The sequence below is a fragment of the Sarcophilus harrisii genome, chromosome 5 (genome assembly GCF_902635505.1).
Source record: "Sarcophilus harrisii chromosome 5, mSarHar1.11, whole genome shotgun sequence".
Taxonomy (NCBI): Eukaryota; Metazoa; Chordata; class Mammalia; order Dasyuromorphia; family Dasyuridae; genus Sarcophilus; species Sarcophilus harrisii.
This window is the reverse complement of record NC_045430.1, coordinates 273,134,283-273,203,281: the sequence shown is the minus strand read 5'-3', so window position 1 is coordinate 273,203,281 and position 68,999 is coordinate 273,134,283. Positions and strand designations below refer to the sequence as shown.

Sequence of the window (68,999 nt, the reverse complement as noted above, 5' to 3'; positions counted from 1 at the left end):
TATTCCACAACATTCATATACTATAAGTTTAAAGTCTTAAGAGAGTTGTCAAGGGCAGTCAGAATCGCTCAACCTGAGCCAGGTTAAGACAAAATTAGCAAATATTTGACAAAATAAATACAATAAAGCAGAGATGATAGTAAGTTTTCAAAATAAGTCAATATACGACCCGCAGGGATCTTCATGGATTCTGATTTCTATCGAAGTTTAACCCCCCTGGTCTGGAACAAAGAATTTAGACTCACTCAGGCAGGATTGGAGCTGAGAACTTCCTGGCTTCAAGACCAATGTTCTCCCTCCATGCTGCCTCTAAACCACAGGAACCCCCAGAACATCTAGTCTTACAGTGTTCGGGTCTCTGTGGGCTTGTTTGGCAGAGGGGGAGGGGAAGGGAAGTCACCAAGCTCAGGGAAATCTTTCTGGAAGGAAAGTCCCTAAAAAGCATTGAAGTCGATTGGGGGAATGGCTGAATAAGTGACGGTGTATGAAAGTAGGGGAATATTACTGCCCTACAAAAATGAAGAACAAGCTGATTTCAGGAAGGCCTGGGAAGATTTCCAGGAGCTGATGCCGAGCCAAACGAGCAGCACCAGGAATACATTGTATACAGTAACAGCAAGAGTGTGCAATGAAGCACTGCGAAACACTTGGTTCTTCCCATGGCTCAGTGATCCAAGGCAATCCCAATAACCTTTGGATAGAAAACCCCTCTGCACCCAGACAGAGAACTATGGAGAATGAATGTCGTGTTGTCATTTTATATTCACTTTTTTCTTTTTTTCCTCCTGTGGTTTTTCCCTTTTTGTTTTCATTTTTCTCTCCCAACGGGATTCATAAAAAATGTGTATTTTTTAATTCGTGTACATTTATAACCAGAAAAAAAAGAAAACAATAAAAAAAGTTTGTTTGGCTTGTTTGTTTTGGTTTTGTTTGTTTGTTTGTTTAAGAGCCTTGAAGGAAGAGCTTCCAAAAGGCAGAGAGACCAAGGCCCGCAAGGGGAAGACCCCGCGGGCCCGCGGGGAGGCGGAGGTGAGCGCCGCAGAGCTGTCAGGGGACAAGGTAGGGCTGTCTCGCTGCCCCAGCGAGGGCAGGACTCGCACCGGGCTGAAATAAGGCCGCAGCGCTCAGGATCTGCTCAGCTCCGACGGGCCCCATGGGCAAGAAGCCCTCGGGCCAGTCGCAGCCCTTCCTCCGTCCCTTTGCCTTCCTCCTGTCCCGGGAACAGGGAGACCCCCGCAGGAGGCGCACTGCCGCGCCTTCAAACTCCCAAGCATCCTGCAGACGGTCCCCGTGGGCGGCATCGCCTCCGTTTTACGGATGAGGAAACTGAGGCTCGGGGATGTTTGTCCCAGGACCCGCAGGCGGCGGAGCCGGGATTCTGGGGCTCTCCCCCTTCCGGCTCCAAACCCAGCGTTTGCCCGCGCCGGGCGGCCTCCGGAGGGGCATCCGGTGGGAGGGGGAGATAAGGCTTTCCCCACTGGTCTCGCGCTGACCTCTCAGGCCCCCCCCAAGGTCGCCGCCCCCACCCCCGCCCCCGTTCGGACACCCCGGGGCAGCGCAGCCCAGGTTTTCCTAGACCCAAGCCCCAAACCAGCACAAAACCCCCTCCCAGCCCTCCGGGCAGCGCCCCCTTTCCAGGAGCGTCGGGGTCCCGGGCCCGGGGCGCGCTCAGAAGGAGGGAGCGGGTCTGGAGGCGCCAGACTGCCGGCTCCGCCAGTGTCCGCGGGGGCGCGGGGCTCTCCGGCTGTGGTCAGACGGGGCGGGGCCTCCCGGGCCCGGGGGCGGAGAGAAGCCGGACAGGGCGGGGCCTCCCGGGGCCCGGGGCGGAGAGAAGCCGGACGGGGCGGGGCCTCCCGGGGCCCGGGGGTGGGGAGAAGCCGGACAGGGCGGGGCCTCCCGGGGCCCGGGGCGGAGAGAAGCCGGACAGGGCGGGGCCTCCCGGGGCCCGGGGCGGAGAGAAGCCGGACGGGGCGGGGCCTCCCGGGGCCCGGGGGCGGGGAGAAGCCGGACAGGGCGGGGCCTCCCGGGGTCCGGGGCGGAGAGAAGCCGGACGGGGCGGGGCGGGCTGGCGGCTGAGGCCGGAGGCCCCGCCTCCGGCTCCAGCTCCAGCTCGGGCTCCGGCTCCGGCTCCTGCCCCTTCTCCCGCATCCCGTCTCCTCCGTCTCCTCCTGCTCCTCTGGCCCCTCAGCCCCAGGTCCCCGGGGGCCGGCCGCTGGACGCCGCCCGCTCCCCTCCTGCTCCGGCCGTGGGCTTGTTGTTTCTGGGCGCTGCCTGCGCGGGAGGCAGGGAGGCGGCGGCGGGCGCGGCTTGGCCCCGGAGCCGTCGGGGAGCGGCGGCTTGGCCCCGGAGCCGTCGGGGAGCGGCGGCTTGGCCCCGGAGCCGTCGGGGAGCGGAGATGAAGTACCTGAAGCCGTCCTGGGCGCGAGGCTGCGGCGGCCTCCTGCCCCTGGCCGTGCTGCTCAGCCTGGCGGGGCTGCGCGAGGAGCCGGAGCTCTACCTGCCGCCGCCGCCGCCCCGGAACCCCCGGGCCCTGCTGGGGAGCCCCAGCGGCGCCGCCCACGCGCTGCCGCCCTTCCGAGGAGGAGCCGTCGGGGGCTGGGGCCCGCGGCGCCCCAAGTGCCGGGACTCGGACTGGGCCTGGCCGCCCGAGGGGCCGCGGCTGCTGCGGGAGGTGCGCGCGCTGGGGGTCCCCTTCGTCCCGCGCACGCACGCGGATACCTGGCTGGTGCACTGCGTGGCTGCGGCCGCGGGCGCCGACGGGCCCCCGAGACTGCTGGGGAACGCCGCCGCCGCCGAGGCGGGCGGGGACGCGGACCCCGGAGACCCCGGAGACCCCGGCGGCGGCGGCGGGCCGGCCCGAGGGGGAGACACGGACCCGGAGGCGGAGGCGCCCCCGACGGCTGCCCCGGCCTCGGGGGGCGGGGAGAGCGGCCGGCGCGGCGTCCAGGAGGTAAGGACCCCCGAGGCATCCCTGGGGCTTGCGCGGCCCGGGCCCCAGAGGCATCTCTTCTTAAAGGGGCGTGGGGGAGGGGCGTGGGGAGGGGACCCGGGCCGAGGCGAAGGGACAGGCGGCAGAGCCCGGACTCCAGGGCAGAGGCTGCCAACCCTGGGGTCGCTTCCCGCTTCCTCGCCCGCCCTGGCCGCTAGACCGAGACAGTGTAGACGAGACTCCGAAGCTTAGTCTGCCTCTTTCCCAGCTCCGGGAGGGGATGGAAATGGGAAATTAGACTCGGTTTCAGGGGGTTTTCTGCGCTCTGACGGAGAAGGGGTGGGGAGGGCTCGTTCCCTTGGACTCTGGACCCCGGAGGTCCGGGGGTGCTTCTCTGCTCGCGCCCCTTGAGATCCAGGGTCCCCCGAGGTTTGGGGGATAAGCGAAGGACCCTTAAATCCGACGTTCTGAGGAAGGTGGAGCCGGGACTAGCCCCTCCCCCCGCCGCTTCTGCCGTTCTAGAACTTTGGGATACCTTTCTGGCCTCCTTTCCCAGCGCGGGGGGCTGGGAGACAACCCCCCCCCCCCACTAGCTTCCTGATTTGGACTTTCTAAAGCCTTCCAGCGCGTGCTTTGGCCTGCCTGCCGGCTACTCGTGTCACAGACACCTGGGGGGTAGGGGGTTACAGATGGGAAACTGAGGCACGGGAAGGACGTGACTTGTCAGAGGCATGAGCCTCTAGGACTGAAAGCCGGCCTTGGGGATCCCACCGCCTCCTTGCTCTTGGCGGAGACCTGTGGGTTTGAGCCCACCCGGCTCTCATCAACCACCGGCTTTGCATCCTGCCTCTGACAGGTACCCCTGTGGCACCTGCCTTGTCTGGCCTCCTTTCCCAGCGCTGTAAATGAGGGGCTTCCAGTTCCCTCCCCATCCTAGAGCTGCGAGCCTGGGGAAAAGGAAATCGGGGGGTGGGGGTCCGCTTCTCGTTAAGAACCTTCCAGCAGACGCCGGGCCAGTCAGACCGGGCCGGACCAAGCGGTACCGCGACGAGGGCGAGCACCGAGGCCGGGAGCGAGCCTCCGGCTGGGCCGTTTGTGCCGGTGTGCTCCGGGACAGGGGGAACAAGCGTTCCCGAAGAGCCCTGAGACAGCCCCTCCTCAGGGTGGGGGCCCCGACTTGGGCATCTGGCGCCCGCCGGGTTTCCTCCCGCCCTTCGGCGCTCCGAGATTTTCTCTGCAGAAGCGGCCTCGGCCTCGGAAAGCAGGGCCCCAGACGGGCGCAGGGCCCTGCACGGCGGGGCCGCCCAGGCCCCGCTCCCGGCCCGGCCCGGTTCCCGCCGCCTTTCCCGACAGCGGAGGTGGGAGATGGGGACCGGGCGCAGTCTCCTCCCGGGCGCTGCGGTGGCTGCGTTGGGAGCTTATGCAAATGAGAGGCAAAGTTCTGGGCGCCTTGGCTCCGTGGCCCGGACTGGCTTCTCCAGCCTCACCTACACAGAGCTGGCTCCCCGCGGGATGACTCACCCTTATGCTAATCTCGCCCCCTCCCGCTCCGGGGAGTCCAGTCCTCCCGGCCCTCCCCCGCTGCCCACCGTCTCCCCTCTCACCGGGGCTGTTTTCTCCCCATCATCCTCCCCCGCACAGCTGCTGGGCTTAGTCAGGCCTAGGAAGGCGGTCCCTGCCCTGCTCCAAAACTCCCGGGTCAAACTGAGACCCCCGGGACAGTCAGGCCTCGGCCCACTGGCAGCGGGTCCACATTGGGGGGCGCCGGAGCCCCGGGGCCGCTCGAACCCTGCCTCCTGTTGTCAGTGAAAAAGGCGGCCCCGAGGTCCCTCCCAGCTCGGTTCCCCTCTGAGGATTCCCTGGGCTGCGGCCCTACTGTGCTGCCCGGGAAGCTCAGAAACTCCAAGCGGGGAGAAGCCGACAGTGGTAACCAGCCGGCTTCACAGTGTGCCAAGGGATGTGATGTGCTTTAGGCCAATAGATGGCGGGGCTGGAGTCAAAAAGATCCGAGCTCAAATGCAGCCTCACTGCGCGGTGCGGGTCCTGGCATCCGCTCAAATCCCCCCTCAGACACTTCCTGGCGGCGCGACCCTGGGCCAGTCACTTAACCCCAACTGCCTCGCAAAACCGAGCACAAGGCGGCCGGAGAGCCCCAAGCCGGGGGACTCCGGGCAAGTCCCTTCCCCTCGTCTGCCACAGTTTCCTCATCTGCAAAACAAGTCGGAGAAGGAAATGGCAAAGCGCAGGAAGCCTGCCAGAAACCCCAAGGGAGGGCATGGGGAGTTCAGGAACGATTAGGCAACCAGTGTCTTTTGCATATGTGAGCTCACCTGGTTCTCACGGCCACCTCAGGAGGGAGGTGCGGCTATTGCCCCCATTTTACAGATGAAGAAACTGAGGCAAGCAGGATGAAGTGACTTGCCCAGAGTCTCCCAGCTAGGACGTGTCTGCCAAGCTCTCAGACAGATGGAGGACGGAGAGCGAGGAGTGATGGAGACAAGTGAGAGGTCGCTGAGCTGCAGTGGGGTTGGAGGAATCAGGGAGGGCTTCAGGAGGAGGTGGCTCCAGGGCTGAGCTTTGAAGGGAAGAAGCCCATGGGGGCGGTGAGGAAGGCCTACCCACACCCACCCCTGGTGGGGAGAATGAGGATGGGGGCCATTCCCTTCACTGAATGGGCGACCTCTCCCTGAGAACAATAGTCCCAGGCTGGCACCAAATCCCTCTGCCCTCTGGGCCCAGAAAGGGTCAGAGGGGTCGGACCCCAGGCTCTTAGTAGGTATGCACGTTTCTATGCTAGCTCAGCCTCAGAAAATCCAGGCCTCCTCCAGCTGCACTCTCTGTGTGACCTTGGGCAAGGCCAAGGATCTCCCAGTGAGGGAGCCTCATGCAGAACGTGCAGAAAAAGGCCCTGAAGTTCCCTTTTGAAATAAAATAACAGGCCCTAACCCCATCCTCCCTGTCTCCAGTGCCTGGCACATAGTAGGTGCTTCACAGATGCTCAGGCACCATCCCATCTCTCTACCTAACACATAGTAGGTGCTTCACAGGTGCGCAGCCCCCATCCCATCTCTCTGCAGTGCCTGGCACATAATAGGTACTTCATAGATGTTCAGCCCCCATCCTACCTGTCTCCAGTGCCTGGCACATAGTAGGCATGCATGCTTCAGAGATGCCATGATTTGTCCTCATGCTGTTAGTTAAGCTCTAGGGTCCTCCAGCTGTGGGAGAGGGAGCCCAGAAAGCCTTCAGTAGCTCAGGATGCCCTCGGAGAGGCAAAAAGTAATGTTCCCTGACAAAGTCCCATTCACTGGGCCAGGGCCAACCTTCCCCACGGGGTGAGATGGGGTGGGCCGCCTTGGGCAGGGCCTGATACAAGAATAGCCTGGGCTTGAGGTCTGTCCTGAGTTAAATGAGCATTCAGAGTCCCCTTGGGCAGGGAGAAAGTTAGCCTGAGAATCTGGGAGCCTCGGGACCCCTGGGGACCCTTTAAGAGGGAGAGGGACAGGGGAGGGAGGTGCCCGTGTGGGGAGAGGGAGGCCCCGATGGGGGAGAGGGAGGAGTCCCACAAAGGAAAGCCCAGATCCAATAATGTTTATTTTTTCAGTCTTTTGGGTCTGAGGGTTGAAAGGTAAAGTGCCGTCAGCCTCTCTCAGGGAGCAGTTCATGGCCAAGAGCCTCACTAACCACTGACTTCTGGAGCCCCTTGAAGTGTTCAGAGCCAGGGAGCCCAGGTAGTTTACAGCTGGGGAAACTGAGGCCCGGGTGTGCCTACCTCCAGGGCCGCACAGTTTCTGTCAGAGACAGGACCAGAACCAGGGCTCCCGTGGCTAGCAGCAGGGAATTCTGGGGAGGGAGGTCGTGTGCGCCGTGACCAGGGGAGAGAGAGGACCTGGGTGGGAATCCTGCTTTCTGAGCCTGTTCCCTCAGCTCTAGGGGGGGTCCCGTGCACCTATGTCACATGGCAGGAGCCTGAGAGAGTCTCACCCGCCTGTTCCCCCCCCACCCCGACACTGACTCCTCAGAGGGATCCGGAAGTCCCATAAGCTCCGGGGGTCAAGGACCCACTTCTTTCCCATCTCCAGCCTGGCGCATAGTAGGCCCGTTGTGCTCATTGAGCCGCAGCAGGAAGATCCGGGCTCTGTGGGGAATCTCTCCACCTCCCAACTTTTGTTCCCAGGAAATCTTGGTGTGGGGGAGTTTCCAAGTAGCAAAAGTGCAGCTTAAGTTTGTGTTCTGGGAAGAGTCTAACAGCCTCAGGAGCCCCCGACCGGCCCAGCTGCCCCTCAGCCCACACCGCGACCAACCAGCTGTGGCCCCTCAGTGCCAGCAGTTCAGAATCGGCCCCAAGCACCTGCTTGGGCACCTGCTGCCTCCTCGGACTCAGGGACTTGTGGGACCTTTCAGTATGGAAGCCCCCTCCCTCAGACATCATCGTCTCTAGCCTCAGAGCAGGAGTCCCACCTGATTGGCCACCTTCAAATGCTGGTCTGTGGGGACAGACCTCAGGGGCTAAGTTGGTGATTCTCATTGTACGGCTGAAGAAAATGTGGGGGTGAAAGGTCATAGCATCCTAAGCCATAGGCCAGATGCCATCTGGCTCAAGCTACCCATTTTTCAGATGAGGAGAATCGAGGTCTGCAGTAGACAAGAAGCCTGTTCAGTTACCCAGGCAGGGAGGCAGGGCCAGGTTTTTGCCCCCTTGGGCCCCGTGGCTTCCCCTGGCACACAGCCAGCCCCCAGCTATCTCTGGAGGTCTCCCCAGCCGGTCTGAGGCAGAGGGACTCCCAGGGTTGGGTGCACAGCCTCCTTGGGCGCTGGGGCTGGTCTCCATCTCCCCTCCCGGGCCCAGGTACAGGAAGTTTCTCAGGTGGGCCTGTCCCCGGAGTCCCCCACGTGAGCGGCCGCCCCGTAGTCACTCAGCATGTTTGCTCACAGCAGGACAATTTAAAGCTCCGGATGGACCTAGGGCCATGGGTGAGAAAGAAGCTGTGAGTCCCAGGGCTGCCTCTGGGGCAGCAGCAGGCGCCTCGAGGTGATCCCAGGCCGGGGGACATTCCACGTGGGGATTAGTGACCACGGTAACCCTCAGTCTGCCTGCAGAGCCAGGAAACCGAGGAAGGCCGACTGGCCTAGTGAGGGGCCGGGTCTGCATTCCACTCTCCGCCCCCAGCCTGGGCAGCAGAGACACCTTCCTCGGCCACCAGAGCAACCCCCCCCTTCTTACTGAGGAGGAAACCAAGAGCAGTGAAGGGACCTGGCCCTGGGAAGAAAGGCTGTTCCCCTGGGGCTCCGGGAAGGGTCTGGCCTGGGCCCCCGGGGGGGCATGGTGGGCTCGTGCCCTCTCCCAGGGTGGCGGGGCTCTGCCCACGGGCTAGGAGTGGCTTAGGTAAGAGCAGGCTTTAGGGAGGAGCAGGGAGGAGGATGTCTGCCTGAGGTATCCCATGGACTCTTCTGAGGCGAAAGAGGGATCAGACTCCCCTGGCCAGAGCAGGCTCCTCCCCAGAGGGCTCTGCAGGGACTCGTCCGGGTCTGGCTCGGGTCCCACAGCTCAGAGAACCCACAGCTGGACACAGCTGGCAGGGCCCTGGGGCCGTCCCAGAGGGTCTCCCCCCCCCCCCAACAGAAGGTCAGGCGGCCAGGAATCAGCAAGCCAAGATTTAGAGCCGCTGTCCCTTGGGCCAAAGGTCTGCCATTGGCCTGTGGCCGGCGTGGGGACCCCTCGGGATCGCCTCACGCCGTGGCCGGTTTGAGGCCACGCCGGGGACAGCGCCCTCGCCGTTCTCAGGCCGCCTCCTCCCTCCCTCAGCACAAACAGGCCTCTCCCAGAAACGCTGCCCAACTGTGCAGGGGACGCCTCATCTGGAGAGCCAGGGGCCGGCCAGCGGGGCCCCTGAAGTTACCTGCAGGGCTTTTGTCCCCCTCCTCGCCCAGGACAGGAACGCCGAGCTGCTGCTCCCAGAGAGCCCCTGGCCGGCCCCAGGAAGTCAGCCAAGGGAATCCCAGGGGCCCTCATTCCAGGTTTGCCTTCCCTTATCACCTCGGCTTTTTAGATTCAAGGCGCAGTCCGAGTACCACAAGGGCCGGTTCCCAATCCCCCCCTAATTTTATCCCTTCCCCAATGACTCTTGATTTATTTTGCTTGTACTTCCCCCCAGCAGAATGTGAACCTCAGATATCCTTCCATTAGTCAGCCAGCACTTACTTATTAAACACCAATTGTGTACAGACTTGTGCTTTGACGCACACAGAAGTGGGAAGAGAGCAGCAGCCTGCGGTAACCCCATCCTCGCCGGGGGCCCGAGGCTGACTCATGAGCCACAGAAGCAGGGGCTGCTGCCCCCCTGCCTGGTTTGGGGAAAGCTAGACCCCAAACTTTCAGCCCAGACTCAGGCCCCCTCAGCTGCTACATAAAAGGAGCTCGGGGGCTGTGCCGGGCCTGGGAAGGAAGGCAGGTGGGCACAGGACGGCGGCAGAGGTCCCACCACTCCCACCAGGAAAAGCACGATGGCTTCTCAGGCAATGCTTATTCCAGCATCTTAGGGAAGATCCTCACCGGCGACCATTTCTCGGGTGTTTTTGTCTAGATAGATAGGAGGGATCTCCCGGAGAAGAAATCCCTCCATCGCTGCAGTTGGCAGCTGCCCTGGAGTTAGTCAGTCTAGAAGGCTGCCCCAAAGGGCTTCCAGCCTTGTACCCAAGGGCTCAGAGGCCATCTCTCCCCATTGGGCTTCCCTGCTTTGTTCATTCCTGCGATTTTCCCTATGGAAAATCCTGTAAACCCCATATGGCCTTGGATTGTCGATGGTCCTTCGTTCTCAAATAGCACGGTGACATCATGGCGGGGATGCCATGACTAGCAAGTGAATTACAGAGGCAACCAGAGAGCACGAGTTCAAATCCTGATGCGGATGCTCTCCTCCTGTCCATTCACACTGCTTATTCCCTCCCTACTGCTCTGAGGGTCTACATCCCGCCCCCAAGGCTTCCCCATTCAAGTCCCACCTTCAGGCTTCCAGCCAGAGAGGCGCCAGTGGCCGGGCCCTGGCTCCAAACCCCATTTCAGAGCCCCAAGCGTCATGTGGCCCTGCTGGTTGGCAGCTGGTTTTACAACATTTCAGGTCCGGGTTAGTCACCGCTCTGGGGCCCACGATCAGACTGGCTCCTGTAGGACACTGTTTGGGGCCTTGCCCTCCTCCTCCCGGACCAATCTGGAGGGCAGGGATGGGCTTTGTTTTTGTACCCCAGGGCCAGGTGCTTAACAGGGCCCTGAATGGTGTCACTTTTATTAGCTTCAGGTGTGGATCAGTAGGTTTGAACAAGGTTTTAACTCCCGTTCTTGATCTTCAAAGAAGAGGGTTCTGGGAGCCTCCCCTGTAATCCAGGCTCCCCAGGCTCAGCAGCTCCAAATGCCTTGGGCTGAGCCAGTCAGCAGCCTGGCACTTGGGGGGAAGGGGGGGGAAGAAAGGGTGCAGTACCGGCTCACCCAAGACTGGACCCTCAAATAACGTTCCTCCCCCACCCGCGAGAAAAAGAGACCCCATCTTAAAAGGCAAACAAGTTGAGACGAACGTCTTTTTTCTTGTAAAGAGCAGTTTGTTTTTTCCAATTATATGTAAAGAGACTTTGACATTCATTTTTTATTTTTCAAAATACAGGCAAAGATAGACTTCAACATTTTCCCCTCACAAAACCTTGTGTTCCAGATTCTCTCCCTTCCCTCCTCCCCCCCTCCCCTAGACAGCAAATAATCTGATCTAGGTTAAACACGGGCAATTCTTCTAAACATATTTCTATATTTATCATACTGAGCAAGAAAAAAAAAATCAGACCAGAAAAAAAAAAGGGGGGGGGGAAAGAACAAACAAACAACAACAAAAGATGAAAATACAATACTTTGATCCACACTCGGTGCCCCCAGGCCTCTCTCTGGATGCAGATGGCTCTCTCCATCACAAGTCTATTGGAACTGGCCTGAATCACCTCCCAACAAGGCAGAGCTGCCCGGCTCAGCGTGGGCCCATCCGTCCCTGGGCCTCAGCTGGAGGCCTTCTTGGGTTGTGAGGATGTATGTACGGTCCATCAGAGCCCCCTCCATTAGATTAATATCTTTAATGTAGTAGGAGGTCGATTAAGGTAATCCACAGTCAACATGCACTTATTAAGCGCCTACTATATTCTTCATACAAAAAGAGGCAAAAGATAGGCCCGTCCTCTTGGAGCTTATAATATAATGGAAGACAGGAGAGACAATGGACAGTCTAGTATGTACAAAGAAAGCTTAATACAGGATAAATAGAAAATCACTAACAGTGGGAAGGTACTAGAATTGAGAGGGGCTGGGAAAGACTTCCTATAGAAGGTGGGATTTTAGCTGGACTTAGGATTTCAGCAAAGTTTCTTCCAGGCCACCTGATGAAACTATATAAGATAAGAGAAGGCTATTTGTCAACATCATTATGATCATTTATGCAATGTTATTACAGCTATGCAATGATAATTATAATAGAGTAAAATGTGTTCTTAATTAATCTAGTCCCTAATCTCCTAAAAGGAAATTTGTTTAAAAATAGTCAGCAACTTTTGAGAGAACAGTTTAGTCAAGTGACAGCGACTATGATGAACTGTTACTCGAGAGCTGATTAAAGGAGTCTGTTTTTGCTTCTTCCCATAATGCTTTGTGTATTTGCAAGAGAGGGAGGCGCAGGTTCAGGGTGTTTTACAGTTACTGTTCTTATGAGAAGTCTCGGTAAATGCCTTTACTTTGAGCTCATCATGTTGTCTGGCCGACTACTAAGGGAGCCTTTCATAGTGGGGGCCTCCGAGCCATAGTTTTAGGCATGTGGACCCGAAGCAAACCTTGAACCCAGGACACTCAACTTTCATGTTCGAGTCAAAAGGGTGCGAGGGGGATCCAACATGAGAATGTATCTTCTTGTTGTAAAACCTTCATTCCCCAACAGCACACCGTTCACGTTGCTTGTTTTTGTCTGGAAAATGGCCCTTCCCACTATTCTGTGCTGGTTCAATCTTTGGGTGTATACAGAGAATTGTGGGAAGGGTTAGGGGGTGGAATAAGACAAGCCAGAGACATTTTGGTGGTAGATGAAGAGAGGGGAGGTCGTGGAGATCCTGTGTCCGTTCCCTTCACTTCTCCCCCTAAAGACCAAGGACTTTTGCTTATCCTGACTCTGCCCGATTCTAAGGCATCCAGGGGGCTAACTCTGTCTTTACACTCTTCTATATCTCATCATTGCATAGAATGCTGGGAATTATGCAGTTTCCAGAAGGAAATCCAGCCCACTCTCCTCTTACTCAAATTTGGGACCAACCCATCCACAGTCATCATCTGTTCAAGAGACATTTTTCCTCCAATTGGGCTTCCTTGTATAGATGATTCAGAGAGATGGACCTTTTAATCCCCTGAAGCAAACAGGATATTGGAGAACGTCTCGGTGTTCTCCTGCCTGGTCAGCCAGAGTGAGGAGCACCGTTATCTGCACAGAATTCTTTTGGCTGATGTCCCCTTTCCTCACTCAATCTCTGCTTCTGGCACGTAAAAATAGACCTTGCCAAAATGCAGGAAAAGTTGGGGGCCACACCTGCATATTGTGGGAGAAGAGAAATCCATGTTTTAATCCCCAAATTTTAAGTTCTCCTTGGCATGTTGAAATGCTCTATTATATACCAAGTTCAGAATTTTTAAAAAGAAAATTAAAAACCCCCCAGCACATTAACTTTTGAATAATTACCCCTGGAGTGGATGTGTCTTCATCTGGTTCTAAAGAGCTCCCCTGCTCTGACCTCAGAGACACTTCCACCTTGCATTTCTTCAGCTGGAGGTTGTTTTCTTTCCTGTCCCCTTGTTGCTCCCTCTCTTTGCCCCCAACCCCACTTGTGCTCTTCCTATTATTACCTCCCTTTGTTTTTACATGGCTGGCCTGTACCTGCACTTCTGACAGGTGTTGCCTCCAGTGATCAGCCTGGGTCCGTTAGCTGGTCTATTGTCCCACTTCCTGGACACCTCAGCTCTGGTCCTATCCCCCTTCCTTTGAAAGGAACTTTCCTAGTTCTGCGTTCCCAAGGGCCCAGTAGCCAAAAGTCTTTGCACTGATGTTGAGGGAAACCCCAGAATGCACTTGTGAAGCATCCTGAAAGGGATCCCTGATCCATCAGGCAGTCACTTTCTCCAACACCCTACCCGGCCATGCTTTCTCATCCTGGAGATTCTGGTCCACAGAACACCTCCCCATGTACCTTCAGCCTTCCCTAAACACTGTTTTTTCATTTTAATTTTTTTGTTTCATACTTAATAGCTAACATTTACTATGTACCAGACACTGTGCTAAGCAATTGTTATTTTATTCAATAATCACAACTACCGAGAGAGAAAAGATTGCTGTTGTCATTCACTTGTTTCATTCATGTCCAGCTCATCGTGACCCCTTTTGGGGTTGCCTTGGAGGAGGGGTTTGCCATTTCCTTCTCCAGCCCATTTTACAGATGCAGAAACCAAAGAAACCCGAAATTAATTGTCTAGAATCACCAAACTAGTAAATGTCTGAGGCAGGATTTGAACTCTAGGGCCAGCATTCTGAGATTAGAAGCTTGTACATGATACTTCAGCTGGATTCTGTACAGATGTTAGTTTTTTGTTTTTGTTTTTTTAAAAGATTAGCATAAATTCAACCTATTAGTTTTTTGAAAGCCATCCTGCTTATTTCTATCTGCTTCTGAACCTTCTTTTGTTCTATGCATTTAAAAAAAAAAAATGATACAAAGGCCCATTTTTCTTCTCTACTCCCACAACTTAAAAATAAAAAAGCATACCCTTAACCAAGTAAAACAAATCCACCACGTCCAACAGCGCGTCTCTCATCCTGGTCTTTGATCTCTCCATCCCTCTGATGGGTTGATGACTCTAAACCTGGTTCTCTGTAGTGTTGGTTGATCACTATCTTGACAAGAGTTTTTAACTCTTTTTGTTAAAGCTTTTTATTTTCAAAATATATGCATGGGAAAATTTCAACATTAACCCTGCAAAACCTTGTATTCCAGATTTTTCCCTCCTTTCCCCCTACTCTCTCCCCTAGACGGCAAGTAATCCAAATGTTAAACATATGTATAGAAGAAGTGCACATTTCCACAATTATCGTGCTGCACAAGAAAAATCAGATCAAAAAGAAAAAGGGGAGTTCTTAAGCCTTCAAAATAATTTTAAATAGCAACAGGAGCCAGCGTCCATATGTTTTTGTTTGCTATGTTGTAGTTATCATCATGTCCCTCTGCGTTCATCCATACAAATCTTCCCAGGTTTCTCCAAACCCATCCTAGTCATTCCTTAAAACACAATAATATTCCATTACTCTAATAGTCTATAATTTGTTCAAACACCTCTCAGGTGACAAGCACCCCCTTAGTTCCCGGATCTTTGCTACCACTAAACATTTGATCCCTGTAATAGTAGACTTTGTACAAGAGCGTTCAGTTTTGTTACTCTGGGGACAGAGTTCCAGAGTCATTTTCCGGAACGCCAGCTCTGATTCACAGCTTTACCAACAACATCCTTCCTCCATTCCTGCAAGTTTTCATTATCTCAGCTGATCTGTGGGCGGTAGAACCTCAAGAGTTATTTTAATTTGTTGTTCTTTCCATTATTCGTCATTTGAACTAATGTTAAGTTAACATGCAACTGTTAAAAGACTGCCTATTTATATTTTTACCATTTATTGGAGAATGGCTCTGGTTCTTATATATTCCTTATATATTTTAATGTCTTGCTGGAAAAAATATTTCTATTCAACTGTTCCTCTTCTAATTTTAGCTATATTGATTTTGTTAGTGCAAAAGCTCTTTAAATAATTAAAACCGCACCACTGTCTCTGATCTTCCTTGACTTTTTCACCCGTAGTCCTACTTTGCTGCTCTCTGTATTCAGGCCATGTCCATCTGGAGCTTTTTGTAGTAGTTATCCCCTTCACTTAATGGGGGTTGGGAGTGCAGCACTCCCATGACCTGAAAAATCTGAGCAAATTTTTTGACCTTCCCTTTATACCAGAGAAATTTGAGTTTCTTTTCTTTTGTGAGGTGTTAACAGTATTAAAAGCTATGTTGATATTATATAATATTACACATCTATTTTATGCATTTCTGAGGTTCTAAGCTTTTTCTCCTGGCCTTCAGGTACCATCTGTGGCTTCTGCAACAGTCCCCTCAAATTCATTTCAGTTTCTTATGCAATGTATCAAAATGACAATTGGGAAAGTCACAATGGAGAAGGGATAACTGTATATGCTGGGAGATGTTGGTCTAAATCTGGGGTCAAACCCCTGGGAGATCCATAGATAGATTTAGGAAATCAATGAACTTGGGTGGGGAAGAAAATTACATCTTTATCTCAGCATAATCGGCTTCCTTTTTAATCCTCTGTATTTTGTTTTTTGCCTTTAAAAACCGGATTCTGAGAAGGAGCCAATGGGCTTCTTCAGGCCCTGCCAAAGGGATCAATGATACAAAAATAGTAAAGGAACAACCCCCGGCCGTGGCCTCGTTTCGTCCTACAGCGCTTCGATTTTCCCAGCAGTTTTTGTCATGTTATCTCGGTGGCTCTGCTCTTTTAATATTCCATGGAGGTCAGCAGCATCCACAAGCTGCCCCATCTAACCATCTCTTATTCCCGCTTCCCGACCCCACTCCCTTTTCAGTCCCCCTTGGCTTTGACAAAGCATTTCACGATACTTATTGCTTGTGATTCAGTTAAAAAATATCGTCCACCGCTTAACCCATTTGCCTGGCAAAAAAAAAAAAAAAAAAAAAAAAAAACCAAAAAGCAAAAGTAAAATTAATATTGTTTACTTACACCTGGAAAATTCGTAGGGGTCATAGGAGCGCCATCTTGGAATGCTGGCTGTTGGATACAGGAGCCACCTGCCAGCGGCCGCTGGAGGTCTAACTCGGAGCTGTAGAATCCTCTTCCTGGGAGAGGGTGACGGTAACACAAGGAGACCGAGAAGCCGTTGCTGTCCTCTGCCCTCCAACCGAGAGGCCGATGCGTTCTCTGACCTCCCTCCTCTTCCCTCTGCCTCCAATTTATTTTCCCCATCACGAGCAACACCTGTGTCAGTAAAGGCTGCCCCCGCAACTCCCTCAGGAGTCACAATCCACAGCTGTGGAGGCTCTCGGAGAACTGACCTGCCCCTTAACAATTGGCCTTTCAAGGCCAGACCTGACTCTTCCAAAATTTACAAAAAAGGCAGAGTCTGCTGTACGGGATCAGTGAAATAGTGTCTTGTGTAGTTAACTCTCCCTAGTGTGTTTCTCTTTTCTCTCCATCAAACTGTAAGCTCCCCAAGGGCAGGGCTCCTGCCTTCTACTCTGTCTTCACCCCCCATTTCTCCCTCCAGGGCAGGGCTCCTGCCTTCTACTTTGCCTTGATCCCCCATTTCTCCCTCCAGGGCAGGGCTCCTGCCTTTTACTTTGCCTTCATCCGCCACTTCTCCTTCACATTTGAGGGCAGGCTCTGTCTTTTGTATCCCAGGGCCTGTCACAGTGCCGGGCAAGTAGGAGGCTTAATAAATGTTGAATGATGGATGCTCCTCTCCCAGGACTACTTGGCAGAGGTGCTCACTTAGGATATATGGGACAAATGGAAACAGAGCCTTCCTCAGGCCACTCACCGAAGAACAGAACACGTGTAGAACATACCTTCCTGCTGGCCCCACTCTCTACCTCTCTGGGCCAGTTTGGATTCCTTATCCATGCCACCCCCTCAGGCCCAGACTCCCTCCCCCACTCCCTCTACTTCAGCTCCAAGGGCCTTTGTCCATCATTCCTGGCCCACGCTCACAGTCTGGAGCCCGGTAGTGCCCCCGGTGCCAGCCAGGAGAGCCCGGCTGCCCTGCCCTCCTTTCCCCAAGGATCCTCATTCATCAGAGTCTTGGCCTTTGGAGCCAAATAGAGGAAGCCTTGTGCCTCATCAGGTGCTCATTAAATATTGAAAAAGAGCTATCACATCCAAAAAGTTTTGGCTTTTCTGCCTTCATTTTCTCATCATTAGTTATCAAATGATTTTTAGAGATTATTTTAGGTCACTTAACCATCATTATTTAATTATCATAAGGCATTATTTCTACACTTTAATTCTTAATTGTTTAATTATTTTAAAGTTTTTTTTAATAATTTAGTTATTAATTCTTTTTTCCGGTTAACCCTCCTGTCTGCTCATCACCTTTTCAATGTCCTCCCTAAAAAGTGCCTCCAGAATTAAATAGGAGTCAGCAGGAAGGATGCTGGCTTGAAATTCTGGCTTGACCATATTCTTCTTGTATCTTAATATCATTATTATTACCTTGGTGACCTTGGCTCAGTGAATGAACCTCTGTCTGCCTCAGTTTCCTTATCTGTAAAATGGAGATCATAACAACACCTGCTTCCTAGGGTTGTTGTGAGGATCAAATGAGCTGATAATTACAAAGCATTTAGCCCAATAATTGATACCTAAGAAGTACTATATAAATGTTAGCTACCATTATTATTAATGATGTTAAGTATTATAAATTACATTATTATTATATGCAGTTATATATCAATATATAGTTATATAAATATAATAAATATATGGTTTTGTGTAATAATTGTTACATAATAATAATAGCTAGAATTTGTGTCATTAAGATGGCAAAGTACTTTCTATTTGCCTTACAAATGAGGAAACTGAGGCACAAAAAGAGCCAAGTGCCTCATTGACTAACAGGTCTCTGGCGGATTCAGGGGCAGAATCCTTGTGCCGTGGGTGGAGGGTGGGGAAGCTTCTCTAGATTATTTAGAGCAATCCTGTATTTTTACTCTGAGGGCAGAACGTATGCCATCAAGCATGATGAAAGGCACATAGAGTCCAAGTGCCCCAGAAGAACTCACCTTTGGCCACCGGTTTGCCTAAGGGCAGCCTTTGTTCCTTGGAGTTCACCGAGTTCTCGGAACACTTTCAGTGGGCGTTGAGGGGCTTGGAAAAAGGCCCTTAGCAGGAGCATCCTCCAGATGCTGCTCCATTCCTGAGAAAGAGCTGGTCTTGGGTGGTGGAGAGGGAGCCAAATTTGGGTCACACAGGCCCGAACCCAGAGGAACAGAGACGGAAGACCCTGTGCATTATGGGGAGGTCTCTTTAGGGGGAAGAAGGCAGGTAGAGGGGGAAGAAAGATCTGGGGTGACCTTGGCAAAAGTCAATCACTTGGGTTGCCAAGTGCCGGGCTCTGGGCCGAGGACTCGGGGTTCCTGCCTTCAGAGGCTTATATCCTAGTGAGGAGAGAACCATCCCACCAATAGAGATGTAGAAAGTACATCATCTGTCACTTGGAACTCAGTCCCTCAGTAGAACATAAAAGGGTTGAGGGAAGCCTGTGGACTCCTTCTTATCATGAATCAAAAAATTACCCAGTGTGACAAATGGAGATTGCTCTCAAAATGCTCTTGGACGCCCCATCAAGGGCCCTGTCCCGACCTCCAAGGTCAGGGCAAAGTGCCCTGCGGGAGGAACCCGGCCAGTTTCTCCCATGGCCTGAGAGATGAGCCCAGAAGAAGCTTCTTTTCCCCCTGCAGCTTCCTGGAAAAGGGCCCCCAGCCAGAAGGGAAGGTTAGTGGGGCGCAGAGGAGGGCAGCTGCTGGTCCAGGCTCTCCCCAGTCAGGGCGGCTCCTTCAAACCAGCAGCTTTAAGAAACCATCCCTCTTCTTGTGTCTTTTACAGGGTGATGGGGATGACTCGGATGTGGGCTGGTCCCTGGAAGACATCTTCCCCCTGATGACACCCCCGATGGAGAATTCCCCGGAGGTAACCCTGCAGGGCCGGGGATGGGGGGAGCCCCGGGGTCAGCCGTACCCTTCCCCTGGCCAAGCTCCTAGGGACAGTGGGAGGGGCTGCGGGGGAGAAGGCAGGACCTCCGACCCGAGCAGGTCACCCCCTTCTCCTCTGTGAAATGAGAGGGTCAGACACAGAGGCCCCTCCCGGCCCTATCTCTGTGACCCAAGTCCAGACCTGGCCAGCGTGGCTGTGAGTACATCATCAGCCCTGGAAGTTTCCCCATCTGTAATGAGTGGCCCAGCTCCAAGAACTCAGTCCATCCACCCCTGGGAGCTGCCATTGGGGGGTGTAACAGTCATTGAGCGTCCTCACTCGCTCTCGTCCCAGGGTCGTCCCACCTTCCTCACGAGTCACATCCCATCCAAGCCTTGACTCTGCCTTTCAGCAAAAGGGGTCATCAGGTTACCCCCTCTTTCAAGTGAGCAAATTAAGGCCCAGGGAAAGGCAGGAACTGCATGAGGCCCCATGGTCAGTAAATCCCAGCCTGGAGCTCGGCCTCCGGATCAAGGTTCTTAGCCCCTTCTGGCTCCCAGAGCCTCCTGGGGGGATGATGAGACCAAAGGCGCCTCCTCAGAGCAATGATGTAAATGCTGACATAAAATACCCGGAATTATCAGGGAAATTAAAATATAGGATCCAGAAGCAGAACCCAAGAGCTTAAGTGACTTAGCCACAGTCCCACAGCTATCCCTGTCCATAGTTCACCCTTGTGAGCCCAAGCCCACTCACCTATCCGACCTTCAATGCCTTAGATCAGGGGTCCTCAAACTTCGGCCGCAGGCCAGATGCAGCAGCTGAGGACGTTTATCCCCCTCACCCAGGGCTAGGAAGTTTCCTTATTTAAAGGCCCACAAAACAAAGTTTTTGTTTTTACTATAGTCCGGCCCTCCAACAGTCTGAGGGACCGTGAACTGGCCCCCTATTTAAAAAGTTTGAGGACCCCTGCCTTAGATAATGTAACACTGAAAACTCCATCATTGCAACAGTGTCACCTGCGCCTCCTCACTTGTGTATCCTGGGCAGTGACATTCACTCCCAACTCCCAGAATTCAGTTCTTCCTTTCCTACCTTAGTTGCTTTCTTTAAAAAAAAGAATTCTCAATTGTCACTGACAGTATCTGCTGTATCCTTCCCCTCCCTGTGCCCAGGGAGCCGCCCCATAAATATTTTAAAAAGGGGGGAGCCCTGAAAAATCGATCAGTACCTTGGCCAACAGGCCTGACAATATTTGCCATATTCCCTAGTCCGGGACCTTCTCTCTTCCCTCTCAGGAGCTCCTCCCTCCCTTGTCAAAGGACCAAGCAGCTTGCTGGGGCCCAGGAGCCCTCAGTCTTCTTCACGATTCCCTCCCCCTCCGCCCTTCCTTAGTAAAAAGCAGATTCACCCCAAATCACGCAGCTGTCAGTGGGAAAGTGATAGCTCCTTATCCTGGCACCTTCACATTTATGGGGTTTGTAAAATGGGAATCCTCACAGTTCCTACCTCTGAGGATTGTGGTGATGAGCAAATGAAATGATAATCAACCAACCATCAAATAAATTAATATTTGTCAAGCACTTAGTGCCTGGCGCAGAGTGGGCTTCATAAACGTTGTCTCCAGCCAGACTTTTCTGTGAATCAAGGAGTTTGTGCTTAAAAGGGAAATAAAAATTATTCACTGAACAATCGAAAAGTGAGAGGAGGATTTCCTTCCAAGCTTCCCACTTTAGGCCTAGGTACCTTTGTCCCAAAAGAAGGAGGAAGGGGCCCGCTTTGCCGGCCCCTTGTCTCTTCCCTGTATGTGGGGGGTTCCCCTTACTGCACCCCGAGTCACAGCCCCCAGGAAAGCCCAGAGAGAAGAGCTCTGGAGTCCCCTGCAGCCACTTGCCTGCCCTTAACAGGTCGGGAGCCACAGCTGCCCGTTCCCCACCTCGTGTCAGGCGCAGGAAATGGGCAGGATCCCTCGAGTATAGTGGAGAGGAGGCACTTGGGAGAGAACGCACAGTAGGGGGAAACCTTTATCAGGCACCTACTATGTGCAGGCAGAGTACAAAGAGAAGCACAAAGTGTCCCTGCCATGTCTAACACAGAGAGAGAACGTGCAGATATCCTCAGAGACGGAGAAGGGCCAGGAAAGGCTTCCTACAGAAGGGGGAAACGGAAGAAGGGGGAAAGGCCGCCAGGAGTGGGGAGTGAGGAGCCCCAGGAGCTGCAGGGCCGGGGTCACTGCTTATAAGAGGACTGGAAAGAGAAGAGGGATCCGGCCTGAAGTGCTGGGGAGGAAGGGGGGCTCTGGGTAGCGGAATGGCGTGGTGGGGCCTGTGCTGAGGGAACAGGCAGCCCCACACACACACACACCAAGGCTATAGCAGCAGCTGGGGGGATGAGGAAGGTTTGCAGCAGCTGGGGGTGAGCTGTGAGTGGAACGAGAGATGTCCCCGAGGGATGTCCCAAAGGGAGAAGTGGGATGCAAACAGATGCATGGACTAAGGAGGGCCCAAAGATGCCGTCCAAGAGAGATCCCTGAGTGTGGGAGGAAGGGAAGATGGGAGGGTTCTGAGGGAAAGAGCCCACGGCTTCCACCATGGACACAGGGAGTTTGGAATCCCCAGGTTGAGCTATCAAGGGTGAGCGATGATATTGAGACACGAGACAGCGTTTCTGAGAGAGGTCAGGGCTGGACAGTCAGACGTCACCATCAGACCAAATCCTCTGCAAGGAAACCTTGACGGTTCCTCAAGGCTTCAGGCCCACAGCCACGAGTTCTCATAGACTCAGAAACCAGTCTTCGAAATGGGTGGTCCTGTGACCACGGCACCCGCCAAGGCAGGCCTGGGACCCCAAAAAAGGTGACATGGAGAATGGTTTCTATCCCCTTAAAGGAATCAGGTTTTGAGCAAAAACCACTGAAGTGCAAACAGGGAATGGGCTAAGTCCAAGGGTTTCAGATCTGCCTAAAGTGGACTCAGACCACAAGGACAAGAAGTTTTCACTTTATTTTTTAGGACGTAGTGTTTTTCTAACTCAGAATTGTAACCAATTTAGAGATATGGCCAAGTGAGGCAGCGTGTGTATGAGTGTGTATGTGTGAGTGTGTGAGTATGTGTGTGAATGTGTGTGTGAGTGTGTGTGTGTGTGTGAGTGAGAGTGTGAGTGTGTGTGTGAATGTGTGTGAGTGTGTGAGAGTGAGTGAGAGTGTGTGTGAGAGTGTGAGTGTGTGTATGTGTGAGTGAGAATGGTACACTGGAAAGTCTGCTGCTTTAGGACACGGGCCCTTTGGCAAAGCTGATAGAACCTTCCCAGAATCACAAATCTGAAAGCACCAAAACACACAAAGGTCCCAGGTCAAGGAGAAAGCATCGGAAGCAGCCAGAAAGAAATAAGATTCATTCAGCCAGTCAGGAGAATGGAAAATTTAGCAGCTTCTACATTCAAGGGCTGGGGCATTGGGAGTGTCAGATATTCCGAGGCAAACCGAGAACCACCCACCCAGAAAAACCAACCATAATCCTCCAGCTGAAAAAAACGGATATTCAATAAATAGAGGACCTTTAAGCATTCTTGATGTAAAGGAAGAGCTAAAAAGAACATTTGACTTTCAGATACAAGCTCAAGACAAGCATTAAAAGGTAAACAGGAAAGGGAATTGCTTAGAGACTTAAGATTAAACTATTTACATTTCTGCAGGGGAAAATGATCCCTGTAACTCATAGAAACTTTCTTATTATTTGGCAGTTAGGAGTATTTATAGACAAAGTGCAAGGTGGGAATTGAATACAAAGAGACAATAGCTTTTAAAAAATAAAATTAAGGAATGAGAAAGAAGAATGAGTTGAGAGAAAGCGAAAGGGTGAGGTAGAATGGGGTAAATTATCTCACATAAAAAAGGCAAGAAAAAGGTTTTATGGTGGAGAGGAAGAAGGGAGTGAAGGGACCTTATTCTCATCAGAATTGTCTCAAAGAGAATATAACATGTATACTCAATCGCATATAAAAATCCACTTGACCGTACATGAAGGTAGGAGAGGAAGGGGATGAGAAAAAGTGTTGGGGGGATCCTGGGATAGACGAGAGCAAATCGGGGAGGGTTAGTCAGAAGCAAAACACTTTTGAGGAGGGACAGAGTGAAAAAAGAAAGAATAGACTAAATGGATGGGGGTAAGAAATAGGATGGAGAGAAATACATTTAGCAATTGTAACTGAAAAAATGGAAGCACGTTTCTCTCATAAAGACTTCATTTCTCAAATAACTAAGTCAAATTTATAACAATAAGAGCCTTTCCTCAACTGATAGATGCTTAAAGGATAGGAACAGTTTTCAGATGAAGTAATTAAAGCCATCTATAGCCATTTTTTAAAAAAATGCTCAAAATCTATTTGATTATTATCAAATAATTATTTTACAATTATTTATTATTATTATAGAAATACAAATTAAAACAACTCTGAGGTATTATTACCTTATACTTATTCAACTGGCTGATGGGACAAAAAAAAAGAAAATGACCAATGTTGGGAGGGATGTGGAGAAAAAAAGACATTAATACACTGTTGGTGAAGTTGTGAACTGATTCAGCCATGCTGCGGATCAATTTGGAATTATGCGCAAAGGGTTATAAAATCATGTATGCCCTTTGATCTAGCAGTGCAGCTACTAGTTTGGTTTCCCAAAAGAGATTAAAAGAAAAAAGGGACCACTATGTACCAAAATGATTATAGCAACTCTTTCCTGGTGGCAAAGAACTGGAAACTGAGGGGATGCCCATTGTCGGGGAAAGGCTACACAAACTGGATTATGGGATTACGATGGAATACTATTTGTGCTACCAAAAAAATGATGAGCTGGATGCTCTCAGAAAAACCTGAAGGGACTTTCATGAGCCGATGTTAAGTGACATGCTCTGTGTGCAAAGTCACAGCAGTGTTTGTTGCAAGAGGATCAGCTGTGAATGACTTTGCTACCCTCAGCAATGCAGCGATCCAGGACCACTCCGAAGGACGGAGTTTGAAAAATTCTGGCCATCCCCAGAGAAAGAGCTGACAGTGTCTGAAAGCTGATTGAAGCAGACTTTTTTTTTATTTTTTTATTTTCCTTGAAGTTGTTTTTTGTTGTCATTGCGTTTGTTGTTTTGGTTTTTGTTTTAGTCTCTATTTTTCTTTTACAACATGACTATAATGGAAATATATTTCCATCTACAACCTGTATCAAATCGCTTACCTTCTCAGTGAGGTGTGGAAAGGGAAGGAGAGATTTGGAACTCCAATTTAAAAAAAAAAAAAAGATTTTTACATATATTTGGGAGAAAAGACGACGTACATTTTTAAAAGAAAGTCAGTTATCACACGGTTAGTTGTTTTGTTTTTAATTCACAGAACTTGGTTTAAGAAACCCTGATCTGGTAGAGGTGGGTTCAGATTCTAGTTTTGAATGTATGTGAACCTAAGCAAATCATATCTCCCTTCAATGGGCCTCAGTTTCCTTATCTGTAAAATGGGAAGGTTGGCCTAGCTGACCCATAATTCTCTCCCAGCTCTAGAGCTGCGTGTGATCCTATGATGAAATCACCTGCACTCCATGGACCTCAGCATCCCCGGGAAGCTGATGTAAAATGCTTATCCAGTGGCAACGTGATAAAGGAATAGCCCATCCGTGCTGTGTTTCCTAAATAGGTTTCCGTAACACTGGAACTAATTTGTTCAGTTCTTGCTTTGTGCCAGGGCCGAGCTAGGCCGCCAGCCCCTGCCCACAAAGAACTGACGTGCCCCAGGAAGGAAAGGCGGGGAGAGAAGGGGGCAGGGAAGGACAGAGACCCTCTCTTTGACTAAGTAGTCAGCCTTTGGGTGGAACCTCGGTGAGCAAAGGTAGGGGAGGACAGCAGTTCCACAAGGACGGCGTGAGGTGGAACACCTCAGTGCCTGGCGAGCTGTCAGCAGTTAACAAGGCTTGCTGGGGAACTGACTGAGTGTGGGCAATCTGCAGCCCTGGAGGGAGCCCTCAAATCTATTTGGTGAATGCCTGAAAAAAAACATTTAGGAGACTCTAAGAAAGCACTGGGGGTGCAGATGGGTTTTGAATAGATAGTCACTGCCGTGATGGGCTTGCGTTCTCCTGGGGGAGACCACAGATGCCCCTCAGGATGAGATGAGGTTGGGGGGCCGTGCACACAGATTCGTGTCTGCTGGCTAAATGGCTCCAGCCCCCCGTTTCCGATAGAACCTCCCGCTTCCGTATTGTTGCGCCCCAATGTCCAAACCCTCCCTCCAACGACGAAGGGGATGTCGGTCTAACGCTCTGTCCTTCCTTCCAGGGCATCTTGTGTGGGCCCCTGCCGCCCCTCTGTAACAGCAGCGGCGACGGCGTGGACGCTCCCGGCCAGTACGGCAGGGACTTCAGCCAGGCGATTAGCCACAACGTCAGCCTCCACGAGGCCATGTTGTCGGGCCCCGACGGATCCAGGAGAGACCCCCGGGCTGCCCAGCCTCAGGAAGCCTTCTCCCCGCTGAACTCCAGCAGCGCCCTTGCCCTCCCAGGGATGGACTGGGCAGGACTTGTGCCTTCTGCCGAGACCAGGGCCAGGAGCCTGGCAGCCCAAGATCTTCCCCTGGACTTTGACGACAATATCTTTGACGAGATCAATCTCCTGTCGCTCGCTATGGAGGGGGGCTTTGACCCACTGGAAGTTTCCCAGCTTTTTGAAGAGCCCGATTATGATTCTGGCCTTTCCTTAGACTCCAGCCACAGCAGCACTCCTGTGCCCAATCCCGAGCCGGCGGCTTCCCCATGGGATGACGAAGGGGCCGTGGGTTACAGCGGCCATGCTCCGTCTCTCTCCCCCCAGGGGCTGGAGGGAGCCGTGGGCGGTCACTGGCCAGAGAGCAGCGAGCTGGGCCGGCCACCTGCTCAGCAGGGTCCTGAGCCTTCCGGGGCGCCCGTGCTGGAGCGCGTCCTTCACAACCACACTTACTCCCTCGGGCCGGGTCTGCCGGCCCCCGAAGCCCTTTCTCCGTGCCTCCCGAGGTCCCAGGACGGACGAGGCAGCGGCTACCCCCGTGCCCGGGAGGGTGCCCTGAGCCAGGACGAGCGCCACGCCAAGACGCTGCGTCTCCCCTTCTCGGTGGAGGAGATCGTCAGCATGCCCGTGGACTCCTTCAACAGCGTCTTGGCCAAGAGCTTCCTGACGGACACGCAGGTGTCCCTGCTCCGCGACATCCGAAGGAGGGGCAAAAACAAAGTGGCGGCTCAGAACTGCCGCAAGCGCAAGCTGGACGTGATCCTGAGCCTGGAGGAGGAGGTGTGCGGCCTGCAGGCCAGGAGGGAGAGCCTCGCCCGCGAGCGGGCCCAGTGCCGCAGGGCCCTTCACCTCATGAAGCAGAAGCTCCACCACCTCTACCAGGATGTTTTCAGTAGGTTACGAGACGACCAGGGCCGGCCCGTCAACCCCAACCTGTACGCTCTCCACTGCGGCCAGGACGGCAGTGTCCTGATTGTGCCCAAAGAACTGATAACTTCCAGTCTCAAAAGAGACGCTCAGAAGGAAAAGGAGAGAAAATGAGGGGGGTTCTAGGCCGCGGGCTTCTCCGGGGGAAAGGTTACCCTGGGGAAGGACTGGGGAAAGCGGCTTCACGGAGATGGTCAGTCCTGGGGCCCGGCCTGGCCCGTGGCAGCCGGCCGCTGCTGTCCAAATGTACCCCTACTTGAATGAACCGATTCCCTCAAGAGACCGACACACGAGCCCTTCCACTGCAGTGCCCATTGCTAGATGGGGCAGCCGTATTTTGCAGCAGATCCTCTTGTGGTCGGTGCCACGCCACCACCAACCTTCCCTTCCCTCCCAAAGAGGGGGTAGAGCAGAATTTCTGAGTCAGATAGAGGCAGTGAAAGCCACCGAGGCTTCGTGGGTAGAGGCCACATCCTAGAGGAAGGTGGTCACTTTCAAGCAAAAAACAAATCCTTTATGTTGGAAAAAGATTCCCTATTTTCATAGGGAGGAGCCTCTTGAAATTCAAAGTGATCTTTTGTCCTTGTTATTTATTATCCTTTGCGACCCCATTTGGGCAAAGATACTGGAAGGATTTGCCATTTCCTTCTTCAGCCTATTTTGCAGATAAGGAAACTGAGGCAAACATGGTAAAGTAACAGAGTCACAGTTAACGAGTATCTGAGGCCAAATTTCAACTCGGGTCTTCCTGGCTGCCCCAAAGTGACCTTAGTTGTTTTTTCAGATTTTTTTTCTCAGTTAGTCTGTTAGCACTGGAGCCCAACAGTCAGCTTTTCCAAAGCCACTTTGACTTAAAATTTTTGTGAATAACTAATTTATTCTTTCTCTTCTATAAAAATAAATTATGTATTTGTAGAAAACTAGGTTTTCTTTTTGTCCCCTCTGAAGATGTCCTGGTGACTATTCAGACTTTTAATCTATATATTTATACTGAAATCTTGAGCAAACTGGCAATGCTGTTTCTTTTGTTACTTTTATTTCCTGCAACTTCTTTCAGGCCTGCCCTAGGAACAGGCAGAATTTTCACAGCTCTCGGGAAGGTGCTTAATTATAGAGCAATAGCTTTTTTTTTTTCCTAAACACCCGATCTGATTTTTTTGCTACTCTAAGAAAAAGTATTCGGTTGTTACTCGGGCGGCCTTTGGTATGGCGCTTTCTTTGGAAACTCCTTTTTAAAGGCCGGATTTTCCAGTGAAACAGACTTCGAAACCAAAACAATCTGCTTCTGCGATTGAATTTGGGTGACATGGACGGCTCGACACTAGATGTTGTTTTTTAAATGATGGTAGAGACAGTCCTTATTTCCAAAGTTTTGCCATGTGCCTATTTCTTTAAACTACTTTGTTGTGAATTAAGTAATCTCTTCATAAGTATTTTTTGTTTCCAGAAGCTATTGAAAATGTTTTTAAGGGCAGCTGGGGGTGCAGTGGATAGAGCACCAGCCTTGAAGTCAGGAGGACTTGAGTTCAAATCCCACTTAACACTTCCCAGCTGTGAGACCCCGGGCTAGTCACTTAACCTCAATTGCCTCAGCCAAAAAAAAAAAAAAAAAAAAAAATGTTTTTAAGTTGAAATGGGTCTGTTTTAGATACATTGGGGGGGCGGGGGGCACTACAATGACAGAGCTCAAGGCCAGCCTGAAACTGTGCCAAATGAGTGGTTTAAGGACTGCCCCCCCTGTACCCAATGACAGATGAAGTGTACTTTTCTTAACGGAATAAATACGGAGTGATTTGTGTTTTCTGTCCTTCCCATTGGTGTTGACGGAATTGTCAGAGCCTAGACTGCCCAGCCTTGCACTGGGCCTTACAGGCTGCCCCGGCCTCTCCGTGGAAAGCAAGACCACCTTTATACCCGATGCCCCGACTCAGCAGGGGATCCTGTGCAGGGTCATCTCCCTTCCCCCACGACAGTCTGTCTCAGACCCATCTCTCCTTGACCCAGCGATTTTATGCAGAAATGTTTGTGTTAACCGGCCTTTCTTCCTTCAGAGGGGGTCCCCCCCACACACACCTTCATGAAGTCAAGATTTTGGCTGGGTTTTCTTCCCTTGACAGAGTTGAGTGTTTGTCCCAGCAATAACTCCAGGTCCTTGATCACAGGTGTGGACTAGAGATTTAGAATTACCTGACAATAACCGAGGGAAACTAAGCTTCTTGAATGAAGCCTTATAAAGGGCCTTATATAGTCCTTATAAAGGACTTTGTGCTTAATGGGAATTTTTTTTTGCCCCATGCAGTGAACACTAATTAGCGGATGGTGCTCGTGGGTCAGTCACTGCTTGCATCGGAGCCACTAGCCTGGAAGTCAGGAGTCAAGCTCCCTCAGGCTCCTACCCGGCCTGAACAGCCTCCCAGTGTCCTCCATGAAGACCCAGTCTAGTGAGAGGCTGCCCCTTCTGCCCAAGGCTGAGCTCCGATTCCTTTGGGAGTTTTCCCCTCCTCAACCAGCATTCCAATTTACTTTTTTTTTTTTAAATTTAACAGCCTTTTATTTACAGGTTATATGTATGGGTAACTTTACAGCATTAACATCTAATTTACTCTTAAGGAGCCAAGTGGATCTAACCTCCTGCCTTGTGGACTTGCACCCCTCCTCCCCCTAGCAGCCAGGGGAGGAAAAGTTTCATGACTGGAGACGACTCAAAGCCCATCCTCCTGCCTTATTGCTGCATGCAGTCTCACCTGGGTGTTCCTTTTTAAATCCCAAGGGTACCCCTTTCAGGCCCCTTCACCACTACAGAAGGGCATTCAGGAAAATTGTTCCAAATGTGGCTCAGACATTTAACTGGAATGGTAGTTTGGTACGTTCGTTTTCTCTTGCTTGAGTCCCAAGGACAGTAGTTATTCAGTCACACAGGACCCCTGGTTTGTTACAGATCTCACCTAGGGTCAGAGCAAATATCTTTCCAAGGCCTTGCACCCCATCCACCCTGCCATCCATCACTGCAGATGTCAAGGTTTCATTAAAAAGGGCTGTTCTTGGCTATATTTAAGCACCAACTCATCTGTAGAAAAGGTTTGGGGTCATTCAAATGAAGTTTAGGGACATGGTAGTAAAAGCTAACTTGGAAACTTGAAAACAGGGCGTTACTCGGAATTGTTCCTCTTTCCCCAGACTCTAACCAGGTCCAAGTTTCCTAAAAAGCTTTACCTTGAGCCCTTTCAAATATCGTTTCTGATGACCCAAACCCTTTCCATGTTCAATGTTCTTGAGAAATCTTACAATGGCAATACCCATTTTTTGTTTTTCTTTTGAGGGGGGACATAGGTCCCCTCATTTCTCAATTGTCCCTCTTAGGAATGCTTAGAAACCCACCTCTAAAGCATCCCAAATGACCCCATAGGTAACAACAGGCAATTCATCTTCATTGCTCCAATGTTTGCTCAGAACTCCCATTTCAGAGGCATTGAGAGGCCCTAGGAGAGGGTGGCAAACCAAAGGTAACATGACATTGTAGAGGTTACAGAAGCAGGAAGCTGGATTGCAGCGTAAACAGCAACTGCAGCTGGGTGAAGTCTTCAGGAAGCCGCTTCTCCTTCCAGTTACTACTAGGCACTTGAGAGTTGGCCCTCACATTCAATATTAAAACCCTTGTGTCTGCCATGTGAAAAAACCAACTGCTTCTGGAGCCCAATAGCAAGCTGTCACCTTGTCCAATGCCCTGGCCCCATCTCTAAAGCAGCTGCTGACAGTAAATTGTGTAAGTGCAACACAGAATTGCCAAGATTGTCTGGTCATAGTGGAAAGGCTGATGGGACAATAATTACATGTGAATGGTAAAACACTTGGTAACACTTAAGAGAAAACCCCACAATAATCCCTTCTTAATGATGTTACGACTGTTATGATATGGCTCCCTTCCAAGTTCCCAAAACAAAAAGCACACAAACCAAATTAAATTCTGTTTTTGAGCAATCATGAAACAAAACCCAGACCATCCAAGTACATGTTAAGATCCACACTTGAAGTTTCTCCTCCAGATTAACAATTTCCCTTTGAGGTTAAACACCCAATCCCCCAGACACTCATTGACTCAGAAGTCCTCTTGTGTAGCCATTTCCCTTTCTTCTTAACACCTTTTAAATGCATCCATTTTATTAAAGCCCATTAGAGTAACATCAAGCACCCAATCCGGCATGTGCAGTCCCTCCCAACCATTCTTTGAAGGCTACACTGCTTTCTGTTAACTCTTTGGAGAACCCTATCACCAATCTCAATTTCCATGATGTGTTTTGAACCCAAGACTATCCCCACTGTACTTGTGCATGGACCCTGTATTTAGCCTTTCCAAATGTCATTTTTAGCCAAGATTCAACCCAGCCAAGCAGTCATCTGTGAACACCTCATCTGTACACCACACCTTATTTCCACTCAAAACAATCCACATTTTGGACTCATTTATAATTGACTTAAAAAAAAAAAAAAACCCCACTGGTGAGGGAGGGGAAGAGTTTAAGAGCATTTTTTTCCAAGCAAATGTAACATTTGGCAATGCAATATCCAGGTATTTTAATTTGAAGTGATTTACAATGTTGTGTTTGAATGTTTTAAAGGAGAAATTTTTCTGTTAAATTCAGAGAACTTGCTGAGAACCAAGTAAACAGGAAAACTCTTGATTTTATAAAAATAGAGTAAAAAAAATACAAGGGCAGTTATTCAGGCAAATAAGAATCCACATTCTTGTTAAATGTGCAATTTTTAAAGGAGTAGCAATGTTATTTTTAGACAGCTACAAGCCTATGAAATAAAAAAATGCACACATTGTGTGTGTAAGCATCACACAAAATAGAAGTACTTCGATACAAAAATGTTTATTTTAAAAACGTTTAAAAAAGTTTTGTCTGTTCCACAAAACCTGTTTTTAAAAACACCATACAATTTTAATGCTGGCTAGGAAGGCTGAATTTTTGATCTTTACAGACAATTCTCATCACGGTAATTTGAACTGATCGTTTTGTATTATCATCCAAATACATTTCCCTTTCAACTAAAAGTGCTTTTAAAAATGAAGGCACCAACAAGAAATATATTCAGATGGTACAGAATTTCTTATTTCTTGAAGACATTCTGTGGTTGACCACTTCTTCATTAGTTACCTGCAGCAAGACACATTCCTGCCAAAGAAAAAAGAAGTATCTGAAGAGGTTTATCAATGTGTGCTCCAAAGTAGCTACCAATCATTTCAGTGGTGGTCTTAAGATTTCAGATTGACTGGTAAGAAACTAGCGACAATCTCTTGATGGTCATATCCCATCCCAGGCAATAAAGCCTAGTGTTGAATCTCACAGACCAAACTTAGTTTTCACAAGTAATCACCTTAGAAGTCCTGTAGGCTTACAAATGCCCTCCATTGTCTTATGTTGAACAGTGCTACTGGAGAAGAGTGAAATGTCTGCCATGGATTAATAATGCAACTGAATTTTGCTGCCTGGGATATAGAGGGGAGAAGACATATGGTTTATGTATGATACATACACATGTACTAAGACATTATATGTAACTGGAAAATTTTATGCGTTTTTGATTATTGGGGGAAAAGAAAAAAAACTGCTCTAATATGTCCTCAAAATGTTTTCTCCATTGTGACTTGAGAATCAGTGTCAAGATGGGATATCATTCATTTGGTTTATTGAATTTTTTGAAGTCAACACCACTGAAGGAACCCCAAGAAAAGCTTTATTTAATGATCACCTGCTTGCCTCAGTTGTTGAGAGGTAGCACTTTACAGTCCCTGTGGCAGCAGATTATGCTTGTCCTTGGTTCATATCAATGCTAAATTCCAGCAGGGAAAAAAATGATATGTTAAAGTACCAGAGTCTTCATCACGAAGAGAAAAAATAAAAAAAATGAAAACAAATTCCCTCCCCAAAAAAGCCAGAAAGCCCCCAAATGTCAATTTAAATTTTGGAAAACAGGATTCACAAAATTATTTTGAGTCGATATGGTTAACTCAAATTTATTGCTATGTTAAACTACATATGAATAATCACTATACTGACATAGACTTGTCATATAGTATATTAGTTTATATCTTTTGGGGGGGGGGAACAATTAAGAAAGGAAAAGTAAATAAGATCTTACCTAAAGCAGTTTAACTGAAGCTTAGAACTATTTTTCTCTACACACACCCTCAGCTTTCGATGGCATCCTTCTAAAAACTATGGCAGTTTAAAGTTTTGCAGAAACACAGCCCAGTTTTAAGACCGGCTGATTTTAGTAGCCGTCAAGAGTTCTCTTGTACTAGACCTGTGTCCCTGGAAGAGTACCTCGCTGGGGATATCTCCTTGCATTGAAGAAGCAGCATCTAAAAGATCTAAAAAGGTGTTTCTCTTTGCAGAGATATCCCTTCAGTTAACTAGATACTTTTATCCTGATGAATTGCAGACAACACACTTTTTTCTGATCAGCATTTAAATTTACATATGTAACAATAACTTAGCAATGGACTTAATTATATACTACCCCCTCCTTAACTTTAAAATAAAAAGTCTATAATTACACAATTTCCTTTAGAATTATTTTATTAAATCATAAATGTACAACAGCTTCTTAACTCTACACACGCACTTAAATTTTTTAAAGGAAAACGTTATGTCTTATTACACCATGATCCTGGCTAATAGCTTTTCAAAACTTTGAGAAAAATCTTAAAAAAGAAGGTTTCACATGTCACCTGAAACTTACAAATTTAACATTATCAAAGAAGGAATGCTTCTACACTCTTACAAAGACCACTAGAAAGAAACAACAATTAAAAAGCTAAGAAACTGTCTCAAAGGCATTTTTTTGTGTTTTTTGTGTTTTTTACAATCCTTCCTCCACAGTAAGGTAATGTTATTAAATAATCCAATCCATTCACAAAATGGCTCTCTGCATCTGCTCTGGTGTCTTCTGCCATATCACTGCATATTTATGCATGACTGAGATAAGAGTTTCCTTAACATTGTTATTTCGATAACCTGAAGCTGTTCTGTTACCTCTGGGCTCTCATCCTCTCCTATTTATACAGTGAAGCCTGTTTCAACAGAAGTAAAGAGTAAAAAAAAAATAGGTTATGAAATTATCCATCTAACCAGTTTTTAAAGGAAAGATAATATGAGCCTAAAAAGCTTTTACTCCTGCAGCTAGGTCTCCCAAGAGAAATAGCAATTGTAAAACTCTCAAAAATCCACTTACCCATGGCAAACAGGCAGAAGAGCTCAATAGCGGCTCCTCCCTCCATAACCCCCACTTCCTCCACTGCCTCCTGGACCATAGTTTCCTAAAATTTTAAAATAGAAAAATCTGTTTTATTATTCTTCAAACACATTTACCAAGATGTGTAGGACAATTAACATTGTAATAATGCTTGAGAGAAAAACCTCAAAAAGCCATTTTCCAACAAATCATTACATTTAGGCATGAAATTTCCCAGAGAAACCTTTCCACATATGTATCAATCCATAAAACAGCCATGGTCTATCCATAATCAGGGTTTTCAGTTTTTTTTATTTGATGGTCATTTGAGTGCTGTTTAGATTATTGCAACCCTTTTAAAAAACTATAATTGGGAAAAAAAATCCCTAAGGAAATTACTTGGGCTAGAGCTATCGAGCAGGATTAATCTAACTAAACACACAGGATTCTATCTGCTATGACCTGCTACCCTAACATTGGGCTGATTTTCATGTTAAATCTCTGGTATTTGTGTAATTCCTTGTCAGTGAATTACACAAAGTTATTTTTTATCTAATTAGACACTCACAAGACAGTGCCTTTTATGTTTTTAATACAATGGTAGGGAGAAAAAACATTGTGTAGCTGAATTAATTAGCCTCCAAACTAATTCATCTTAAAAGATGTCCACAATTCATATCATGCCACACATGCCTGGTTCCTAATAAGAGAGATTAAGGTTATATTCAGTACCTCCACCATATGGTCCCCCCATGTTCCTGCTACCACCAAAGTTTCCACTCTTCATTGGACCATAGTTTGAAGGTTGTTGATTATAGTTTCCAAAATCATTGTAGTTCCCACTTCCATAATTGCCTGTTAAATATCAGAGACAATTAAAAGTATAGCAACCGTGTACAATGAATGAATTTTAACATTAAAATATACTACACAACTTTAATATTTACAAGACAAACCTCAAATAACTATAACAATAGTAATAACCTCTCTACACTTTTAAAATGACAATGTTAAACTCAAGTGTTAAAGTCATTTTAAATTCAAAATTCATACTTTCCCCACATAAAGTTTTCACATGAATTTATTACCTCCTCCATAGTTGTCATAACCACCTCCGTAGCCCCCACCCTGGTTGCCATAGCCAGGTCCTCCACCACCATATCCTCCTCTTCCTCCTCCATAACCAGGACTACCTCCAAAATTGCCACCTATTATAAAATAAGCCTTTCAGTAATTGCTTAATATCTTCAAAAGTCAGAACTGTTCAATCTGAGGAAGCATACCAATCTACAACAAGTGCTATTTGAGAGTGTTCTAGTTAACTTTTGCAAATCAGAAAATGTTACTATATAATTCTGTTATCTATGCTCTTGTGCATAATAGGCACCTAAGAAAAATTTCTCTTGCCCTCCAAATAAAGTATCTCCCCCGTTTTGGACAGCAACTGCAGCTACCAGTAAATTTCCTAAAGGGTTTAAAAAAAAAAAAAAAGGGGGGGGGGATGCAAACAGGTTCCTGGTTCCAAAAATTCTCAGCTCTGTACTTCTGCCTGAATTTTCTTGCTAGATATTGTCCATGTAAGTAATATTTAAAATTTCCAGATTCCAACTAAATCATTTAACTCTTTCAAATCTTTGTCCTCATATGGACCCTGTGCTTACAATATTAAGGACAAAAGAATATTCTAAAACATGGTGATACTCAAGTTCCCTAAAAAAAATTTGTAAATTAAGCTCAAAATCTGATTTTCAAAGATATATTGTGTAAAGTCAAGATTTTAGATTAAATATTCTCATCAGGACCATTCATTTACCTTGAAAGACCCTAGTTTTTTTTTTTTTAAAAGCCTAAAATGCTAAAGAGGTAAGACTATCAGAAATCTAGCAAATGTAAATTGGGCAGAAACTATCTTTGCCCCTCCCCACCCAAATCACCTTGATTACTTTGTGGGACACCAATTCCATGACATCACAGAACATGTCAAGGTAAGGAACTGCTCTAAAGTTCTCAAAAGCCATTTTTATTCCTCTTTAAAATGTTAAATATTAACATGCAAATTCTTCTTCTAAGAACTTGAGTTCTACCAAAGCTATGCACTGCTTTGCTTAAGATTTCCTATTCTATTTACACTTAATAAAACTACCAGTAGAGCAAATACTGAGTATAGGAATACAAAATGTCCAACCTCCCTCAATCATGAAGTTTTTTGTTTTAAGGCACATAACTAAAATGATTAATCTCAATTCTATCTCAATTTCTGTTGATGGGTTTTTTTTTTTAAACAATACATTTATAACTCCTTACAACAGAATACTTACTTAGAAAAAAGGAGAAGGGAAAACCTGGTCAGATCATAGTCTACTTATAACCAATGTCACTTAAAAACCATACTAAACAAGCCAAGCCCCGATTATCCCCAACCCACCCCCAAACCACCATCTTAGAACTAACCTCCTGGTCCTCCTCCATATCCATTGTAACCATCTCCGAAACCACGACCACTTCCGTATCCATCTGTGGAAAAGACGACAGATTTAAGTACTTTTGCCGCTACCAAATATATGGGCTGATCTCATCTGCTCAACTTCTCTGCCTTTTTAAGTCCTATTTTCACACCCATTTCAGTTTTTCTAACTATGGAACCTACTGGTTAAGAACATGAATATTTTTTGCAATTTTACTATGAATTTGGAAAGTTCTTAATACTTAAATAGTAGAGCTTTCTCAACGATTTAAATTCTTAAATTTAAATTTTAATTTTAAATTTAAATTTTTTTTTAGCAATTTGCTTTAGATATCAATGTATCCAATTCATTCCAATAGCTACTGGACTGAAGGGCCTTTGCAGGTGGAGATAAAAGACCAGGTAACAGGCCATTCCTTGACCCCAATGGAGTTAACCAGTTGAAGCAATTTATTTCAAAAACTTAGTATACATGGTTACAGCACACCATTTAAAACTGGATTTTTCTTTTCAACCAAAGTACTAAAAATGAGGGGAAATTCCTATTAGACTGGCAAAGAGTTAAGTCAAAGAAAATAATTGTTTATTCAATAGTTTACTTGTACCTCAAGTATTACATTTGAACTTACCAGATCCCCCTCTAAAATTGCTTCCTGGGCCTGGTCCAAAATTTCCACCACCACCACGGGAATCCCCAAAACCAAAGTTTCCTGCAAAAAATTGCTCACATTAGAGCCAGTTTAACATATCCAGTATGGTAGTTAATCTGATGAAATGCAAAAGAGCCACACTACCTCCTCTTCCGCTCCTAGAACTCTGAACTTCCTGCATCTCTTGTCTAGATAAAGCTTTTCTTACTTCTGCGTTATGGCCATTGATGGTGTGGTATTTTTGCACTGCAACACAAATTTCAAAATTTGAGAATAGACCAGCATTCCAGCATTCTTTAAATCTTTTGTTTTTTTTTAATTTGGAGAAAAGTTCAATGCTTTAAAAGGCAATGGGCAACAAAGCAAACTTTCCAAAGACACTACATAGAAAACAAAAGATGTAATTTACTTACATACAATTTTATCCACAGGATCATGGTCATCAAATGTAACAAAACCAAAGCCCCTTTTTTTACCAGACTGTCTATCTGTAATTATTTCAATAGTATCAATTTTCCCATATTCCTCAAAGTAATCTCTAAGGTGATGTTCCTCAGTGTCTTCTTTAATTCCACCAACAAACAGTTTCTTCACAGTAACGTGAGCACCAGGTTTTCCAGATTCCTAAAAGACAAGATTTATGGAAGGGATTAATTGTAAAAGAAGCCAGCCATTGCATCTAAGGAAGTCTTTTGTGTTTCTTGCTATACAAAGCAAGGAGCATGTCTTTTGTGCCTATACCCTGTAACCCCAGACTATTTGGAAGGAAGTATCTAAGTTATGTGTGCACATCTACTTATACTTGTATATACACATGCCTACCAGAAGGGGAGTTGAAAACAATCTTCTAAAATCTTTCAAAATCCAAGAGTCAAAACCACACAAGTCAAAACTACACCAAAAAAACATGGCTGGGAAACAAAACTGATGAAATCATAACATAGCTGAAAACAATTAGATTTTCAGTCAAGTCAGATTCTGCTCACCTCTCTGGCTACCGCTCTTTTGGGCTCAACCACTCTTCCATCAATTGAATGAGGTCTTGCAGACATGGCTGCATCCACTTCAGCCATAGATGAAAATGTTACAAAACCAAATCCCCTTGATCTTTTGCTTGCAGGATCCCTCATGACCTATTAAAGAGAAATCTAAATTAACCAATGTTACCCAATAACACAAATATGCGAGTATAATAGACAATATAAATAGACAAAGTTTTTATAAATTTGTTTGCAAGAAGGAATTCAAAGACAATTTACCACGCAGTCTGTGAGTTTCCCCCATTGTTCATAGTAGTTTCTCAAACTTTCTTCTGTTGTTTCAAAGCTTAGGCCTCCAATAAACAGTTTACGGAACTGTTCCTTTTCTCTCTGAACAAAAACAAGAGATATTCATATTCAGGTTCACATGCACTTTATACATGACCTCTAAATGCTTACTTTCTATTTAAATCATTTGAATTTTATATGAAAGATATTAAAAGTTACAGGTACTAGGTAAGGCTTTCCTCTTTCGGGAGTGTTCAATCTAACAGTAAGGTAACTTAAGAGCTTAGTATTACCATCTGTCTGCCCCCTAGTGCTTTTTCCAAAAATCCAAGATGGGACAAATAGGTGCCATAAATGAACTTTCAGGCCACTTTCCATTACTCAAAAGTGGTAAACCAGTTTATAGCAAGGAAAAGTAACTTTTTCCTTGCTATAAAAAATTTTCCACATTTCTTTAACAGCATGTAACAAGCCCAGTTGCTCAAGTGTCTTAACTAGATTATCCACTTAATCTGTATAATTAAAAAGCTTACTGGCTGAAGTTTCAGCAAACCACTGGTGGCTAGCACCTTCAAACTTCATAGTATATCATTCCTGAAAAATTAAATTATCAGAACCCTAAAGCACATGTTTACCACCTTAAATGTAGATGTAAAATCTTCCCAAAACCTAGCATCCTCTCACTTGACCCTAATTACTACAAACGAAAATGCATATTAACACTATTACAGATTTAGAAATTGAGGCAGAAATAGCTGCAGTACATAAGATGGGATTGAAAACAAACAATTTTAGTTAGCTACTCAAAGTTAAAAAGACTTAAATGGCTCACACTGTGTGCACCCAAAATAGGTAAAAACATTAAAATGTAAATTTTTTTTTAAATTAAGTAGGCATTGTTTACAGACATGCCTTTTATAACAAGTTCCAATTACAATCTCAAAGACAAAAAGATCATAGGGAATTAGTGCTTCCAAAGTCTCAAGAGGTTCAAGTCCAGGGCTTTAAGTTTGCTTTGTTGCCCATTGCCTTTTAAAGCATTGAACTTTTCTCCAATTAAAAAAAAAATTGCTTTAAAAATGGAATGCCAATTATTTGTGCAAAAACTAATTTCTGGCAGAAAACTTAATATAAAATAGATGTTTTCCTCAAGTCTTCTAATAATCCAAGCAGTATATTAAGTTCAAAGTGAAGTACAATTTTAAATAAGCTGTCGAGATCTTATTGTTCACATAAATGGGAAGTCATTTAAAAAAACTTATTTAGGCTTATTTTGAAAAATGCACAAATATCAGTATCTAGCTTTTAAACTTCCTTTCTAACTTCTTAAGAGATTCCAAGCACGTTAGCTTCCATTTTGTTCTCATTTATTCAAAATTTCTACTTTTCAATGTAGATTTTCAATGTAATTTCTAACCCTAAATTATATTTTAATGTCCACAAGACATTATGTCCTTTCGGACGCTTAAATTCATTCTTAATGGCTAAATCGAAGGGAAAAACTAAACCCGCCATGATTAGAGTATGGCCACGTGGTATATAATAAAGAACAGGAAGATGGAGAGGCCAGTTTCAACCCCCTTTTCTGGCGTGACCTTGGCCAAGAAGTGCTCTGGGTTGTACAAGTAAAGCTTTACAGGATTACACTGTGTGATCCCAGATTGAAGAATGACTAAACGCCACAGACTTGCAGGTTCTTGCGGCAAAAAACCACCCAAACTAATTTATTAATCGCGGGCTGTTGCGTGGCACACGGCGGCTCAAAAGCCCGCCTCGTTTTGTACGAGAAGCATAAAAGGGGCTTGACCCTGGTGGCGCAGAACTATAAATAAGCGGCCCCCACCGCCCAGCCAGCTCAGCGTTCTTTTAAAGGCTGCTGGGGGTTACCCTTTGCCCGTCGAGATAAAGATTAAAGGGATTTGTGCTACCGTTGCCCAGTTTTGCAGAAAAATCTAATTCCTCAAGCATCCCGTCGAGAATTTGGGAGACGAGGATGCGACCCACTAAGATTCAGCACCGCGGGGCAGAGGCTCGGGCTTCGCCGTGGAAGCGTTCGAGGGGCCGCCTCCGGGCTGGGCCGGCCGGGACTTCGTTTAGTTACCCCCCCAAGGCCGCTGGTCCGGCTCCGCAGGCCCTCCCCCCCTCTCCCTGGGCTCCCGGCCCTTCCCAAGGGGCCCACGGGCCAACAGCTCGGTCCCACTGGGGCTGGATGCGGGTCCCCGGGGCCCGGCTCCTGCGTGTGCAGCAAGAAACTGCGAAGCGGCTCAGCCGGAGCCGCCCCACCCCCCGCTTTGTACATTACCGACCACGTGGTCCCGCGCGGGAGGGAGCAGGAGAGCGGGGGATGGGCCCGGATGGCGCAGCAGCTTTTCCAGGCACCCCCCCACCCTCCCCCCTCCCCCCAAGCCCTGCCCGCACCCCCCCACTCACGCCAGGGTCCCTGGCGGCCGCCCTCCCCCCGCGCTCCGAGGGCAACGGCGCCATTTCGCGGGAAGGTCGCGGCAGCCGCAGAGCCGGACAAGAAGACGGGAGGGGGGGGAGCGGGCCCGGGCCGGGGACGGCGGGGAGCGCGCGCAGAAAGCCGGGCCCAAGCCCCACGGCCGAACTGAGCCCAAGGCAACAACTGCGGCCGGAGCAGCGACGGCAGCGCGGGCGACAGAGCTCGGGAAAATGGCGGCGTTGGCGCTGGGCGCGGCGTCGGGAGCGCGCCGCGGGGCCGCGCCTTTCCCCCCCACCCCCCGCTCCCGGCCGCCGCCGCCCAAACGGCCAGGCCTAGCGCGGGAAGCCGGCGGGTCGAGCCCGACCAAGGGCCCACGGCGGCCGCGGGGGGGGGAAGGGCCTTCGGAAAGGCCGGGGTCCGCAGGACCCACTCGCTCACCGAGCCCAGCCGCCCCTCCCCCACTCTCGCCGCGCGGAGACAAATGGCGCCTGCGGCTGGATGGGGGGGGGGGGGAAGCGGGGGCCGCCCTGTCTTCAGGCCGGGCCCTCAAAAAGCCCCCGTTTCAGCAACCCACCCCCGTCCCCTCCCGGGCTCACCTCCATGGCGGAGTCGGTCGCCTCAGGCCGGGGCCCCGCAGCCGAGCGAGATGAGAGGGATCTCCGCGGACGGGCGCGAACCGGACTCGTCCTGGCGCCGGTGAGGGGCTGCCGTGCCGCGGCCCGGGAAACCACACCGCCGCCGGCCGCTGGGCGCTGGGTCTGAAGCGCGGAGCGAGGGCGAAGAGGGAGAGGTGCAGGCGGAGACGGCGACTCCGGCGGCGGCGACTGCTGCGACTGCTGCTGTCGCTCGCGCGGCTGCCGCTTTTCTAGAACCTTCCCTCCGACCAACGCGTCTTCCCCCTCCGCCTACGTCAGTGCGGCTGCGCAGACGCACTAACGGCCGCCAACGGCGCGGAGGGGCTACGCTCGTCTTACGCCAACGGCGTACCCCGCCCCCGCAGGGCGGTGCCAGGCGCCATTGGCGTCCACGCGGCCTGGGGCCGGGCGCAGAGCGCGAGGCGGCGTAAAGGGCGTCTCAGAATTGCGCACGGCCCCCGCCTCGGCGCAGGGCGGGGGAGAAACGGTCGCGCAGTTTGAAATTAACACAGCCCCCGCCCCCGCCCCGGGGCCCCGACGGGCTCTCTCCGCGCCGCCAGAGTCCGGGAGCCTCCCGCCCCCCCCCGGCTCCGCCCCCCCACGCCCCCACCCTTGTTCCGGGGACACGACTCGGCTCCGGCCCGCCTAAAGGGCCCCGACTCGGCCGCCCCATTCTTCCCGGGGCCCCCTCCCCCACCCGCGGCCAACCCCGCCCCCACTCCCGCCCCCCACCCGTGGGGAGGAAGTCCTTCGGGCCCGCGTTTTGGCGCCAGCGCTGACGCCGGCGCGGCGGAGTCCTAGCCTAGTCCAGTACAGCCCGAGCCTACGCGGCCCCGGGCTTTCGGCAGCTGCATCCGCGGCCGCCCTCCGCCCCCCCTCGCCCCAGTCCCGTCTTCCTCTCCGGGGACCGCACCGCGGCCCGCGACGGTAAGTGGAGCCGCCGCCCCCCACGCCCTCGGCGCGGCGCGGCCCGGAGGCGGGGGCCGGACGGCCCTGCCGCCCCTCCCCCGCCCGTTCCCGCCGCCCGGAGCCCCGCCCCTGACGTCATCGCCCCGCCCCGGCCTGCTTCGGCTCCGCCCCGGCGCTCCCCCCTCCCTGCTCGGCAGCGGCGGTCCCGGCAGCAGCAGCAGCGGCGGTGGCGGAGGCGGTGGCAGCGGCAGCGGCAGCAGCGGCAGTAGCAGCAGAGGCAGCGGCGGCCCCGCGCAGCCCAGCCCGGCTCGGCCCAGCCCCGCGCAGCCGCCGCGCCCGCCCGGTCCCTCGCCCCCGCTCGGAGGCAGCAGCAGCAGCAGCGGCGGAGGCGGCGGCGGCGGCCCGAGCAGGGCCCGCACGCACGCAGCAGGCAGGCAGGCAGGCGGGCAGCGGCAGTAGCAGCGGCCCGGACCCAGAGCGGCGGTGAAGTCGGTGCCTTTCTTGCTCTCCCTTTCCCTTTCCCCGGGGCCGGGCGGGGGGCGCCCACGGCGATACGGGCTCCGACCAAGCTAGACAGAGCGCCTGGCGGGGACTCCCTCCCCCCACGGCCCGTCCCGTTAGCCGGGGGGCCGAGCCCGGTCCCCCGCGCGGCCGCGGGCCTTTGTTCCCGCCCCCGCTGGGGTCCTCAGGGCGGGAGCGGGGGGAGCCCGCCGGGGGTGGGAGGTGGAGGGCGAGAGGCGGGCCGGGAAGGGGCTGGGGGCGGCCCACGGTGCGCCCAGCGGCGCGGCCTGGCCTTGGACGGCGGCCTCCCTGTGGCCTTGGCCTCGGGAGCGTGGGCTGGGGGCGGCCGGGCGGCCACGTGAAGCCTGGAAGCCGCGGGGGGCGACTCTTTCCCCGCCCGATGTCCAGTTCGGGGCCCCGGAGGCTTAATTGGCAGCGCTCCTGCCCACCCTCCTCGCCCCCGGGTCGGAGCAGCGGCAGGCTTTGTGTCTGACCCCTCCCCACGAAGGTTGGCGAAGGCTAGGGCTTAGGTGAGCATGCTGACGGAGACCTAGCCGTGCGCCACTAGTCACCTGCGCAGGAGCGCGAGGGGCTGCTCCCCTGCATTTTGTCCAAACTCTAGCTGTGTCTGGATAGACCTGTGTGCTGCCTCCGTGGGGGTTGGAATCAGGACCGAACTTGTATTCAACTAGCTTTTTTTTCTCTCGTGTAAACTTCCTTTTAACTGTCATGCATTTTTCTAGTAAAAGCTCTTCCAGTCTGCAATAAAAAATGGCCTCCAATAAAACTACATTGGTAAGTTAATAAGCACCTAAAATACGTAAGGCTTAATCCAAGTCTTCCCCCACCCACCCCCCCAAAATTATAACTTTGCATCTCTGTGGTTCATAAATTTCACATCCAGCTTGACCCGAGTCTAACAATTTAAGCCATATCCAAAGACCTTGAAGACATTCAAATGACTTTGTAACAAGTCAAATAAATCTAGTGAGAAATTAATCTTGACCACATAGGGGTTTTTGTAGGATAGGAAAGGGAGCTTCACTAGAGCTATATTGAGCACAGTTACATAGTATCTTCGGAGAAGATAACAGGGTGTCTGGGTGTCTTTAGCATCCTTTCTTGCTGTATCCATCACATAGGATGCAGCCAGTATGAGAGGGCCTGTGGAATTCCTTGGAGCCTTCTGATTGGCTTCTCTAGAGTAGCCACAGTTGAAGTTAGGGCGAATTGAGTTTGGGGTTTTTGTTTGTGTCTTCAGTTAATCTGGAGTAAAACTTATTCTTGGAATCACTTTTTCTTTTTAAGGTTTTGAGAGCTAGGGAGATTTCTAAACTGCTCTATTCCTCCCTGGATTGTAACTTCTGTAAGAAAGTTTGGGGGACACAGGGAAGGATGGAGCTCCATTCCTAGTGCATATTTCAGAACAGCCTTTTCTGCTGACTGCAATTGCAACTGGCTATTTCATGATGCCTCATGTTGGTTTCTATGGCTCCCCACCCCACCGTGCATAAAGATGTATCTGCTTAGACCCATCAAATTTATTGTTTGCCAAAAACAAATTTCCATTAAGAACATTCTTTGAAAATCACACAAAAATCACGAAATTCAAAGTTATGGTTCCCAAGTGTATCAAATTCTGTATTGTATTAGCTATTATGTTAGGCCTGAAAGGTGAGTGTTGACATAGCTGAAATCATGTGTCTGTTTTTGCTTTGTGTACAATCTTTGGCCCTCACACTAAAGAAAGAAAATTGGTAATGAGTTGATTGATCTGCTAGATTGTGCACTTGAGCCAAATGCATTGATAGCTGGACTACTGAGGCTGTCTGAGATTCCCAAGCCCTTAAAAGGCCCTGGAAAGAGGCCTTTAGGATAACCCTCGAGTCTTTCCTTTGGGTTTTTCCCCTAAAGTTTCCTCAGCAAAACTTCCATTATTTTATTACTATTAATTGACTGCGTCCTAAGGTCAAATCATCACAAATGAGGGGAAGAGTTAACTGTCTACAATGATGGGTGAAGGTTCTGATGCCAAATAGAGGGGCAGAAAGAACTTGTGGAGCAATTGACTTGCTGCCATCTCTTAAGTTAGCTCTTCAGCCAGCAGCAAAGTCTCATGCACACGCTGCTTTCTAGAGCTTTGGACCACCTCACCTTGCTAGCTTTGGATATAAGTAAGCATAGATCTTCTCTAGAGGATCATAAAATGGCAGCTTCTGATCCTAAGAAACCCCCAAACCCTAGAGGGGGTTCCTCTCTTTGTGAGGACCCAGTTTTTCTATACCTGTGTTAGGAAAGGGGGTTGGCTCTGCTTTCCCCCAGGGTAAAAGAGGGAGATGCCTTAGGCTTTCCCAGAAGAGAACATTGTGAGCAGGAAAAGGGCTCTCCCAGGCAGCCTCTTCCCCCCAGGCCTCCGGCCTGGCCTATCTCTGGCTTTGCTTTTTCCCTATCTCCTTCCTCTTGGTTTCTGCATCTGTTGTGATCATCCCCTTGAACTCCACTCTCTTTGCTCTTTATCTTCATGGACAGCAACTATTTTGTGTTTTGCACAGTCGGGTCATGCTTCGTTCTGAGCTGCTTTTTGTCTTTTCCCAATTTCTCGATTTGACGCTCCCCTTCCCCCTTTCCACCATCTACTGTTCAAAAGCAGAAAGGTCTTGGACCGGGTTCGGTATTGCCAAAAGATTTATATCCTCCTGGTACTGTTGAGTTTACATCCTGGGCATCTTGGAAGTTCTAATAAAACAGAATCATAAGTTTGGTGAATTTATAATGGAGCCAAGACGTCTTCCATTTCACACATGGGTTAAAAAAAAAAAAAAAGTATGTGTGTGTCTCAATATTTAAAACATAGCTTCTTAGAAGCTTGAGATGCTCATTTTTTTTGTGCATTCATACTGTATTTGGGAGGTTGCCTTAAGCCAAAAGCAATTAGGGTTTCCTTGTGTTTTTTTAAAAAACACAGAAACCATTGTCTTCCAAGAAAACATATACAAGCATAAATGCTTAACCAGGGAATCTGGGGGAATTGTTTGAATGGGTTTAAGAAAAATGTCATTTGAAGAAATGTCTTGTCCCTTTAAGGGCCTACTGAATCCCTAATGGCATCAGAGTGAGCTGGTGGCCAGTATTTTAGAACTTGTTCTTTTAAGGGACTGAAATAGGAACCTTTTTTTCCTACCTCTAGAATGTCAAAATCATTTTGTCTAAGAGTCGGTTTATTTCGAGTGTTCAGGAAGAAGTTTTGGGAATACCTTGTCTGTCCATCACCTTTTGAGCTGGGAGAGAGGGGAAAGGGAGGCACCATTGAGTGATTTCTGGGGCGGGTTCTAACCCAAGCACTGTCTACTTTTTTTCCTCTTGGAGATTTTTGGGGTGTATTAAGAGTCAGTTTTTAACTGTGTGTGGCTCTGGTTCTTTCTGCTGAGCTGCAGTTCTTGTTAACAGTTGATTGAGTTACCAGCCATATGACTGGCCACGTACATGCATGTCCCTGGCTAACATCTGGTTTCTGAAGGAGAAGGGGCATCTGCTTGGTCGGTGTGCATCCCGCTATGGCATTTTATTTGTTCTTGCTCCCTTCTGGGGCTCTGTACCTGGAAATGTGCCTGCAATCCTAGGAAGCCTTGCAGTGCAACAAAGGGTCAGGCTAACTGGGGAGTGGTTTCTGGTGTTTGTGTGGGTAGAAGGGCTAGGGCGGATTAGTCTGGGCAGGCGGGCTCTTGTGGGTGCCCTCTGTCCCGTCTAGCTGTCTCTGCTGGGTGAAGAGTACAAGTGGGGCCTGGGACAGCCACCACATGTTAGAAGTTAAACCCATGGCAGTTAATTGAGAAAGCAAGGAAGTCAGAAGGCTTGACATGGCTCTTTTTTTTTTTTTTTTTTTTTTTTCCCTTTTCTTTCTTTAGCAAAAGATGGGCAAGAAACAGAATGGCAAGAGTAAGAAAGTGGAGGAAGCAGAACCAGAGGAGTTTGTGGTGGAGAAGGTGTTGGACCGGCGAGTGGTGAACGGCAAGGTGGAATATTTCTTGAAATGGAAAGGCTTTACAGAGTAAGCAGCTCCCCACCTCTTGACCCCTGTCCCTGATTTCAGGGTAGAGGCTTTGGGATAAATTGAGCTTTGTAATCCCTCTCAGAGTACACATAGAAACCATATATCCATGGCCAAGGTAATGGGAGACTGGGGGGTAGGAGGCTGTGGTCTTTGAGGAGACGAGGAAGGGCCTCCTACAGGGGCTGATCTGTGAATCCTGTGGTAGACCCTGGTAGTTCAGAGCAGAAGGAAGAGTCGGTGTCTTAGATCAGCAGCGTTGACATCTCTGTGCAATGGATGTTACATGGCTGTGCACCTGCCATAGGGGCCTTTTGCTCCTTTAGAGAGTAGCTGCTTTTTAAAATCTGGTACGGAAATGTGACTCGACATCCTGTGCCCTGCCGTCGCCCCTGTTGGTGGTGTTCGGGTCCAGGATAAAGCCAGTGCTTTACACCAATACGGACTGACTCCTGCCAGACTTGTTGCCAGAGCTAGCAGTCAGTATTGCCAAACTCTGGGTGCGGAACGCGCCGTGGTTTACAACCACCGTACAAAGATCCTCCCGAGACAGAACCTGCCATGGGCCCCATTGGACAGATGAGGAAACTTGGTGTTCCAAGGCTGACATGGCTGGTGCCCTATATCCAGTTTAGTGATCCCAACTTCCTCTCTCTTAGCCCAGTGTCTCCTTGAGAGCAAGGACTTGGCTTCAGGGGTTACATCTTTCCTAAGGCCTTGTATACAAAATGAGGAGGTGGGTGAGTTGGTATTCCTGCGGTTTTTTCTGGTGTGGAAGTGACTTTGTAGCTACCCAAGCCAGGAGGAGCTCTGGCAGGGCCTGGAAATGTCGGGGGCCATGGCCTGTGCCTTGAACTGGAAGGCCCTAGTCCTCTGGGGGGCTTTAGTTCTGAGGAATTCAGAGCAGACATATGAGTGTCAACAGCAAAAAGGAAACCTAGCCGGGAGCCCGGAGTCAACTGTAACACTGGCGGTTAACATTGTAACTCTGTGGGCAACAGGTGTGCCCCCGCAGCCTTTGTCTGGGGGCTTCCTTCCCACTGAGTCAGGGGGTCTCTTAACACAGCCTTAGTCTGCATTCCAAAAGGATTGGGCACTCCTTTCCCCATTGACATTGTTGCCAGCAACAACCGTACCTCCTCATGGAGATGCATCTAGGGGACAGCGGACTTAGCTAAAACCTGTGTTTCTCTTGCATTATCTCCACTGGGTCGAGGGGGAAATCGTGGCACCTGGGAGAGTTCTCAGAGCGGTGTCCTCCCTCCCTCCCTCCCCAGAAAACCAAAGCTGCTTCCTCTCCTTGCCTTTGACTTCCTCTACCAAACTATTCCCCGTCAATGAACATTAAGTGCCTGCTTTAAATCAAGCATAAAACTGGTTACATGGAACTATCTGCATTTGAGACTGAGAAATTAAACTGGTGGGAGAGCCAGCAGCCCCCACGCTTCCTATCCGAGCCCCAAATGTCAGCTTTGCAGAGACTGCCAGCCTGGGGATTCGGGCCCTGCCCTCAGGACTTTCCCTGGCCAAGGACGGGAGATAGTGGAATTGAGTTTATTTACTCCCAGACTCCTGGGCATATTTCTGTATTTCAGCCACCATTGATCCTTGTCGTTATACTTGATTGTACATAGTCTGATCCCTGGCTAACTAACTAAGCTAATGATTAGAAAAGGAGACTGGATTTCCTGAACTCGCACTCATCTGCATAACCTCTGATGTGCATGAGGTGAAAGACCTCTTGTGGGAATGGTGGTTCCAGGAATCTCTTTACTAGTGTTGCAGACTTGGCAAAGTTGGCATCGGGGGCCCTGATCTGCATCGTTCCTGCTGGCAGCTTTCCCACCTGTTTAATTTCTGTCTCACAAGCAGGTAGAAAGGCCACCTTTAATCAGCTTTATGCCCAATGATTCTCTGATAAAAGGAACATTTCAGGAGATGGACAGTGCAGGGTTAACCCAAAGCCTGTCCTTCCTACAGGAGCCGAGCGCTGGTTTCGTGTTTCATATGGAAGAGAAGGGGAGCCAGGGGCCTTTTGAGAGCCAAGGATTTAGCTCGGCCTAAATAAGAATAGGAACTTACAGGTCACTTCAGGGTTTCCAGAACACTACCTATTGGGTCACTCACTTCAGACCATGAAAATTAAGTCCAGAATTACCTTTTGGATGGAAGAATAATCTGGGAGTCTGGAAAAGCTGCTCTTAGCCCTGAGCGTCAGGTGGTGCTGGGTCAGGAGCAGATTATTCTAATTGTTCATCCTCAGATAATGAGGTTTCTTTCCGTTTGGGTTCTGGGTGGGTTTCCAAGACTAAGATGAGTTGTACACACTATGGCTACTTCCTGGAGAGCCCTTGGGTGTGTGTCCAGCAGGCAAAATGGGGGAATCCCTTCCCCGAGAGAGGGAGATGGTATGGAGTCAGGAGGGGGGACCAGCAGACAGCTTGCACACGGCACATGAGGCACTTTGCTGGGATGTTGGGAAAGAGCAGCATTTTGCTCTGCCTTGAGGATATTGAACATAGCAGGAGTGTCCCGGGTGCCTGTTGTCACAGTGCAGGTGCTTAAGTCACCTGAAGGGCCAGAGCATTGCCTTTTCGGCATCATCAAAAAAGGCAGACACCTTTTAGTCCTCAGGGCTCTGCGAGAAGCAGGTTTGAGCTCAAGCCAGCATCAGTGAAAAGGAGGTTCCTTGTAGAGCTGGCAGGTGCTGTTGGGGAGCAGTGGGGGCTACCTCCTGGACATCCTGTGGTTCTCAGAATCTGAAGGGAATGGGAAGGGCAGTGGCACTCGGTACTGGCTCCTAGTATTAGACCCAGGGGACCCGAGTTTCATTCGTTTCATTCTTTGTAGAAACTGGTACTGAAGGGAGACAGGGTCAGAATTCCACTACTGAGGAACCAAAGAAACTAGACATGACAGAGTCTTTGTGATTCTTGTGCTCGGCCTGCTTCATGAAGGGCCAGTGAAGGGAAGCTGCCCTCAGTTTCCTGATCTGTTTCTTTTTCCCTCCCAAAGTGTGAAGGGATGAAAGGTGTGACAGGTTGTTTGGGAAGTCTGGCTCTTTTCCCTAATTGTGGACCCAGACTCTGCTCTCCAGGTAAACCTGGCTGCCCCAGGAAGCTCGGGGGTCTGTCCCTTAAAAATGGGAAGCATAGTGTAAGCAGATTGCCTTGTGCCCTGGCACTGCCCACCTATTACCGCTGGTGCTGGTCCCAGCCTCAGGGAGTGCCTGGATGTCTGCAGCCTCTTTGGGGGCCACACCTGTCTTCTCCAGGATCCTCCATCAGCCTCAGTCGGTGGCCCTTCATGCTCCCAGGCTCTCTACTCTGTCCTTGTTCATCCTTGGCCCAGCTCCTTCTCCCCATTCCATTGTGGCCTTGGAGCCGAGAATCCTGTCCCCTTCCTCCAGTTAGCAAGTCTCGTCATTGCGCTCAGTTGGTCCTTTGTGATCACATTTGTTGAGCGCTTAGCCCAGTGCAGATAGTGGTCTTGGTCCCTTGTATTACTCCCCTTCCCGGGGCTTTTCCCTCCTCTCCCCACTCTTCTGTACTTGGGTCCATCCTCTTGGACTGTCTACGTGGGGACGGCCCTTAGCCCTCTGGTGCCTCACGCTCTGCACAGAACTGGGGAGCCCCAGGGTGGTGTATGGCAGGGGCTCCGTTGAGCAAGATCCAGGATGGAGTCTGGTCCACATGACTCTCCCAGACTCCCTCAAAGCCTCCCCATCTTGTGACTCCGAGATGGATCCTTTAAAAGTGTGTCAGTCTCTGTATAGCAAAAGGATCTGCTTCCTCCAAAGGCACCTTTGAACACTTGTGGTAAGAGGGGGGAAGGCCTGAGGCCCTAGACTCAGAGCCTACCCCTGAAGTGGTCAGGAAGTGCCACCAAGTGTTTCAAGGCCGCTGCTTGTGCCCTTGACCCCGTCTCGTGTTGGGAAGAGACTGGATTTCAGACAGGTTCTCTCTGGGACAGTCCTGTGCTCGCCCGTTCTCATGTGCTCTGTAGCTCATTTGTCCCAGCCTGCTCATTGGCCCTCTGTAGGCTGGCGACCGAGCGCTAGGCTGTTGGCACCAGAGCCTTCCCAGTGGAAGCCGTGGCCATTGCAAGAGGCTGGGGCTGGGCAGGAATGGCCGGCGAGTGCTGCCCGTCACTGAAGGCTGTAACTTTGGACTCTTCCTACACAGTGCCGACAACACATGGGAACCCGAGGAAAACCTCGATTGCCCAGAGTTAATCGAAGCATTTCTGAACTCTCAGAAGGCTGGTAAAGAAAAAGATGGAGCAAAGAGAAAGTCATTGTCAGACAGCGAGTCGGACGACAGCAAGTCAAAGAAGAAGCGCGAGTCTGTAAGTGGGGGGGGGGGCCTGGGCTGGGCTTGTTGGGGGCACTTACTGGGGAGGCATTTGTGGGCATGTTTTTCTGACAAGGGCCACCGAGTGGCCTGGAGTAGTGGCCAATACTCTGAAACAGGCTATTCCACTCGAAAGGTGTGAGTCAGTGACCCTGATGCCCCTTTTCTCTGACTCAGCCCCTCCCCAGAGACCAAGGGGTGGTCTTCCTTTCAGAAACATATGCCCACCAATCTATAAACCCTCCTGGGGCTGGGCCAGCTGGGTCCTTGATAGTCTGGGGAGAGGTCACCCAAGTCAGCATCAGCGCTGGACTAGAAGTACCTTCCCCAAGCCTCTTGGTCCAGGGCGTTGTTCCCTTGTGAGTCCTCATCTCCAGTGCCCTTTACAAAGGACATGTTAGGAGAAGAGGGCGTCCATCTAAGTTGGCATCCCAAAGACTTGAATGTCTTGGACTCATTTTCCTAATTGTTCTTCCAAGTGGGAAATTGAGAGCTTTTATGTCACAGGTGGTGAAGCCCACAGCATTTGGATTGTAAGACCCTGATGGGCCTCCCTAAGCTAAGCAGTATCTCTGCAATGAATTCACTTCACGGGGGTGAAGTAAAAAATAGACTAGTTTTAATTGGTGGCCATTCTTTTTGGCTTCTCAAAAGTCTTCCCTCCTTTCTGAGAAGTTCTGCTGTGTTTGGAGGGGATCCTGTAGCTTTTCTTTCCTATGTGGGGACATTTAATGCCCTTAATTGGATTACAGGGAAAACCAACCTGACCCCTGCTGGTATACTTGAGGCTTTTTAAAATGACAATTGAAGACCCATCTTGAGTCTTTCCCCACCCTATTGAATATAGTCACACTTGGGCCACATAGATTTTCTGATAAGTTCTATCCCAGCTCCTAAACTCTATTCTCATCATCTGTAGAATGGAGAGTTTGGAGCGGGTATTCTAATAGCACCCCCTTTTTAAAGCTGGTAGAGGCAGAAGTTCCAGGACAGAACGAGACCTTGATGGAGTCTTGTCTCTTACGACAGGCTGATAAGCCTCGAGGTTTCGCACGGGGCCTGGATCCAGAGCGAATCATTGGTGCTACAGACAGCAGTGGAGAACTAATGTTTCTCATGAAGTGGTAAGGAGCAGAGTGAGAGTGGGTAAAAAGCCATGTTTGCTCAGTTCTTGGGGGTACCACAGGAGAGCCACCTAGAGCCAGTCTGCACAGCAGAACTGCAGCTTAAAAGGGGGCATTTGTAAGCTTCTGTCACAGATCTAATTGGGGAGGGGGGGTGTGTGTGTGTGTGTAGATTTTAAAGCAGTCTAGTCATCTCTAGGGGGAGGTCAGGATCTGTCCCAGGAGCTCTGGAGCAGAAGGTGGAGATGGGAGCCAGGGGCCTGACTCTGCAAGTCTCTGCAGAAGGGCCCATATCTCCAAGACACTGATGAGTCCTAATACTAAACCTATTTTAAATAGAAGCCTGATGTTCTTTTAAAGCAGCAGTTTTAAGTTAGGTAAATATTTTGGTTGTTTTTTGACCCAGTTTTTTTTCCCACCTCCACACAGGAAAGACTCCGATGAGGCCGATTTGGTGCTGGCCAAGGAAGCAAATATGAAATGTCCTCAGATAGTCATTGCCTTCTATGAGGAACGGCTGACCTGGCACTCTTGTCCTGAAGACGAAGCACAATAATCATTTGTGTTGCTTTTTAAATATAGATATACACATATACAGTGCCTATATGTGTATATCTATTTTAAAATCTGGATCTCAGTTGCATTCTTTGATTTGTTAGCAGTGTGAGCACCATCTACATCTAATGAGAACTGAGTTGGGTAGGTTTTAAAGTAGGTTTTTGTTTTTGTTTGGTTTGTTTTTTGTTTGGGCTGGTTTTTATTTTGCATCAACAGCACTGGTAACTGAACAAGTAAATACAAGCTTTCTGCATTTACTTAACATTTATCACAGAAGAGAGAGCATTTGATACTATGGAATTATTAACTTCCTCCACAGTAGAGAAAAACTTTTATAAATACTGATTAATACCTTCTGTAGTCACTACTCTGAATCCTAAGAGATGTTTAGCCCCCATGTATGCCTAAGGTTAGCTGTCCGAGAAAATATTGTGTCCGTGTAGATTTGACGTTCACTCAAAAACCCAACTTCTTAAAGGTTACAGTTTCCACCTAGAGGTAAATCCATTGAAAGGTTGCTTCCGGCAGCCATTCCCCACGATTGCTTGGTTCTGAGGAGCCTGAGAACTGGGCTGCCTTTGCTTTTCCAAACACTAACTTTTTGAACAGAAGAGAATGATTGTGTATCACTTGGAATCTTGCTGGAGTGTTCGTGGTGTGCTCGATTTCTGGACCCCATTAAGGTGGCCACTTGAGCATCTTCCCTGGGGACACAGGCAGCCCCAAACAGACAGGGGACGACAACTCCACGTCCACCCGAAGCCTTCTCGGTCATTTCTGGGTGGACGAGAGCCCTGATTGCCAGGACTTGGCAGGGGGGCACGTGCTGGGGCGGGGCCTGACATCTCGGTTGTCGATGCTGCCCAGTCTCAGCTTAGGAACATGCCCGGGTAAATGCTGCCGGAACTTGTTTGAACATTTACCTACAATGTTGAAGTAGAACCATTTTGGCCTTGATTTTCAGAGAAAAAACTTGGACTTCTTGCTTCAGAAAGTTGGGGTGCCCCATCTTGTTTTACTAACCAAAGGGTCCTCTTAATCATGTAGTAACATCCCCATCTGCTGGAACTGAAATATTCTGCCCAAAGGGCAGGCATTTGGGGGGGGTTGTGTTTTTCTAACTATGGGCATAAATGGGGAAGCGAACGTACCCATGTTATGTAGTCTTCTATCCTTGACGTGCATGTTTTTCCTTCTTTATCCCAACCATCCCTTCAAAGTAGGACCAGCCTTTTGAGCATTTGGGTCACTTGGCTCCGCAGGAGTCAGGGAAAAAATAACTTTGTAGTCATTGGAATGTTATACAACTGTATATTGTTTACTTTATTGTAAATACTGGTGAACAGTGGTCAATAAATAGTTTTATATTCTTCCTTTACATGCTATGACTTTTTTCTAAAAACTTGACACAAATGGGAGCGGTGAGCGACAGCAACATCTGTCCAAGTGTTGTCAAATCATTCCCCGAAGAGCCAGGGAACATTCACCATTTATGTATTTAATGCTTTTTTTCCAGTTATACTCAAGTTTTTTGCATTTGTTTTAAAACTTAATTTTGAGTTCTTAGGTTCTTTCCCTTATCTCCACATAATTGAGAAACCATATGTGAGTTAGGCAAAACATCTATAAAAGTCAGTGAAGGAAAACAGCTTGCTCACCCTGATGAAAATAAAGACCCTCAAGAAAATGTTGAGACTAGTTTGCTGTTCTTTAGGAACAAGATTGGTTACAGTTGGCTTGGATTCGCTTACCCTATGTAGTGATCTTTAAAATGAAATGACAATAGATACATCTACAATATCTTACTCCTTTTTGCTCATTCTCGTCTCCTAATTTAGCTTAGGTTTAAAACCAAAAAATAACCATTGACTCAAGACCCCTACAAATTGTAGTTGAAATTTTCTGGGGGAGGAGCTTGAAAATGAGAGCATCTGGGACGATGGAGGATCTACCCTGAAAAATCTATTCCAAGACAGCTCAGTATTTCCTCCCCCCATCACAGAACAGGCATCTGGCAGCTACCAGATTCTCAGTAGGCTATTTGTGCATATTGAACTTGAAAACTGGTCAAGCCGCCCTTTAATTCTGCCCTAAGTGATGACCTTATTAAAATGATCTTAAGACAGTATCAGAGGAAATGGAAATACCCACTTACTTAGTCCCAGCAGCATCAGGAACATGTTCCACATGGGTTCCTATGAAACGAGACCAAAACCAGAGGGGAAACAAAAAAGGAAGCTCTCCCAACAAAGTTGGGGAAGACGGAGGAGCTCAGGTGATTTAATCTCTCAAGAAATTGGATAGAGTACCTGCCCTGGTTCCAGTGGGGCTTTGGGCATTCGGAAGCTCTGATGCTGGGCAGGCACTCCATCCTGATTGGCCCCACACAATTTGGCTGCTCTTGTTAACTGGAGATTTGTGGCAGTTTTCACCCAAGCTAGTCACAAAGGACCGCCAGGACAGGGCAGGGGCCACCCTGGAGGTCAGCAGTGGAGGAAGGTGGTGAAAGGGGAGATTCTGGGGAGACCAAAAGCCCGTTGCAATGGCTCTTTACTGGGCTCATGCTCTCCAAAGGCCTCTCCAGCAAGATTATACCTTTGCTGCAAGGCCATGTAGCCCCCAAGGTCGATGTTGCCCCTCTCTTTGCAAGGAAGGACCTCAGCTTGTGGGGTTTTCAGCTCTCGGTCTGATTCTTATGCAGCCCCTGGCACTTAGTGGATGCTTGACTCAGCCCATCGCACTTTGGGATACCCCTTTTTTAATCTTTCATTTTTTCCCCCAATTATATGTAAAAGCACAACCAGGATGTTTCAAAGGCAAATTTCAGCTCCAGTCTCCCTAATTCCAAGGCCAGCTCTATCAGCAATAATAATAATGAAAAGTTAGAAAAGCTGAGGTTCCAAGTTTTCCGTTCTGTTTCCCAAATGGGAACCCACACAGGCAAGTGATTGGAGCATTTGTTCAGTATTTCTTCTGGATCTAGTTACCAGACTTTTTCAAATAACAGAGCACTTAATCATAGACCTAGAGGACACTTTGGGGGTCATCTGATCTAAACCCCCATTTCTCTTTCAAAAGGCACAAATATTAGCTAACCATGTGCCATCAAGTTTGGTTGGCAACTCATTGTCTTAGATGTAGTTTATGTATTAAACCCATGGATTGGATCCAATAGACTGAAGAGATCTGATTTATCAAAAAATTAAGAAAATAAAGGAAGGTTTTTAAAATATGGACCAGTGAGTTTGGAGGGGAAATATCTCTAACTTGGAAGAGACTCTAAATGATAAGGCAATTTATAGACACTCCTGCTGAAACTTCTTTGAATTATAACTTAGGGAGTATCACTTGACCCAGTAAAAGCCTCCTTTCCTCATCTTTGAGCCAAGGAACTACTAGGAGAGGGAGTGGTTCACTTTTTGTGTCATGGATTCTTCCTTCTACCCTCCGTCTTTATGGTTTCAAATAATTTAAAGGAATATTAAATTTCAGTTAGAGATTAATTAATATAAAGATGTAATTTTTCCCCCCATGGAAGGTGAGGAGAAGGAGCCCATTTACAGCACTGGACCTTGCCCATACCCCAGCCATGAGGCTCCTTTTGCTTTTGGTCAGAGAACCTGGACTTTGCTTTTGACTGGGGTTGGGGTTTTGGACTGAGGTCTCTTGGCTCTAGGTGGTGCAGTGGATGGAGCACCAGGGCTGAAGTCAGAAACCCAAGTTCAAATCCAGCCTCAGACACTGACTAGCTGGGTGAGCCATTTCACCCTGTTTAACTCAGCTTCTTCATCTGTAAAATGGGCTGGAGAAAAAAATGGCAAATCACCTTAACAAGAAACTTCTGGCTCAGCAATCTGGCACTCTAAATGGCTGGTTCTAGTAATACAAATTAGGAGGAAATTAAGAAGGCTCCTCAGCTGGAGCAGAATTGTGTAGGAGGGAAGAGGGTTCATCATTAGAGAGCACTTGCAAGCAAATGACTTTTTCATAATTTCTGTTGTCAAAAAACAATCAGCCAGAGCAGGGATTCCTCCTTTTGAAGAACTGCCTTCCCCGGCTGCAGATTTGCACCTGTTCCAGGCTAACTGCCCTGGCCTGCAGAGGATGGGGGCCCTTCCCCACCCGCACGCCAGGGAGGAACCCTTCAAGTCTCGTCATCATGCAAGGTCTTCAAAGGAGGCCGGCCAGTGTCGGGAACACTCCGAACTTTACTGCTTTGCCCGGGATCTCAAAGGAAGGTCTGGAACTCTGGGCTCTGCAGGTCCTAGCCAGAGGATGGGGCAAAAGCCCCCTACATGTTTCCCAGCCTCCTCCTCTATTTCCGTACACATTGCTCCTGCATCATCCCTGTACTTCCCTGAAAGTCCCTAGACTTTCATTTCCCCCTTTCTCCCCCAGCTTGTAAAGTTCTCCCTCCTCACCTCCACTTCCAGGAAGCCCCACCTTCCTTCTAGGTTCTAGGTTCCACTGAAAAACCACCTAGAGGTGCGAGCCAAGGCCAAGACCAAGAGATTGGATTCCTCAGTAACTCATACCTCTGGGAGTCGATCCATGACCCTCTCAAATCAAACTGGATTCAGCTTTGTAAAAACATTAACTAGCATTTACTTACATGGCACTTTACACATGTGTCAGCTCATTTGATCCTTACAAAAGGATGAGACAGATGTGTTATTATTTTGCGTAACTTCACATGTGTTTTGTTAATGGGGCTGGAGGTGAGAATAAGGAAACGAGCCTGGAACTCGAGAGTTTTAAAAACAAATGTACAAAAAAAAAAAAAAAAATTAAATTAAAAATTAAAAAAACAAATGTACTAAAAATGTTTTAAATTTAATTGGGCAAAATAATAAATAAATTAAGGAATGATAAAGTTAAGGAAACGGAGACAAAGTTAAAAGTACTTGCCCAGAGTGTCTGATAGCAGCACTTTGTCCCCTGTGTCACCTGACTGCTGCTGTATTCCACTCTGGTCAATTCAATGACCCAAGGTTTTATTATCCTATGGAAGGCTCCGAGGAAATAGAGTGGACATTCTCATGGAGGAAATTCTACATGCTAAAAGGCTAGAAAATTGAGAATCTATTCCAAGCAAGACCTGGTTCGGGTAGAGCCCGAACCAGGAGGAAAATCAGGAATGAACGGTCTCTTCTTTCCTGATGTGGTCCCTGAGCTGAGCCATGGAGATAGTGAGGGATTCCAGTGACAAGTGCGGAGAAGGAGCCTTCCACACAAGGAGGGCACCTTAGACAAAGTCATGGTGACTGGAGATGGATGATTTTATACATCTATATTCACATGTGGATGCTAGTTTGTTACATGGGCTAGAATATAGAGCCCGGGAGAGGAATCTGTGTTTGTCTTTGAGGCAATGGAAGATACTGAATCTCTTTGGAGGGGAAGGGGGATTCCTGTCTAGAAAAGTGTCAGGGAGGTAACCAATTCTTTTCTGGTTTATTTTTAATGGGAAATTTAACCCTTTCCATCCCAATTATCCCATGGGTGACATTTCCCTTGTAACCTGCAGAAAAGGATTGGGGCGTTTGCAGAGTAAAAATGATTAAGATTTCATAGTTTCCTGTCAGTTAATTATAAAAGCAAGCTAGGTTGGAAAGAAATACCAACTTTTTTATTATATATTATAGCTTTTTGTTTAAAAACATATGCATTGGTAATTTTTCAACATTGACCCTTGCAAAACCTTCTCTTCCAGCTTTTCCCCTCCTTCCCCCCACCCCTTTCCCCAGATGGCAGGTAGTCCTAATATATATATATACCTAAAATATAGGTAGTCCTATATTTAACATATACATGTTAAATATGTTAATGTATAAGTTAAATCCAATATATGTACACATTTATACAGTTATCTTGCTGCACAAGAGAAATTGGATCTAGAAAGAAAGAAAAAAACTTGAGAAGGAAAACAAAAATGCAAGCAAACAATGACAGAAAGAGTGGAAATGCTGTGTTGTGGTCCACACTCAGTTCCCAAAGCTCTCTCTCTGGGTGTAGCTGATTCTCTTCATCACTGCACAAGTGGAACTGGTTTGAATTATCTCATTGTTGAGGATGGCCACGTCTGTCAGAATTGATCATCATATAGTATTGTTGCCGTGTATAATGATCTCCTGGTTCTGCTCGTTTCAGCCGGCATCACTTCATGTAAGTCTCCCCAGGCCTTTCTGAAATCCTCCTGCTGGTCGTTTCTTACCGAACAATAATATTCCATAACATTCACATACCACAGTTTATTCAGCCATTCTCCAGCTGATGCATCCACTCAGTTTCCAGTTTTTGCTACCACAAACAGGGCTGCCACAGACATTTTGGCACATACAGGTCCCTTTCCCTCTTGGGTATTTCTTTGGGGTATAAGCCCAGCAGTAGCACTCCCCAGCGTATCTTTTTGAAGGAAATCAGACAAAAACAGGGATGGAACAAGTGACTCTCGGCTCTTCTTCAGGATTCTTGGGCTCGGGTCGGTGACCTTTCACCTAACCTGGCCTAGAAGCAAGTCTCAAAGTCACAGCCATTTCCAGACAGCTAATACGGCTTCTAGCTCTGGGTCAGGCCGGGTGATAGGGACTGGTACTGTAAGGAAGCACTAGCCCTGCCCCTAGAAGCCACCATCTAATGAGAAATAATACAGGAAAGCTGAAGAGTGGGGGCGGGGCAGGGGAGGGGGCCTGGCTCTGGGGAAATCAAAGAAACCCAAAACGAATTCTCCTGGGGGAAATGAGCGGCTGCTGAGCCCACTTCCTGAGAAGGAGAGGGTTGGCTCCGCCCCCAGTGGGGGGCAGAGGATGCTGATGAAGGAGCAAGGTTGAGTGGGATGGGGGTGTGGGGGAGAAGCCCAAAGATTCCGGGCCATACTTGGCTAGGGCCGGGCCTGGACTCCGCCGGCCTCCCTTCGTCTCCCTTCTCTCACTAGAATGTTTCTCTCTGTATCCCCAACACGGTGTTAAGTGCTTCCAAATGCCTCAGCCTTCTTTCCTTCATGTTCTGCAGTCTTATCGAAGAAGATAAAACAGCTGCTTTTTGTAATTAGATAGAAGTACGGCGCGTCTGCTCCCCTCCCAAGGCATCTTGGGTACAAGAGCATTGTGGTGATTGAAAGGATTATTGCTCCCTGCGCTGCTTTGCAGCAGGAAGCCACAACCTTAGGGACACCGTAGGTCTGGGGCTTTCCGCTGACCTCCTCGTCCCCTATCTGGGACACTTGGGCTATGGGGCCCCCCAATGACCATACCACGCCAGGACCTGCTGGGAGTCACCAGCTTCTCCTGCATGGAGAGTCGTCACAAGCTGTGGAGTTGACTTCTGGTCAAGGAGAAAGAAATAAGGCTCCCATTGATTTCTGGAATGATCCCCAAAGTTTGGCAGACTTCCCGGGCTGAAAAGCCTGTCGGACCCCCACTAATGCTCTTCTTCAGTTATTGATTTATGTGATCAGCTGCCTTTCCCCCAGAAAAGCTGGACAGGTTACAAATCAAATGCAGGGTTTGGGTGGGGGAAAGAGGCAAACTCAGAGCTGAGCTGCGGGCTCTCGGGATCCTTCCTTAAAAAGCAGCAAATTAGCCTGACTTGGAACCACCCCAGTCAGCTGCCCCTCTCAGCATCCCTCGGCCCCCTTCTTGCACCGGGGAGTCCGTTCGGGGCCTCCATTTTGGAACCGGGCCCAAGCTTCTTTCCTCTCTCAGCTGTGCATCTGACTCTTGGGAATGTGCCCCCCGAAGGCCCCTGCTTGACCTTCTTCCCCTTTCAGCCGGCTTCCATCAGGCGTTCTCTTCCCTGTAAGCTAGGGTTAAGTGACTTGGCCAAAGTCACCCAACTACAAAGTGTCTGGGGCTGGATCTGAACTCGTGAGGATGGGAGTTCCCGATTCCAAGCCCTGGGCTCTGCGCATCATAGTGCACCACTGTGAAAACTAGCCAACTGCATTTGGCAAGACCTGGCCATGAGCGCTGCAGGCAGCACACACGGAAAAAATGGTCCTAGATTTCTAGTCTGAGAGTGGGTGAAAATCCCCACTGCACTCCCCAAGTGTCTTAGATCCAGGTCTAAAGCTATAGGCTCAGAGATAGCCCAGAGTAAATTCTGACTTAAAGGAACATCAACATAAGCCATAAACCTTTAGGATTAAATCCAGCTCTACATGAACCCCAAGTTTAGTGGGACTACAGGCCACAGGTTGTGTACTAATTCCTTCCCAGATTCTCTCCACCTCCTTTCATACACCTCTGGGTCATTCATTTTCTAACTTATTCTGCATATGAATTTTCTTGCCCCAGTGATTCATTTCTCTCTGTCTTATAGGGAACAAAAGAAAATTCAATCAGATTGACAGTTATGGAAGCATATTAAATCCCGTCTCAGTTTTTTTAGAAAAATTAAAAAATATTACTTCTCTGATCTAAAAACCCCTTCCAGATTTTTCCCAGTTTGAAAATATATAAAAATATTGTATTTAACATATATTTTAACATGTTTAACATATATTAAATTGCTTGTCATCTAGGGAGGGGGAGGGAAGAAGGAGAGGAAAATCTGGAACACAAAGCTATGCAAGGGTCAATGTTGTCAAATAATCCATGCCTATGTTTTGAAAATAAAAAACTATTTAATAAATAAATAACATTATTATTACCTAGAATAACTCCTATATACCAATGTCTAATACAGAGAATGCATGAAATAAGTGTTTACTTAGTCCGTGTTTATTAAAAGCTGAAAGATTAAAAAAAAAGGAAAAAATATATAAGAAGTAAAGACTAAAGGTAAAATTCCAGGGAATGGATAAAGAGTGAAAATCAAACTTCTCTCCTTTCTTTCCTGAATTTCCCCAACCTAGGAAACAATTGTCTGTGACCCACTCAAAGGAATCTCTTTCCCCTCTATGTCTGAAAGAATGAGGATAATGATTACCAGAAAGGAGACAATTTCAGGCCCTGACCCGAGTGATCCAGGAAGAAATGAAGGGAGAGTATGGTGGAAGGGAGTTTTTAACCACAAACTGTGTTTAACCTATTACGATCTTTTTCCCGGTTCTATATATGTTAACTAAATTGTTTTGGAACAGAGAGATGTCCAAGAGAATGGCCGATTATGTCCACTCAAGCATGTGTCTCTGCAAGCTAGAAATGTTTGGGTTGAAAATTAAGTTCAATGAAATAGAGTAATCTCAGGCAACCTTGTCCCTACATTGCACAGCATTAATATTTTTCTTCAATACTACTGTGCTATGGGCCGATTCCACTGACTTAGTACCTTGTAAGAATCCTTTGTTTTAAGTTCAGAGTTCTGGCCCATAGCACCACTGACCTCTATTAAGTTTACCTATAGTGAAATCACAAAAATCCAAGTCACAGATATTTATTCCATTCACATTATGGTGTTCAGAGAACTGAGCTAGGAGTTAGGGTTAGAGAGACAAAAATCCTCTCCAGGAGAAGATTAGACTCTTCTGGGGGCAGATGACATGTATTCCCATAAAGAAACAGACTACTTCTAAGTAATTCCAAGCTCGTTAAGGATTGGGGGAGAGTTATTAGGAGGGCACTTAGTAACAGCTTCTAGTAGAAAGTAGAACCTGTTGGCAATTGTCAACGCTGTAAAATTACCTATGCATGTAACTTGTAAATAAAAAGCTATAATAAAAAAAGAAAGAAAGAAGAAAAAAGAAAAGAAAGAAAAAAAAAGAGCATTAAAAGGAGAGCCCTGGGGAAAAAAAAAATAGATCTTGCAGATGTCACATAAAAAGGATTCAGAGATCACGTTTAGTAATTCTAGGACAAATAGAGGCTCTCTACAGAAATATTTGTGTCCTGGAAGTACCTGTACCACTTAGCTGTTGCATGTAGGGCTTAGTGGGAATTTTATCATTGACAATTGACAATACTATTTTATAATTTTTTCTTTTTTTTTTTACTTTTCACAACAGTTTATTTTGTTATAAGTGTGCCCTCAAAGGATTCATTAATTAAAGCATTATTTTTGATTTAAAAAAAAAAGAAAAGAAAGAAAATGGAACCTGAGCTAGCCTTTCAGGGAAATTAGAGATTTTGGACTTGAGGGACATGTGTATTCCAAATGACTGGAGGCAACAGATGGGATGTCATGTGTGGCTACCTAGTCCGGAGGCCAGTTGGAGACTGGAGGTGAACAGAGAGATTGGGGCAGGAAAGGTATATTAAGAGATGGTTATTAAATCCCTGGGAACTGATGAATCACCCACCAGGTGAAGTAACTTAGAGGAAGAAGGGCAGAGGGCCCAGGATAGAACCCTAAGGAACCCTAAGATTAGAGGATGTCATCTGAAGGAGAATCCAGTAAAGGAGACAAAGAAAAAGGGGTGAGATAAGAGAAACAGGAGAGGGAAGAGTTCCCCCAATCTAGAGAAAATAGAGTATTTGGGGCCGGTGGCACAAGCTGCTTCAAAAGAATTTGTAGATTTAGATCATCTCCGAATCAAGAAGCAAAGATTTTATGATTCTGCCATTGACTAGTCGGCTAAATTCAAAAAGGGAGTTATTGATTAACAAGGATAAAGATTCAGGCTAAGCTCCCTATTGGAACTCACCATTAACAAAGAGGAAGCCGACATAAAGCAAATTCTTGATGAACTTGCTATTGTGGGGCTTAGAAGGGGCAAAGTTCCTAAAAGGAGTTAGTACAGAAGTGTGTGCTTTTGTAGGTTGACAACTACAGCGAGCCCTTTGGATTGTACACAGTCACTATGGGGTCACTATAATTTTGTCACTGCACTTAAGGACAACAAAAAGGCCCAAGATAAAATAAATCGGTGCCCTTCCCCGCTTGCCTCAGGGAGTAGCTCGACTTCCTGATGGTTTGCAATAATTCGGGTCCTCTCCTAGTGAATGCACCTTCCTCTAGCCCACTTAGCTACCTAGGACCTGGGGTCTTTTTGCTGGGGTCTTATTCATCCCATCAGTTTCAAGGAGGAAAGAGTGACCAAGGCTGCAGAGAGAGCAAGGAGCCTGAGAATGAAAAAAGACCATTTGGCTGTGGGGACTGGTCACTTTTTGGAGAGGGCAGTTTCAAAGGAGTCAGGCATCCCATAGGAGATGAGGAAGAACAAATGATCTCAATATTTTCTATAAATATGAGCTCTCTGTTGAGGTCGGGGGAGCCGTGAGAGGCTTGAGGAGGGATCAGAAGGTTGGGAGGAGCCATTGTGGTGCCTTAGTAAAGAGAGTACTAAGATTGCCCAGCAGCAGTGAAGGCCCAGTTGAGGTTAAGAAACAAATTTGTGGTGGAATCGATCAGAATGATGCATGATTTTAGCCACTTTCTTCAGCAGCACATGTGCAGGAATGAAGCCCATAAATGGTGGGAATGATTCAAATCTGGCTGGGAGTAATTGGCAATATAAGGGATCTAGGGATTCAAGAGAGGAAGGCAGGAGAGTTGGATCACCACGGAGTCAAGATGGGGAGAAAAGGAGAGAGTCCTTAGTGCAGAGGAGATGGCCTGGGACAGTCGATTGTCTAGGATAATCTTAAATCCAACAAAAAATGAAACTCATCTGAAGAAGGAAAGAAAATTTGGAACTCAAATTAAAAAAAAAAAAAGTTAAACTTATCCTTCCCTCTTACCTTCCCTGTTATAATAGAGAGTTGTTACTCACAGCTCCTTAGGCTCACAATTTAGAAATCCTCACACTCTCTCTCATACCTGGAATCCAACTGTTGTTAAGACCTACCTTGGAAACTTCCCTGTATACTCCCTTCTTTCTTCTGACCTACCCCAACCTGATGCAGGCCTTCATCACTTATATTTTTGCAGTAGCCCCTGGGGGGTGGTCTGCCTGCCTCAAATCCCTCCCCTCCAGTCACTTCTCTATTAAGCCACCAATGTAATTTTCCTAAAACACAGATTCAATCATGTTGGCTCCTTACTCAATAGACCCCAGTGGCTCCTCATTGCTTCTAGGATCAATACAAAACACTCTATTTGGCATTCAAAGCCCTGCTGAACCTAGCCCCATTCTGCAGAGGAGGTCCAGGGCTTTTGCTCAGATAAGATAATAATATTCCCAGAGGGAAGCAGGAAAGTACAATGATGGAATCAGCTCAGCTTTATGTGAGCCTTTTGTTTTTCAGTAGGTCCTTTGTTCAAGTGGAGTTTCATTGCAGTCCCACCCCCAGCAGAGATCCTTGGAAACCCCACCCTACTATATCCAATCAAAAAAACAAATTGGGATGTCAACTCCCCTCCCCCAGGTTAAATTTCCTCATCAGATAAATCTGCCCATGGCTTCCACCACCTTTGATAAAATCCCTTTTTAGCCCTCAATGGGGTACTCTGCCTGATGGTGTCTTTCTTCTCATCCCATTCCCCCTCTCATGCCTCATGGTGTCTTCTTCCTTGTTAGAGCTAACTCTTTTAGGGGGCTAAGGTTAACCCCCAGTGAATGGTGTAACCCTCTCCCCTTGGCAACCCCTTTTGGGGTTAGCCTGCCAATCAACGATGTACTCCCACCTCATGGGATATTCTCTTTCTCCTGGTTAATTGTGAGTTCCACTAGGGAACTTGTCTTTTCCCTTATCAGAACCCCTTCTACTGCTTTTTTTTGTTTTCTCTCTCTCTCTCAAACCCATTTCATATTTACCACTTCAGATGTCTATTTTACTCCTCATTTTGTCCATTATCTCCTCTTGTAAATAAAGGTGTCTTTTGGCAAAGAGAACGCTGCAGTGAATTCCTCACACGTCCCTTGTGCCTGTATTTCAAACTAGGAATTGAACGAGATGAGGTGAGATCTCTTAAGATAGTTGTGAAAATCGAGTAAGGCTTCATCTGCTTCAGAGTTGGAGTAGGCCTGAAGGACTTGAAGCATTGAGTCAAGGGCATACCTAAGTCCCCATCCTGCTCTCCTCCCTATTTCAGTCAAATATGGGCAGCTATGTACTTATTGGTCAAGTGCAATTTCTTGGGTAGTTCCGGCGTTTAGAATGTGAGACCCTCAGCCAGTGAGGATGAGGGTCAGTGGTGGGAGGGGGGATTTGCATTAGGGATTAAAAATGTTGACCCTGCCCCCACTGCTTGATGGGTGGGACGCCCTTAACCTTACTTCTAGAGAGCTCTCCAGCTTTTTTTTTTTATTAAATGGTGACCCCTCACACAGTCATCACCTAAATCCCTGCTATATATTCTTTGGTCCAGAGGTACTGGCCTCCTGGCTCTCCCATGAACAAGACCCTCGGTCTCTCTGCTTTGGACATTTTCTCTGCCCTCTCCCACCCCACAAAGACTCTCTCTCCAACACTCTCTCTGGCTTCCTTTAAATCTCAGCTAAACCCAGAAAGGGCACTGTGGGGCCTGTGGGATCCCAACACAGTATTTTCACCTTTTTAATTGCTTGCATTTTATTTTTTTTCTCATTTTTTTTTCCTTTTTGATCTGATTTTTCTTGTGCCAATGATAATTGTGGAAATACATATAGAAGAAGTGCACATGTTTAACATTGGATTACTTGCCATCTAGGGGAGAGAGTGGGAGGAAGGGAGGGAAAAAATTGAACACAAGAATTTTGCAAAGGTTAAATGTTGAAAACTATCTATGCATGTATTTTGAAAAGGCTTAAAAAAAATCTCAGCTAAAATCCCATGTTTCAAAAAAAAAAAAATCTCAGCCAAAATCCCATTTTCTATAGGGAGCCTTTCTCCAATCCCCCTAATTATAATGCCTTCTTTCTGTTCGTTATTTCTCATATATCCTATGTAGAGCTTATTTTAACCTATGTTTGCTTGCTGGCTCCCCCAAGATTGTAAACTCCTTCAGGACACAAAAGGTCTTTTGTATTCTCAGCACTTAACAGGGTGCTTGGCAAATAGAAGCTTAATAAATGTTTATTCATTCTGACTAATAAATCTTGATTGGTAGATTGATAGGAAATAAGCAAATCTATGAGAGTAAATCAGATCACCAAGAAAGGAGGTTTATAATAGCTTCATTCAGTGGAAAGGGGACTTGGGTCCTTTTCTCCCTGGTTCTTTGCAATGAGGAGGCCTCTGGGTAGGGAGAAGCCTCAGACATTCCCCATCTGGGCCAGCACATAAACCATGACCATTTTTTTCCTTTTAGATGAAACAGCAGCTGACTTTGGGAGCTTGAAAAGATCAGTGAGATCCCAGAGATTCCAGATACTTGATTGGGCAAACCGTCAAGTCCATTGTGGAAGGAAGTGCCCAGTAACCTGCCGGAATCCGCCCGGCAATGGACTGAGGGCAGCCAGGAAGGAGAACTTGACCCATTCATTGGCTCTGTCTCTTTCAGATGTGCAGGGAATTGGGAAAGGGGCAGCAAATACATTACAGTAAAGGTTCTAAAGCTGAGCTCACTCTATTCTGGTACAAAAGCGAGTCTGGCTACAGGGATGGGGAAATTTTGCGTAAATTCTGTTCTTGCTATAACCTTTCAGTAAATGTCTGTAAAAAGCTAAAGAAATATGGCCTAGCCATTGGGTACCCTGTGACCTTAAATTCCCGATCCCTCCATGGTTCAATTTCATCATCTATAAAATGGTGGGTTTGAACTAAATGACCTCTGAGCTCCCTTCTGACTTTAGAACATTGGGCCTCATTTTTTTTTTTTTTTTTTTACAGAATTACTTTCAAAAATTAAATGGAATCCAAGAAACATAGAACATCTGACTCATTGTCTAAAAGGCACATTTGGAAGCAGGACAAATTATGTAAATATCTTCTTTTTTACTTTAGGGCTAAAAGCTTCAAATGATTTATTGTCACCTCCCTTGGCAGTTCTGGGACATTTTAACTGGATGCTGAAGACTGCAGACAAGAGGAGGGATCAATGTTTATAATATCACTCTCGTCTAATTTCCATCCCTCGTGGTTCATTAGCTATGTGGGCTGAATTTTACTTTCCTCAACTTACGCGCTGAATTTTTTTGTGCATTATTATTCGCTTGCATCTTTTCTGTGAATCTGGACTCTTAGAAAAAGATTTTTAATGGGATGGTTAACTGGCATATGGAGGCAAAGAGATGACCCTGGAAGGGAGAGAATACTGGGTCAAGGAGAGCCAGAACTCTGGAGAAGTCTACTTGAAAGTAGGTGTTAACTTATACTTAGTACTTAGCGTGGCCATGTCATAGTTCTCCAGTTCCCATAGATACTTAGTACTTAGTATGGTGATGTCATGGTTCTCTAGTTCCCATATACTTAGTACTTAGTATGGTGATGTCATGGTTCTCTAGTTCCCATAGATACTTAGTACTTAGTATGGTGATGTCATGGTTCTCTAGTTCCATACTTAGGTATGTGATGTCATGGTTCTCTAGTTCCCATAGATACTTAGTACTTAGTATGGTGATGTCATGGTTCTCTAGTTCCCATATACTTAGTACTTAGTATGGTGATGGCATGGTTCTCTAGTTCCCATATACTTAGTACTTAGTATGGTGATGTCATGGTTCTCTAGTTCCCATATACTTAGTACTTAGTATGGTGATGTCATGGTTCTCTAGTTCCCATATACTTAGTACTTAGTATGGTGATGTCATGGTTCTCTAGTTCCCATATACTTAGTACTTAGTATGGTGATGTCATGGTTCTCTAGTTCCCATAGATACTTAGTACTTAGTATGGTGATGTCATGGTTCTCTAGTTCCCATAGATACTTAGTACTTAGTATGGTGATGTCATGGTTCTCTAGTTCCCATAGATACTTAGTACTTAGTATGGTGATGTCATGGTTCTCTAGTTCTAGATACTTAGTACTTAGTATGGTGATGTCATGGTTTCAGTTCCATATACTTAGTACTTAGTATGGTGATGTCATGGTTCTCTAGTTCCCATAGATACTTAGTACTTAGTATGGTGATGTCATGGTTCTCTAGTTCCCATATACTTAGTACTTAGTATGGTGATGTCATGGTTCTCTAGTTCCCATATACTTAGTACTTAGTATGGTGATGTCATGGTTCTCTAGTTCCCATAGATACTTAGTACTTAGTATGGTGATGTCATGGTTCTCTAGTTCCCATATACTTAGTACTTAGTATGGTGATGTCATGGTTCTCTAGTTCCCATATATACTTAGTACTTAGTATGGTGATGTCATGGTTCTCTAGTTCCCATAGATACTTAGTACTTAGTATGGTGATGTCATGGTTCTCTAGTTCCCATAGATACTTAGTACTTAGTATGGTGATGTCATGGTTCTCTAGTTCCCATATACTTAGTACTTAGTATGGTGATGTCATGGTTCTCTAGTTCCCATAGATACTTAGTACTTAGTATGGTGATGTCATGGTTCTCTAGTTCCCATAGATACTTAGTACTTAGTATGGTGATGTCATGGTTCTCTAGTTCCCATAGATACTTAGTACTTAGTATGGTGATGTCATGGTTCTCTAGTTCCCATAGATACTTAGTACTTAGTATGGTGATGTCATGGTTCTCTAGTTCCCATAGATACTTAGTACTTAGTATGGTGATGTCATGGTTCTCTAGTTCCCATAGATACTTAGTACTTAGTATGGTGATGTCATGGTTCTCTAGTTCCCATAGATACTTAGTACTTAGTATGGTGATGTCATGGTTCTCTAGTTCCCATAGATACTTA

General features: G+C 47.9%; 3 protein-coding genes across 12 annotated transcripts; 2 read left to right on the top strand and 1 right to left on the bottom strand.

The window, feature by feature from the left end:
- The first annotated feature begins 2,065 nt into the window (after positions 1–2,065).
- Positions 2,066–27,727, top strand: NFE2L3 (nuclear factor, erythroid 2 like 3). Its single transcript, XM_031940557.1, has 3 exons — positions 2,066–2,950; positions 18,666–18,749; positions 25,067–27,727. Exons 1-3 carry the CDS (start codon positions 2,396–2,398, stop codon positions 26,309–26,311), a joined length of 1,884 nt encoding a protein of 627 aa, XP_031796417.1. The 5' UTR covers positions 2,066–2,395; the 3' UTR covers positions 26,312–27,727.
- Positions 27,728–31,055: 3,328 nt separating this feature from the next.
- HNRNPA2B1 (heterogeneous nuclear ribonucleoprotein A2/B1) lies at positions 31,056–41,190 on the bottom strand. 6 transcript variants are annotated; one of them, XM_031940546.1, is made up of 14 exons: positions 40,249–40,336; positions 37,810–37,920; positions 37,537–37,683; positions 36,964–37,174; positions 36,695–36,796; positions 36,530–36,610; positions 35,888–35,950; positions 34,525–34,644; positions 34,169–34,291; positions 33,437–33,521; positions 32,342–33,275; positions 31,952–32,032; positions 31,577–31,688; positions 31,056–31,374 (listed from the first exon to the last, which is right to left on the bottom strand). In XM_031940546.1, exons 1-10 carry the CDS (start codon positions 40,300–40,302, stop codon positions 33,460–33,462), a joined length of 1,074 nt encoding a protein of 357 aa, XP_031796406.1. In that variant the 5' UTR covers positions 40,303–40,336; the 3' UTR covers positions 31,056–31,374; positions 31,577–31,688; positions 31,952–32,032; positions 32,342–33,275; positions 33,437–33,459. The 6 variants fall into 6 exon arrangements, with proteins under 6 accessions (XP_031796406.1, XP_031796408.1, XP_031796410.1 ...); XM_031940548.1 differs by lacking the exons at positions 31,577–31,688; positions 40,249–40,336 and adding an exon at positions 40,855–41,190; XM_031940550.1 differs by lacking the exon at positions 31,577–31,688 and having other exon boundaries at positions 40,249–40,498.
- Positions 41,191–41,496: 306 nt separating this feature from the next.
- CBX3 (chromobox 3) lies at positions 41,497–53,763 on the top strand. Of its 5 annotated transcripts, none has more exons than XM_031940552.1 (6): positions 41,498–41,820; positions 43,047–43,098; positions 46,209–46,351; positions 50,536–50,698; positions 51,670–51,827; positions 52,257–53,763. In XM_031940552.1, exons 2-6 carry the CDS (start codon positions 43,075–43,077, stop codon positions 52,381–52,383), a joined length of 615 nt encoding a protein of 204 aa, XP_031796412.1. In that variant the 5' UTR covers positions 41,498–41,820; positions 43,047–43,074; the 3' UTR covers positions 52,384–53,763. The 5 variants fall into 5 exon arrangements, with proteins under 5 accessions (XP_031796414.1, XP_031796412.1, XP_031796411.1 ...); XM_031940551.1 differs by lacking the exon at positions 41,498–41,820 and adding an exon at positions 42,124–42,290; XM_031940555.1 differs by lacking the exon at positions 41,498–41,820 and adding an exon at positions 42,129–42,290 and having other exon boundaries at positions 51,733–51,827.
- Positions 53,764–68,999: the final 15,236 nt, after the last annotated feature.

What these genes read in the sequence shown, in the direction of transcription:
- NFE2L3 (XM_031940557.1), top strand. Translation starts at nt 2,396, where the DNA reads ATGAAGTACCTGAAGCCGTCCTGGGCGCGAGGCTGCGGCGGCCTCCTG. An exon ending in GCCGGCGCGGCGTCCAGGAG is followed by an intron (nt 2,951 to 18,665) that starts GTAAGGACCCCC and finishes TGTCTTTTACAG; the next exon opens with GGTGATGGGGATGACTCGGA. An exon ending in CGATGGAGAATTCCCCGGAG is followed by an intron (nt 18,750 to 25,066) that starts GTAACCCTGCAG and finishes CCTTCCTTCCAG; the next exon opens with GGCATCTTGTGTGGGCCCCT.
- HNRNPA2B1 (XM_031940550.1), bottom strand. Translation starts at nt 40,302, where the DNA reads ATGGCGCCGTTGCCCTCGGAGCGCGGGGGGAGGGCGGCCGCCAGGGAC. An exon ending in CGGCCGCCAGGGACCCTGGC is followed by an intron (nt 37,921 to 40,248) that starts GTGAGTGGGGGG and finishes GTTTTTGTTCAG; the next exon opens with AGAGAAAAGGAACAGTTCCG. An exon ending in TTATGACAACTATGGAGGAG is followed by an intron (nt 34,292 to 34,524) that starts GTAATAAATTCA and finishes GATATTTAACAG; the next exon opens with GCAATTATGGAAGTGGGAAC.
- CBX3 (XM_031940552.1), top strand. Translation starts at nt 43,075, where the DNA reads ATGGCCTCCAATAAAACTACATTG. An exon ending in AAATGGAAAGGCTTTACAGA is followed by an intron (nt 46,352 to 50,535) that starts GTAAGCAGCTCC and finishes CTTCCTACACAG; the next exon opens with TGCCGACAACACATGGGAAC. An exon ending in CAAAGAAGAAGCGCGAGTCT is followed by an intron (nt 50,699 to 51,669) that starts GTAAGTGGGGGG and finishes CCCTTTTTAAAG; the next exon opens with CTGGTAGAGGCAGAAGTTCC.